Source organism: Salvelinus namaycush, chromosome 37, assembly GCF_016432855.1.
Source record: "Salvelinus namaycush isolate Seneca chromosome 37, SaNama_1.0, whole genome shotgun sequence".
In the NCBI taxonomy this organism is placed as follows: domain Eukaryota; kingdom Metazoa; phylum Chordata; class Actinopteri; order Salmoniformes; family Salmonidae; genus Salvelinus; species Salvelinus namaycush.
Window position 1 is genome coordinate 25,123,656 of NC_052343.1, and position 70,498 is coordinate 25,194,153.

The following is a 70,498-nucleotide window of genomic DNA, read 5'->3' on the forward strand; positions in this document are numbered from 1 at the left end:
ATGTGATGTTGTACCCCCTAGCCCAATTGTCCATTGTATATTATTCATATATACTTGTGTTCCCCATGTACTTTCTGTATTGATTTGTTGTTACGAAAAAAAGAAAAGAGACAAAAAAGATAACGATGCGGTATGGATGATGTGACGCAATCGTGGGGCCTCTGGAGGCACGCAGAGGCCAAATTGAGCTCTTTACCGCATCGTGGTACGACTCTCAAATGATGTAATAATATGGAGGGCTCGGTATAGCTCCGCATTGACATGATTGGTTGACGGTAGGTGAGGGCGGGAGGTCCTGTATAAACACAAACTCACTTCCTTGCCAACACCTCTGCGAGGCATGAATGCCCTAATTTATACAGAGGCCATATCACAGTAAATGTTGCACGGCCAACTCAAACAGCAGATTTACCATGCAGCGCCTTTAAGGCTAAGCAGTGAATGAATGCATCTCAGGAAAAACTACAAGTCCCATTCTGCAACCTGGTTGGTGTATGACGCCATGATCTCTGCAGCTCGTTTGTGTTGGCTTTTTGCGAAACGAGAAACGACGCGGAGATGTCTGGGCTAAAGAAACCAACATAGGTAACGTTATAGATTTACACGTAGTGGTTTGATCATATAGGCAGTCATACGGTGATACAAAGGCCGCTTGTGTGTAGTGCTGAGCGTTGCAAATGTTTTAAATCCACGCAATATAGGCCATTTGTATGCCTTTCATCAATGCCGTTTCTGAGCTGTCCAGTAGCCTAGCAGCAAGACATCCGAACAATTAAAGATGATGGATGGACACCAGTTAGTGAGCAAAAACGTTCCTCATCATTATTTGGCTTGTTTAGTCGGCCCGTCATTTGCGCAGCAGTAAAGTACCCTGGTTGTAGGCTTGTTGGTGTTGGTTTTCCGTTCTAGCGCAATGTAAAATACCATCCTTGTAGCCTATTACCCACCCCTCTTTGAGAGCATCTTTGTCATACAAATATAGTGTCTTCATTTGCCTGCCAGCTGTCGATAAAGGCAGCAGCATGTAATGATTCCCATGGAATCAGACCCAATAGGCTTAGCTTGGGGTGGCTCTTTAAGGGCGTATACTCTCTTAGAATAAAGAGTCGGTTGCTTTACATGCACACAATGTTTTGGTGTCTTGTATTTTTTATTTCATAAAAAAATAAATATATAAATACATTTGAACGTCTCTTTTGGCCAGTGTTTTAGTGTGCAGTGTGTGCTTCACTGTTTTCCACACCATTGTGTTTTACCTTAATGCAGATTTACGTTGTGTGTGTGTGTGTTGTTGAACTTGTCAGTCTTCTGCAGGGAATTCGTTTTACAGACATGGTTGAACCTCCAGTCGTGGCAGGAACCAAGTCGGCCATGGAGCGCTTGACACAGCCAGTGGAGACAGTTGAACAAACAGTAGAAGTTGAGGAACAACCAATACTTACAGGTGAACAATACATGGAAACTGAGGAACAACCAATGGAGACAGGGTTACAACCAGTGGCAACTGAAGAACAACCAATGAGTGAACTGCTACCTGTCACAGAAGAGGCTTTGGAGTGTGTCTCAGACCCCACTGCTTCTACGGAGATAATTCTTGAACTATCCGCTGTTCCTCTAGAGTCTGCTGCTCCTGAAGAGTCGGAACTGGGCCAACCTGAGGGTGCACAGAAGGAGACCCATGTGAATGACGTGGCCGCTGGTGACAGAAAAAATATTCCCCCCAAGAAGAACAGAATGGAGCCACTCAAGATGGACATGTCTAGGCCACCAAAAATGGTGACGCCTCTCACATGTGAGTATTGAACTTCATCTCTGGTAGTCTGTCGTGATTGGTTACCATGTAATACATTTTTGTATTTATCTTTCAAGGCTTTAGTATTGCAGACATCTCATAATGTCCCCTGTAGTGTTTTTAGGCTATTTATTTGTAGTTATTTCATAAGCAGTTGTAAGCTATTACTACAGTTCATTCATTTTTTTTGCTCTTATAGTAACCTCTTTTGTGTGTTAATATAGATTTGAAGCTGGGATACAAGTGTTCTGTCCTCTAATCCCTTCTCCCTCCCCCAGCTTCCCAGATCTCTCTGCAGTGCCTGGAGTGTCACATCATCTTCAGCGACCACAAGAGCAAAGAGCGCCACCTCAAGCAGAGTCACCCGGCAGAGTACGAGCAATGCATGCTGGGGGATGCCCTATTTGCCTGCTACGTCTGTGACCGCCAATTCACTAACTCCAGTGACCTCATGCTTCATCAGCGTGCACACACGGAAAAGACGCCCTTCAAGTGCCCCATCTGTGGTGAGGCCTTCAGCCGTTCCTCTGAGCTCACCCTCCATAAGAAGCTTCACTTCGGCCTGTACGGATACACCTGCTCAGACTGTGGAAAACCCTGCAAGACACTCACCTTACTGAAGTATCACCGCCGCACGCACACAGGGGAGAGGCCCTATGCGTGTAAGGAGTGTGGCAAGAGGTTTAGCATGTCCAAGGCCCTCCAGAAACACGCACTAGCGCATTCGCCGGAAGGAATGAAAGGAGAAGTTGGAGGGATCACACCACCGACCAAGGCACAGCTAAAGAAGAATAGTGGTGAGTACTGAAAAACATGTTTATTGTCATGTTATACAACTACTGTGCTATACTGGGATGTGCAGTGAAATGCTAGTGATATACACTATACAGTGATAAAGCTAGTGATATACACTATACAGTGAAATGCTAGTGATATACACTATACAGTGATAAAGCTAGTGATATACACTATACAGTGATTAAGCTAGTGATATACACTATACAGTGATTAAGCTAGTGATTCTATGCAGAACCAAACCTTTTACACCAAGATGTAAACTTTCATCTTTATTCTTTGTATCTAGGCACTGCAGTGGTAAAATGTTCCTGCTCTGTGTGCAAGGCAACCTTCAAGACTGCCAAGACACGGCTGCATCACATGAAACACAAGCACAACCTGTGTGTTACAGCATCCAGCAGCAGCAGCACCACACTAGCTGGCCAACAGGTGAAGCCAGGTCAGCCTATCATAACCCAGGTTCCTATGGGCCAGCCAACCTTTCTCCACATGGAACCCCTTGGGCCCTTCCAGCAGGTGGACAACATAGACACTGAACAAATCCGGAAACTAATAGAGTCTTTGGGGAACGTGCGCAAAGTGAACCAGGTGGTGATACTGGGACAGGTGCCGCCACACGGTCAACCTTTGGAGCTACAGCGGCTACAGGGAAAGCGAGAGCATTTGCAATTCCGTTTTACTCAACCACAGTTTATAGAGCTGAAAAAGATTGGGGGTGGAGAGACTAAGTCAATGGGACTGGAACAGGCAAAGCCACAATGTGAATCGCTGGAACCAATTATTACATTGGAACCTGTAATATCAGATGGACAAATGGAGACCCCATTACTTTCACACACACAGGAAGTTACATACGCTGAGCATGCTGGATTAACACAAACACATGAAGGAGAGATGATTCCTCAGCAGTTACTTGGACAGACTGGTCAGACAGTTGAAGAAGAGAACACTATGATTCAGACTGTATCAGTGGAACAGTTGTTCTGTCACAGTGAAACAGTTGAGCTCGGGAAAACAACTGAACAAAGTCAAACGGTTGTGTTCGAAGTCACTCCTTCACTGATACCAACTCTGGAATTGGAACAGACTCAAACCGATCAACAAGGACTTATGTCTGCTTCCTCGCTACCAACATTTCTATTTGAACGAACTTCTGGACAGAATCAAAGGGTTCAGGAGGGAAATATCTCTGTCCCGTCGCTCATACCAACAGTTGAGTTAAAGCTGACGCCATTTAAAACTGATCAGCAGGAAGAACTCTCCACTTCCTCATTGGTACCAACAGTTAAGTTTGCACAAACTCCTCCTGGACAAACAACCCAGGTAGGAGAAACAGCCACACAGATGGAAACATTACAGTTGGATCAGATCTATTCCAGTATTGGACAGACACAACAGACAGGAATAGGACAGCGAAGATCAGTTGAGAAACCTCTTCTAGAAAACACAGAGAATGAGCAGCAGCACATTTTGGAAAAGCCTTATGAAGGAAAGAAACAGACGGCACAAGAGCAGTTGCAGACACTGATAGATAAGTCTGCTTCTAACGACGCACTAAACAGCAGAGAGATGCCTCGCACTCAGACGTCAGAAATATTCCCTCCGCCGCCAGAGACAAAGAAGGCGCCACAGAGTTCACAACTGCCTGTGCATTTGATGTCAGTACAAGAATTTGTAAAAGTGAGGAAGAGGAAGCAGCCGAAGAACTCTATAATGCAAGGAAATATGCAACCGCAGACGGTTGAGTTGAAAGGGGAGCCTGCCAAACGACCAAGAGCAACGAAAGCTCATCTTGTTGTGAAGTTTGGTCCTAAAGAGAAAGAAAAGCTTAAAAACCAGAAGAAGCTTCCACAACCATCTAAGCTGCTTCAGGATATGAACCAAATGTCTCTCACAACTCTACCTGAAAAGAAATTGTTCTTAAAGGTTGGTAAAGAAAAAAAGGTAAAGAAGAAAAACTATATTTCCAAGTCAAAAATCAAATCCCCAACTATATTGTGTGACCCACATGTGCAGCAAGTCTTGCAGGTAGACGAGCAGGTTCAGCAAGTGAAGCCGAGGAAGAAGAAAGTAAAAAAGCAAAACTATGTAATTAGTGAGACTTTTGAGCAGATTAGAGCTGAACCGATTAGCGAGCAAGAGGTGATCACTCCACCCAAGCCAAAAAAGAAAAAGCAGGAGAAGATACAGCAGGAGGACCAGTCTAAGAAAACAAAGGGGCAAAAGCTGTCAAAAACGGGGAGAAAGAAAAAGAAACCTAATGTGGAAACAAGCCCAATATCAGAAGATATGCCCGACCCTGAAATAAAGCAACAGTCCCTACTCCTACTGAAGGGTCACAAACAGCCCCAATTGAAAGTTTACAAATTAGATGCCTCAAAAGCCCCCCAAGGTCAAACAGATCTCCACCAAGACACCCATCCCATCCATAAGAAGAAAGGGCCAAAAAGCAAACAACTAAAAAAGCTAGCTGCTGGAGGGGGGAGAAAAGTAGGGAGACCCAAAAAGAACCACACAGCACTCTCTGTGTTGGCTCCTTTAAAGATTACGTCTCATTCTTCTGACACATCTCCGACCAAGCCAAAGACCAGCAGGAAACGTAAGGCCCAAAAAGTGGAGACAGAGGGGATCATCAGTGGCTCTCATTCCCGGCGAGCCCTTGAATGTAAGGACTGTGGAGAGAGATTCTCTGACGTCTCGTCCCTCCAGGAGCACAAGGCAGCCCTGCATGCAGTGGAGAGCCCTGGTCTCACCTACACTAACGGCAACATCTTTGAGGGCGTTTCTAGGTCAGATCTAGGCCAGCCTCCACTAAATGTGACTGAAGAGGTCATTGAAAATTCATTGCGTCAAAACACGTTTGGAATGCAGGTAGCATCTGACTGGGATATGGAGGTGGAGATGAGAGAGATAGGGTTGGGAGAAAGAGGGGAGCGAGTCTCTTTCCCAGCCCTAAACCCTTCCCCCTCTCTGCCTCTGGCTGCTGCACTTGTTGAAGGTGGACAGAAGGGAAGGGAGAAGAACATGGATTTAACTGCAGAGGGGATGGAATCATTTTCTCATATGGCCCCAAATTCAAATCAATCTTGCACCCCTCCACAAGTTCAATTCCCTTATGTGGCCAAATCTGACAAGGTCGAACCCCTTCTGTTCGAGAGTCTTTCGCCTCCTCACCTCACTCCCATAGCCCCCCTTCACAGTTGTCACCAAACGGAGGACACTAAGTCAGAGAGTCAGGGCAATATGAATGAAACTGCTGATGCTCTCATACCTACTGTTTCTGGATTTGAGCACCTAGGGCCTATTGAGGATGAAATTAAAAAGGAGTTACTACTTGAGGTGGATTTGGTCACTGTTGGGGATGGGGACCAAAATGAGGGGGAACACCAGAGCTCACCTCATGAAGACAGTTCACCAAATGAGGGATCCAGCCTTCATGAAAACAACCGCACTCATGCACTACCTGCAAAAGCTCCGATTGGAAATGTGAATAGAACTGTAACAACACAAAATGTACAGACCGAATCCTGCCCCTCTGACCCGCTGGAGATCAAGCAAGAAGAGGAGGAGATTATGGTGCAGAGAAGAGAAGTGGAAAAGAGGGGAGTGGGAAGAAAGAATTACACCAGAGGGAGGAGAAGAGGAGTTGGACGTGGGAGGAGGGGTTCAGCCACAAGGAAGGGTCTAGGAGGAGAGGGCATGAGAGAAATGGAACCAGAGAAAGAAATTGATGAATGTCAGGTAGTCTACCAGCTGTATTCACTCAATAATGATACTGAAATCAAGGATGAAGCAGATGTCACTACTCTCCATCCTGGTCAGTCATCTCCCATCAGTTTACAGACCGAGATCAGATCTATCTCTGAGCAAAACATGCTAACAGCTCCATGTCCATCTGGATCCTTCATCTCACCGCTTGAGGAGGACCCTGAGGACCAGGTAGTGTTTGAGCTAGAGTCAGTCACCACCAGTGTAGTGGAGGTGTTGAAGACCGAAGATGGGATGGTGATGAAGGGAGTAGCAGGGGACCAGGACGACAGAGACACTGGCCAATCCCCAGGCATCATACTGGAGAGGTTCCTCACCTCAAGGCAGAGAGAGGCAGCAGTGGGGGAGAATGGAGTGGTGCTCATGGCAGACTTGAGAGGTCAGGAGGTCAAGGTGGAGGAGAACAACTCTGATTTGGTTCCTGTGCCACACAACTCTCATGCCAGACACACAGTGGAGCAGAGGGGGGTCAGGATGTATCTGGTGAAGCAGGAAAACAACCTGGTTTTGAATGATCCCCAGGTTAGTCAAGGTCAATCCCAATTGAATGTAGAGCACAGCAGTACCAGGCAGTGCATATTCTACCCAGTGAAGGAGGAGAGGGAGCTTCTGGAGGAGCCATCTCAAAGTGAGCAGGGGGTACCAGCGCTGGTGGAGCCTGGAGAGGCCAGACTCAACCATCCAGTGGAGACTCTATCCACTACCAACCCTGCAGTAGAGGAGTATGAGGTGAACAGGAGAGCAGCAAAGTTTGGATCTGAGATTAATGAGTATGGAGAAGGTAATATCTCAACATGAGTCATGTGTTGTAGCAATGTATATTTTCATAAGCAATAGTGAAGATGGATGTATCTATCTAAGTGCTGTTTCTTTTTTCCAGGTGAGCTGGACTTTGAGCAGCAAGACACTGAGGAGCTTGTTGATTTCCTACTTCAGAATTCTGACGAAGTGGAGTCGGAGGTTGTTGAATGTTCTGACCCGCAGCCTGACCCTGAGGCTGTAGTTATGGCATGTTACCATGACAGCCAAAGCCATGCCTCGCTGCATTCAAATTATATACCATACAAGTAAGTATTGTAATTTGCCTTTTACTCATCATGAATACACTGTACAATTTAATTTTAATGTTTCTACTTTGTCATGTACTGTATGTATCCTTAAGGACATGTCATGTTGTCAGTTTTGATGTAAATTGTTGTCATCTCTCAGCTTGCCAACCACAGAAAGCCAGGCTCGTTCAGGATCTATCGGAGGGTCCCAGACAGGGACTGGCTACGGGAAACCAATTGATTACTTCTCCAAGTATTTTGGTTGGGACGCTTGGGCTGAGATTGCCGGGTGCACAAATAAAGTGTCCCATCTATCGAACCCAGTGACAGCAAAAGAGGTGGCCCAGTTTGTCGGAATCCACATTGCCATGGGAACATTGAAGGTATGTAAATGAAAGTATTGGCGTATAACCTGAATCTTATTCCTATGGCGTCTAGTTTTATTGCATCGTCATCCTTACTACATTGAATGGGACATGTAAAGAACAAAGTAGTTAGGCCTAGTGGGTCAAACTCATGCTAATCTCTGCACTTTTGAATGTCTACAGTCATTCTTATGCGCATACTTTCTAATGCTGCATAAACTAACATTGTCTTCAATATCGTTCTCCCTTTCTCCTCTCCTAGTTCCCCAGTCTCAAGCTGTACTGGCAGGACTTCACCAGGGTGCCTCTGGTTGCTGACACCATGTCTGCCTCCCGCTTTTCCCAACTCTCCTGCAAACTGCAACTGGCATCTCCAGTGCCAGCAGGGGATCCCATGGACACCCAGGAAGCTGGACACAGTGGTAATCCAGACAGGCCTAAGGAGGGAGACCCTACACGCAACCCACTCAGAGCTTTACACACCCCAGCTAACCCTACAGTTGGCACAACTAGAGGTGAACTGGATGGCAGCGGCCACACACTTACACGCGGCCACAGTCAAATACAAGCTCTTAGCTCCAAGTCTGTGTCTGCCGAATCCACAACCCAGACATCCACAGTCCCTCACAGCATTTGGCAGAGGTGTGGGGACATACCATCCAGCCAGGACTGTTTTAGTTTTAAAACTGACCCCCTTTGGAGGGTTAGACCGTTAATGGACCACGTTCGGGCCGGATACCTGATGCTGAGAAGAGAGGGTGACCATGGAGTCGATCAATACCCTCTCCCTTTGACGTGTAGAGCGGTCAACAACAAGCGGCCCTCCTTGCACAGCACTGTCTTAGTTAGATCTGACGGTCTGATCATAGATTTCAACCTTAGTCTGGATCTCTCCAACAAAGAGGCCACAGTTGAGAAAATGGTGCCCAGAGATGGGATGGTGTATCTCTGCAAGCAGGAGCTCTCTACCCCTGCCATGTTGGAGCACCTCCTTGGGTCTGGGGTGCACGGTGCGGGCAAGGTAGGAGGAGCCAAAGGACAGATGGGTGATGAGTTTGTTAGCTCTGACGGGCGGCTGATGCTACACAGGTACCATCTCGGCTTCATCCTCTCTACTGTAGGGAAGGCCCAGCAGAACATGGCATCTCTCATCGACAGCTTCGAGAAGGCCCAAAAGGCAGCCAGCCTCAATAGAGACTTACTGAATCTCTACCATTCCCCACTCTCAGCCTCAGCACCATCTAGCTGGCCACAGGCCGTTCTGTGGTACCTTACAGATCTGGCTCTGGTAAACTCATGGATGCAGTACAGGCAGGATCATGTTCCTCTGCCTGAGCCTCTGAACCTCATGGCATTCAGGCTAGAGGTCTCCAAGGCCTTGATCCTCTCCAGTGGCTCAGACACCCAGGATGCAGCCCCTCCGCACCCCCCTCCTCAGAAATTACACTCCCCGGGCACAGCCCCAGATCCTGGCCTGTTACAGGATAGTCCTCTCCCTGACGTGGCCACGCGGTACGATGGTTTGGGCCACTGGCCGGAGCAGCTTGGGGAGGGAGAAGGTGGCAGGTGCCGCTTCGGAGGCTGTGAGCGAATGTCTCGAGTACGATGCCTCAAGTGTTGCGTGTTTCTCTGCATCTCTCGTAATCACAACTGCTTCTTGAATTTCCACAGTCAAGGGAGTTTTTGAAGCTGATAAGATTTCTGTTTTTCTTTTTTAAGTGGTGCATGTTTTATTCAATGCTATGTTTAGCTTTTTTTAAATGTTTTTTTAAATTTTAGTTTAGAAGCTCTGATTTCATATTTCTCCCCCTACACCATAGTTCTTTGAGTACTTCTCTCTTTTCAGTGTCAGCTTCAGTCCTGTGCAGCAAATTAGGAACTTGGTCCCTTTTTAGCCTACTGTGTAAATGTAATATTGATGTATGCAATGGCTTTTGTTGTATGAATTTACCTACAAAAGAAAATGTGAATAGAGAATTAATGATAACCATAAAGTCAATGTATCTGAAACCAAGTGAAAATACATTTGAAGATGTTTTTTAAATTCTAATTTTAAAATAGTGCTGTTTTTTTTTTTTTAACCTTGTTTTATTGTTTACATGCCAATAAGCTTTTGCATGTGTTTTTGGCGTTCTTTGTAAATTGAATAATTGAGTTATTTAATACTGTTGGAGCAAATACATGTACGTTTTCTAACAGTTTGGGTTGTGAATTGTATTGGTCTGCCTGCTGTGAATTGTATTGGTCTGCCTGCTGCTACCTGCTAGTCTCAAAGTACATTATTCACCGGAGTTATTCATCTAGTCTTTAGCTACAAACAGCAAATTAATTCGATTTACCAAATCAACCGCACCAAAGCATAGACAAACACGTGTCTATGCATTTGCTCTGGTTTTTAGGTTAAAAGAGCAGAGACGCATTCAATATAGATTTTTTTTGTTGAAGACCCAAAATATTGCCCTTGTCACGTGACAAGGGTCAATTCAATTTCCACATTAACTTCACTGTACTGGAAGCGGTTTGAGGTAGGTGGCTAACGGCTTGTTCGCTTGTGTAAAATTCATGTTTAGCTGTAACGTTAGTTCGCTAATTAGCTAATATAGTTTAAGACTTATGCCTATATATTTACCATATCGTTATGGCGGGGCAGTTGGTTTCCGTGAACTAAACGTGGCCGTAATATGCTAAATTGTTATTTCTCCGTTTGAATTGTTAGCCTGCCAGCTAATGTAGCTAGCAGGTTATTTTATTCGAACTTGGTGGTGTTAGCTCAGCAAACCATTGAGGTAGAAGAGTAAGGTAAATACACCGCTGACTGTTGAACCGTCTAGCAAGAACCTAAAACGAACCCCTAACCAATTTTTTAAAATAAATTCTTAACGGAAATATCGGTTTGGGTATCAGGCGTGTCGGTGTAGCCTTTAGCTAACGTTTGTCTAACAGGAGTTTCGCCAAGTCAAATTTAGACAACTTAAGTTAACTTAGTATAAATGTAACATGTCTATCGTCATTGGCATACTGTATACATCTAGCCAAAATATAACAACCGTTGCTTCACTTCGTGAAAATTACAAGTTGTTTCTGGGGAATCTCGCAATCCTTCTAATGACTGACTTGCGGTAGCTAGCTACCGTTAGCTGATATGGGCATCATCACCGCTAGCTAACTTTAGGGCCTTGTTGGTTTGGGAGCATATTTCAGCTAACGTTAGCGCCTTTATTTGCTAGCTGTGCATGTTTTAACGTTATCTTATGTTTACGTTATTGCAAGCAAATTTTAAAGCTAACAAATTAATTCATTGCGGGCACTTAGCTAGCTGTAGTTCATTAACGTTAGCTAACAGCTGGCTATGTAGTTAACTAGTCAAAAACTTAGTTCGCAACTAACATCGAGTTAGCTAGCCAGCTAACGTTAGCTGGCCAGCCATAAAGTCAGTGAATCCTTTTACTTTTCAGTCCAAATAAAGGGGATTTAATTGAGATACGCCTGTGCACAAGACTTAGTTATTGAAAATGTATGTAAATGTCTGTCATAACTTGTGTTATCTTGCTTGCAATGTGAGGATAACTATTAGCTATATTAAAGCCCATTTGGCTACATTACATATTCATTTACATCACTGCTTGGCTAACTCTACCATCCTTATGTTTAAACTTTTCAGGACATCCAGTCTCCCACGATGGACTCAGATATACTGAATATAGAGGAAATAGTGATGGGGAAGGGGCCACCAGATCCCCCTGCAGAACTGACCACTGAGAAACCAGCAGAACACTACAAACCCATTGCCTCCTTCAAAGCACCACCTCCACCCACCATTCAACCATGTGAGTTGGGTGGGGCAGTTTATTTTTATTTAATTTTTATTGCAGAATAGTCAGTATACTTACAAAAAGTATGCAAACAGACAATGATAACATATGTTATGGGGTACAAGAAATTACAGATTATACAAAGACCTTAAAACATGCACACATTGGGTGTCAGTTACTCTACTGTTTGAAGTTTTTGTAATGACTCACAGATAGGGCTGTTACGGTGACCGTATTACCGGCTGTCACGCGTCATGACTGCAGTCAAATTCCATGTGACCGTTTAGTCACGGTAATTAGGCTTCTCCAAGCTCTGATGGTCATTAGTAGCCAACCAAACCTGCTAACTGCATGGTACTCAGCACTCTATTGTCCCTCTTATCACTCTGACATCCATGCAAATGTTATTGAAAATCTAATCAAACTCTTCATGAGAGCTCATGTTGCTTTACATTTCTATAGGCTATGCAATTCTGTGAAAAAACAGAGTCATGGTCTCTTAAAAAGAGGATCCCATCAGCTTTCTATATGCTAGGCCTACTATATTTATTTCTCAACTTTTCTAATATTTAGCACATTCCTTTGCAACAGGAATATGGCCTGCCTGGCAGGCATGAAAATGAACCACGGGAAAAGCATCCTCTGTTTGCTACTTAAGTGCCTAGATGACATGTATCTCTCTCTCTCTTCTCACAGACCAGCATGAGAACCTGCAGTGTTTCCAGTGCTTCATCACCTTCTGTAACTCCAAAGCCAAGGAGAGGCACATGAAGAAGAGCCATCGTGAGGAGTACAAGCAGCAGCTCCAGCAGGTATGCTACTACACAACCTGCCTAACAATCAAAACACTTTCTAGAAGGTATTACCTACGGAAGCCCTGTTTTACCTTAAACAAATACTTATTTCCAGACTAGACCCTTGGGAATTTGCCCCCCCCCCCCCCCACCCATTTAGCAAACGCGTTCATAAATTGTCTGTATTTTCTTCCCAGGGAGATACTCTGTTCACCTGCTATGTGTGTGACCGTACCTTTCCGTCCTCGGAGGAGCTGACCCAGCACCAGGGCTCACACAACAAGGAGGACAAGCCCTTCAAGTGTCCCCACTGCCAGGAGAGCTTCCGCACCTTCTCTGAGGTGAGTGCAGAACAGTGACACAGGTTCTGAACCAATATATGTTTAGTGTAACACTGCTTGAATAGCTTGAAATGAACTAGCAAAGTGTCAGACTTAAGGTCTCGTCATAATAAATAAACAAAGGTGTTTTATTGTCAGATACACCGGATAGGTGCAGTGAAATGTGTTATTTTACAGGGTCAGCCATAGTACGGAGCCCCTGGAGAAAATAAGGGTTAAGTGCCTTGCTCAAGGACATATTGACAGTTTTCACCTTGTCTGCTTGGGTATTTGATTCGGCAACCTTTTACTTACTGGCCCAACACTCTAACCGCTAGGCTACCTGCCACCCAGGCTACATTGTAGCTTGCCCAGGGCAATATTGTTTTTTCAAGCAAGCAGATTATAGATTTAAATTGTTCAAATGGACAAGTAAAAAAATCGCTGTCAAACAGTTAGAGTACTCTGATCAGACTTGGATAAAAGTGTCCTCCGGGTGTGATGTGGTGGTCACTGTCCTCCCAATCTATGCAGAGTGAATCGGAGTATAATTATTGTAGTCCTGTGTTGACGGATATGAGGGGTCTTTCAATCATGCAGTTGCGAGATGCGTTTTTTAGCTCAAAGTGCACATTTGTTGATTGTTAGAGTTATTTGCCCAGTTATAGCTAAATTTTGGTCAACAATGAAAATCCTGGAAAAGTCATGGTGCGTACATCGCCTGTGTGTGTGTCAGTGGGCTGTTACCGTAGAGAGAGACATTTGCGCAGCAGGTAAAATAGTGACATACAACAGACTAACTAATTGCCAATTCAAAACATTGTGTAGTTTGGCTGGTTCTCACTAGCTAAGTATTTAGCTATTAGCATGTATTAATGTTTGATGTCCTAAAATAACTTTTCACTGCCATTCTTGTATAACTGCAAATGGCCAACAGTTCAGTTGATACGGGTGTGCAGTGGATGAAACCAATGCTGCCTACTCCGGTTGTAATACTGTCTCTCGAGCTCAAAATTGGAATGGATTCTCCTTTATTCAATACTGGCCATGAAATACTGACAGTGTAAAAAAATATATATATGTTTTTAGAATAGCCTAATTGACGAGTAACTCCTATGCTGTCAACATCTCCCCAGAACACTGAATATTTTAACCTTAAATAGTTAAACATCTTATTTAGCTACTTCTCCCACCTCTCCCGTGATGTGATCCCTGGTACATTGAGTGAGGGAATTATTTTATGAAGATAACAAAAAGTATTTGGTTGTAATTGTAATGTTGCAGGGTGGCCAACTATCCTCCTGGAGAGCTACCTGATAGTGCAGGCTTTTGCTCCAGCCCTGTTCGAAGACACCACATTGTAAAACATCAGCTGCTCAACAGGACCTTGACTGGTGTGTTTGACCAGGGTTGGATCAAAAGCCTGCACACCCAGTAGCTCTCCAGATGGAGGGTTGGCGGACCATATTTTATACAGTAGCCTTTTATATCAGTGCAGTATTTTACTTTGTGGGGGTTATGTGCCTTGCTCAAGGCCACTAGGAGAAGATGTAGTACATGGGATCAGAGACCAGCAGCCTTCTATTGTCAATACCAGTGATGATAATACATTTTATTTTGTGAAGTGGTTCCTTGCAACACAGTTTTCAGTCACCTTTTTGGCCCATGGTGTTAATGTCAATCACTGGACTCTTCCCTCAGCCGTGACTCACGTGTCTGTTCACTCTGCCCCCCTCAGCTGACGACCCACAGGAGACAGGTCTGTCCAGAGAGGCAATTTGTGTGTAAGGACTGCAGTGAGACCTTCCGCAGCCCTGCCTTCCTTCGTACCCACCGCCTGGCCCAGCACCCCCGTCCAGAGGCAGAGGTGGAAGAGCCAGATGACCCTACCAAGACCCACCGCTGTGGGAAGTGCAACCGGGGCTTCGAGACAGAGTCTGAGCTAATAATGCACCAGGAGAACCACGCCGGTGACCAGCACTGCAACGGCAGCGCCTCACCCGCCAAGAAGCGCGGACGGCCCTTTAAAACAGAGGACTCAACGGTCGGAGGGAAGAAGAGAAAGAAGAAGGAAGAGGGCACAGAGGAGGCGGAGACTGGAAACAATGCAGAGGAGGCTGCAGCAGCTCTGGCTGAGACCAAGGGGAAAGCAGCAGGAGGCGGTGGCAGGCGGGGTCGTCCTAAAGCAGCAGTAGGCGAGGAGGCCAGAGAAGACGACAGTGAAGCCCCAGCAGAGGAGAAGAAACCCAAAGCGGCTCCCGCTCCGCCCAAGCAGCACCCCTGCCCTGAGTGTGAGCTCACGTTCCCTGCCCTGGCCCAGCTCCGCACCCACAAGAAGGAAAAGCACATCCCACGTAAGGCCCACCCCTGCGGGGAGTGTGAGGAGAGCTTTGCCCGTCCCGAGCAGCTAGAAGCCCACAAGAACCGGGCACACATCAAGGGGCGTTATGCCTGCCCTACCTGTGGCAAGAGCTTTGGCCGAGAGAGCAACCTGAAGGGCCACCAGCAGAGCAGCCACCCAGAGGAGGAGGAGAAGCAAGAGGCAGCTGGCCGCAGCAAGAGATAATTCAGAATGGGGAAGGGGGGATTTTCTGTAAAGTGATTGGGGAGGGGGGGACGAAGAATCGGGGATTTTAAAAAAAAAATTGAATTTGGTCAAAGGTTTTTGTTGGTTTGAGGTTGGGTGTGAAATTTTGATCCTAAGTTTGAAGTGTTTTTAGAATGTGAGGAATTTCCTGCAGGATTTTTAACAGGTGAGCTAAGGCGTCCCACTGATTGTTCAGCGTTTGTCATTTTTGGATTGTGTTAGGATGGTCAAGGCACATATCACACTTGGAGTGACTGACTTACTAATCAAAAGATGTAAGCTGTTGTTAAATCCATCTGTTATACACCTGTGTCTTATCTGGACTAAACAACAATAATTAGTTTTGGGCATCATGTTTGTTCCCTTTGAATAATATCTTTAAATGATTATCATGATAATGGAGTTACTGTTTTTACATTATTTTTTAGAGTAAAATGCTTTTCATGCTGTCTGACTAATGGCGCTTTTCTTGTTTTATGATTTTTATATTGCTAAGTATGTGTTCTGTAGTAGCAGATGAAATGCAGCTACCGTGCATTTTATAAAACCTGTTGGGGATATTTACTTTTTGAAAGAGCTTCTTGTGATAAGTGAACATGGATTGGAATGTTTGGGAGTTACATAATGTCTCTTAGAAATTGCATCTATTTATATACGGTTTCTGGTGCATTGTAATGCCAAACTGTTTCTATTATGATTAACTTCTTAATTATACTGCTATTAAATGCGCAGGGTATAAAAAAATATCAATGTATTTATCCTCTTAAGTTAGTTTGGTTTAGGCCCAATGGTTCTTTGGTGTCATGCATGGATTTTAACATGCCATCCTAAACCATGGTTGTAATGAAGACATAGTCAGACTCAAATTAAGATAATCCAGCCACCAGCTACACCTTGTCACCTGTATTTTTGATTTGTTATACTTAATTTAAATGTCATAGATATTCTAATGAACTTTCCATAAATGATTTGCTTAAAGTTTGGCATGATGACGAAATGACCAGAGGCCTGAATGGACGTGTTTTTGTTTTCATTGTTCTCCCCATGTAACATGCCTGGACACTGCCAATATGTAATAAAGGTGCCCCGAGGGCTGCTACAGAATGATACATTTGTCTGTTTGCCTTTCAATGTGTCCTTCCTTGCCCCGAATTTTTATTAATTGTGCCTTGTGATGTCACCTGCTATTGCCCAGCAGCTGTAACTACAGACAGATTATCAATTAAATTCAGAATTAAAACATTCTGAAAGGTAGTAAGTAGGCCCCCAAAAAATCACTGACCATAGGTAAACCAATGGGAGGCCAATCTTTCTGTGGACAATCCCAAAGGTAATCCCTCACCTAGCGCAGGTAATTGAATAAATGGACAGGCTATTTGTAGAGTATGATAGATAAATGAAATATAGGGTTTCAGCCATTGCCCAAGGAGTCATTAGGACTACAACAGATACCCTGTACCGATAGCAAGATGAACATAATTTAGTTTATTTTACCCTCTGCTGTTTAAAAGAAGTTTTGCGTTTTTAAAATAAAATGACTTCCCTTTGAGTTTTGGCCTATGCTTTTTTTGTATTAAAACAAATCTAAGCTTAAAGTATCTTGTGAGCTTGCTGATTTGTAAAACAGTTTCCTACACACATAGTTACTGTCTTTATTATATTGGAACCACTGCTTATTATATAGCTATTAAAAATGTAAACTTATAATTTACTGAACTTTCTTATCTAGTTGCTCTCACTTGATTAATTTGGTCCCCCGTTTCATGCGCTCTCAATCACCCAGCATCAATACCATATTCGACCTGAGGGTGGATACATTTAGAGATCCCGCCAAAAAACAGAGACCTGGGTTTGATCTTACAGGTATTTTGCATCTTTATTGCACAGCTCTCTGTCTTCCTTTTATGCCAGGGACTTGCACATAATTTTATGAATGCCCACTATGAGCCTTATGCACTGTGGATTTTGAGGCAATTTTTCCATAATTTGATTTTGCTGATTTGATGTCCTTGTCATATACACTGCTCAAAAAAATAAAGGGAACACTTAAACAACACAATGTAACTCCAAGTCAATCACACTTCTGTGAAATCAAACTGTCCACTTAGGAAGCAACACTGATTAACAATAAATTTCACATGCTGTTGTGCAAATGGAATAGACAACAGGTGGAAATTAGAGGCAATTAGCAAGACACGCCCAATAAAGGAGTGGTTCTGCAGGTGGTGACCACAGACCACTTCTCAGTTCCTATGCTTCCTGGCTGATGTTTTGGTCACGTTTGAATGCTGGCGGTGCTTTCACTCTAGTGGTAGCATGAGACGGAGTCTACAACCCACACAAGTGGCTCAGGTAGTGCAGCTCATCCAGGATGGCACATCAATGCGAGCTGTGGCAAGAAGGTTTGCTGTGTCTGTCAGCGTAGTGTCCAGAGCATGGAGGCGCTACCAGGAGACAGGCCAGTACATCAGGAGACGTGGAGGAGGCCGTAGGAGGGCAACAACCCAGCAACAGGACCGCTACCTCCGCCTTTGTGCAAGGAGGAGCAGGAGGAGCACTGCCAGAGCCCTGCAAAATGACCTCCAGCAGGCCACAAATGTGCATGTGTCTGCTCAAACGGTCAGAAACAGACTCCATGAGGGTGGTATGAGGGCCCGACGTCCACAGGTGGGGGTTGTGCTTACAGCCCAACACCGTGCAGGACGTTTGGCATTTGCCAGAGAACACCAAGATTGGCAAATTCGCCACTGGCGCCCTGTGCTCTTCACAGATGAAAGCAGGTTCACACTGAGCACGTGACAGACGTGACAGAGTCTGGAGACGCCCTGGAGAACGTTTTGCTGCTTGCAACATCCTCCAGCATGACCGGTTTGGCGGTGGGTCAGTCATGGTGTGGGGTGGCATTTCTTTGGGGGGCCGCACAGCCCTCCATGTGCTCGCCAGAGGTAGCCTGACTGCCATTAGGTACCGAGATGAGATCCTCAGACCCCTTGTGAGACCATATGCTGGTGCGGTTGGCCCTGGGTTCCTCCTAATGCAAGACAATGCTAGACCTCATGTGGCTGGAGTGTGTCAGCAGTTCCTGCAAGAGGAAGGTATTGATGCTATGGACTGGCCCGCCCGTTCCCCAGACCTGAATCCAATTGAGCACATCTGGGACATCATGTCTCGCTCCATCCACCAACGCCACGTTGCACCACAGACTGTCCAGGAGTTGGCGGATGCTTTAGTCCAGGTCTGGGAGGAGATCCCTCAGGAGACCATCCGCCACCTCATCAGGAGTATGCCCAGGCGTTGTAGGGAGGTCATACAGGCACGTGGAGGCCACACACACTACTGAGCCTCATTTTGACTTGTTTTAAGGACATTACATCAAAGTTGGATCAGCCTGTAGTGTGGTTTTCCACTTTAATTTTGAGTGTGACTCCAAATCCAGACCTCCATGGGTAATACATTTGATTTCCATTGATCATTTTTGTGTGATTTTGTTGTCAGCACATTCAACTATGTAAAGAAAAAAGTATTTAATAAGAATATTTCATTCAGATCTAGGATGTGTTATTTTAGTGTTCCCTTTATTTTTTTGAGCAGTGTATATACAGTTGGGCAAAAAAGTTTTTAGTCAGCCACCAATTGTGCAAGTTCTCCCACTTAAAAAGATGAGAGAGGCCTGTAATTTTCATAATAGGTACACTTCAACTATGACAGACAAAATGAGGAAAAAAAATCCAGAAAATCACATTGTAGGATTTATAATGAATTTATTTGCAAATTATGGTGGAAAATAAGTATTTGGTCAATAACAAAAGTTTATCTCAATACTTTGTTATATACCCTTTGTTGGCAATGACAGAGGTCAAACGTTTTCTGTAAGTCTTCACAAGGTTTTCACACACTGTTGCTGGTATTTTGGCCCATTCCCCATGCAGATCTCCTCTAGAGCAGTGATGTTTTGGGGCTGTTGCTGGGCAACACGGACTTTCAACTCCCTCCAAAGATTTTCTATGGGGTTGAGATCTGGAGACTGGCTAGGCCACTCCAGGACCTTGAAATGCTTCTTACGAAGCCACTCCTTCGTTGCCCGGGCGGTGTGTTTGGTATCATTGTCATGCTGAAAGACCCAGCCACGTTTCATCTTCAATGCCCTTGCTGATGGAAGGAGGTTTTCACTCAAAATCTCACGATACATGGCCCCATTCATTCTTTCCTTTACACGGATCAGTCGTCCTGGTCCCTTTGCAGAAAAACAGCCTCAAAGCATGATGTTTCCACCCCCATGCTTCACAGTAGGTATGGTGTTCTTTGGATGCAACTCAGCATTCTTTGTCCTCCAAACACGACGAGTTGAGTTTTTACCAAAAAGTTCTATTTTGGTTTCATCTGACCATATGACATTCTCCCAATCTTCTTCTGGATCATCCAAATGCTCTCTAGCAAACTTCAGACGGGCCTGGACATGTACTGGCTTAAGCAGGGGGACACGTCTGGCACTGCAGGATTTGAGTCCCTGGCGGCGTAGTGTGTTACTGATGGTAGGCTTTGTTACTTTGGTCCCAGCTCTCTGCAGGTCATTCACTAGGTCCCCCCCGTGTGGTTCTGGGATTTTTGCTCACTGTTCTTGTGATCATTTTGACCCCACGGGGTGAGATCTTGCGTGGAGCCCCAGATCGAGGGAGATTATCAGTGGTCTTGTATGTCTTCCATTTCCTAATAATTGCTCCCACAGTTGATTTCTTCAAACCAAGCTGCTTACCTATTGCAGATTCAGTCTTCCCAGCCTGGTGCAGGTCTACAATTTTGTTTCTGGTGTCCTTTGACAGCTCTTTGGTCTTGGCCATAGTGGAGTTTGGAGTGTGACTGTTTGAGGTTGTGGACAGGTGTCTTTTATACTGATAACAAGTTCAAACAGGTGCCATTAATACAGGTAACGAGTAGAGGACAGAGGAGCCTCTTAAAGAAGAAATCTTGCTTGTTTGTAGGTGACCAAATACTTATTTTCCACCATAATTTGCAAATAAATTCATTAAAAATACTACAATGTGATTTTCTGGAATTTTCTTTCTCATTTTGTCTGTCATAGTTGAAGTGTACCTATGATGAAAATTACAGGCCTCTCTCATCTTTTTAAGTGGGAGAACTTGCACAATTGGTGGCTGACTAAATACCTTTTTGCCCCACTGTATATTTTGTTCTACCTACCTGGAAATCCCACTGCTCCACAATCCTCTGCATCTCCTGAGGGGCCATTAGACCTGAGTCCAAAGAAGATCTACTGCCATAACTGTGGCTGGAGAGATTCCCTTAGAAATTCGTCCTTCTCTGCACAGTTCCCTGGGATCCTGTTCTGAACCTCTCCCTTGACATGGAACCAAACCTGAGCCAGACAACTGCTGAGCCCACCTGGGATATTCCACCTCAGCTCCCCTCTCCTGATGCCATAGAACTGGGCTACTCCTCGTTCTCCTTTCCACCATCCCTGGAGGCAAGCCAGACTGTCTTCCAGACCCGTGAGCCTGATCTGGTCCCCGGGTCCCTTGCTGTGCCGATTCTGCCAAGAAACTTTTGCACTGCCTATTCTTCTGCACCATCATGTCAAGGAAAGGCACCGTCATCCATGCAACGTGTTGCCACATATTCAAGAAAGGCACGCTCCTCATCAGACACCAGGTCAACATGCACATCTTAGCTCTGCCTTGCCATCCTTGACCTGCCCTCTCGAAATGTGGCCCAGGCCGGACTAAAGGCGTTGCTCACATGCTGCTGAAACCCTACACCCGCCCCAAAACTACTCAGGCCTGCTCTCGAGAGTTCTGGTCACCTGGCGTGCTCCACAAACACAAGTGCAACCCTCGGCTGGTCCAGTGTACCAACTGTGGGGGCTATTTCGGCAGCCATCATTTGTTCCGCAAGCACAAAAGCTAGAACCTCTGCAGCAATGACTGGAGGGCCATAGGGAAGGCAATGGCTCAGGCAGCATATGCAGCAGCTCAGGCAGCACACAGAGCAAACTCTGCAAACCCACAGAGGGAGAGTTCAGGTGCCACCTTCCAGATCTTGGAGATAAACGTCACCACTCCTCATCATCACAGTTACTCTTCATTACACTCCAGCAATGAGGAGGAGGAGCTGCAGAGTATTGATCGTTCAGGCACAAAATCCCCTTCCGCATAGTCTTGTCAGGATTGCATAGTCATGTCATAATCTTTACTTTTTTATTGCAGCATTTTGTTCAGAAAACAGGAGGCACATACTTATTTTAAAAGATGTTGAGAATATATGAAATCATAGACACAAATAATACAAAAATATGTTCTGCCATTAAATGTCCCCCCTGTAGTTGTATGCACTTTCACACTCAGTGCAAAGTTCCATTCACAGGTCAGGCAGGTAACCTAGTGGTTAAGAGTGTTGTCCAGTAACTGAAAAGTCGCTGGTTCGAATCCTGAGCCCACTAGGTAAAAAATCTGACAATGTGCCCTTGAGCAAGGCACCTTTAACCCTAATTTCTCCTGTAAATCACTCTTGATAAGAGCGTCTGCTTAATGAGTCACATATAATTTGTTGTTGTAATACCCCTCCACGACAGTAGGTGTCATTAAGTGTGTAAAGGGCTGGATGTTTTTGTCCCATTGTTGTTGTAGAAGACGGAAGCAGATCGGTCGCGGTTTGTAAGTGATTCAATTACAGCAAATTGTGTGTTACAAAATAAATTAAACATATGTTTTAACCCATATTTAGGCGAGATAGTAACCTTGTGCAACAAGCGTTATACAGTGTCACAGATCAGTCACATAAGATAGTTTCTGGATACTTTTCGGACAGTGAAGAGCGCATGCCTCCATGGCCACAAGGTGTTTCTGTCCAGGTGGAGCTTCTGAAAATTAGCCATCTTCACTGTTGCAATCAGAACTGAGGTGAGCTGCGGAAGTCCTTATGTCGTCATAATTTACCTGCTTATTCTGTCAGTAGTTGTAGTAGGTAGGTAGTTTTTATTGACGTGGGGCATTTTGCTCTTATGATTTTAATTAGATTGGCTAAATAACTAGCTACTGTTAGCTAGCTACAATTCAAAGTTAACATGGTGAATGTTGCCGTCACAGTCAGTACATTCATGTATTCTGCCTGCTCACTGCACTTGCTTAAAAATGGCTAGTTACGTTTTCTATATTTCAGAATCCGTGTCAAACATAATACGTTGTCTTAGCTGTTTTCTGCCAACATTAGCATAAAAGCATTCAACATTTTTGTTTTCTAATGGCACTTACTTTTAGTGACATTGGAATTGTATTATGGTCTGGTCTTACTGTACATAATTCTGATGGTGTTTGTCCTGATCCTGAAATGGTGGCATTAGAGAATTACATCAATATATTGTGTTTATAAGATTGTGTTTGTCTCACAGGCAGCATGTCAGACTTCACCATCGATATCCAGCTGACAGAACTAGGGTTCCCTGACATCTTGCAGCCCAGAGAAATGACCTGTGTGAAGGAGACACCATCGCCTTCGGCCTCTAACAATATCTCCCCTGGATCCCTGGCCAACCTCCAAATCCCCAGTTCCTCGCCGCCTCCTCCTGCTGCACTCACCCCCACAGCTGTGGACCCAGGACTGGTCGGTGTAGATCAGCTGGTTTCTGTAGCCTCACAGACTGCTTCTACAGTTCAGCAGGTTGCCTCACAGACTGGCCCTCACATTACAGTAACCCCAAGTCCCTCTGGGCCCCCTGAGACACTGACAATACTCTGCCCACCCCCTCCTTCTACACACAAACCGGTGGTAGTGGCACACACTTCACGGCCTGTTAGTCCCATATTGCTACCCAAGAGTTTAGTAAGTGGTCAAAGCAATAGCCTTCACCAAAACCCCAAAATAACTAAAACTGTCTTGATATCTGTGTCTCGTGTTGGAGCTGGTACTGTGTTGACTACTGTACCAGCTCCTTCCACTCCCCCTGTTGAACATTTAAGAACCATTAAGAATGATTCCAAGCTGCTGGCAGACCAGACTGCAATGTTTCAGACCACTCCAAAACCTGTAAACACAGGGAAGCCAGGAAGGGCTGTCGCTGAGGAAGAAGAACCAGGAGAAATTATTGGAGAGGGAATAGGAGGGAAAGGTGTTTTCGATGATGGGAAAGTGCAAGGACTGAAAGAAGCAGAAGTTGCAAAGAGTTTAGAGGAGGATTCTGAGGAAACAGATGACAGTGAGGTTTCTGAGAATGAGGATGACGATGAAGAGGAGGAGGAGGAGGAGGAGGAACTGGACCCAGGTAGGCTTCAGCTCAAAGACTAAAACATCAACCATCATTTTTTTCCCTAATTAAAAGTGCTCTAAATTTCTGTAAAATATGTTTTCTCTTATGTCAAACTACCAGGAAGTCTGAAAAGACAGACTGAGTGGGCGGGGAGCTAGTAGGCTGAGTGGGTGAGGAGCTCAGCTTGAGTGAAGTTTTTTTTAAACACTGATGTCAAGCAACATGGTTGCAGTGAGATTATCTCAAGCAAATTTGCTGATGCACAAAGCAACTCAAACAACATTGAAATTTGCATGCAACATTCAATCCTGTCATACATCACATAATGTTTTCACAAAAAAATGTATCCAACTGTTTGGTTATTGTAACAGCATCAATATAGAAAAAATGTTGGCTGTATAATTTAACTAGCTAGCCCAAATATAATTGTCAGCACTGTTTATTAAGTGAGCTAGCTAGTTTATCTTGGACAATTTCAGTTTCAATTTCAGTTCACTTTCCAAGGGGAGGTCTGGGTACTTTTCATTACATATATAGTACTTTCAGAAAGTATTCAGACCCCTTGACTTTTTCCACATTTTGTTGTGTTACAAAGTGGGATTAAAATGGATTTCATTGTAATTTTTTTGTCAACAATCTACACAAAACATGTTTGATGGAAAATAAAACACTATCTTGATTAGATATGTATTCAACCCCCTGAGTCAATACATGTTAGTCACCTTTGGCAGGGATTAAAGAGCTTTGTCTCTAAGAGCTTTGCACACCTGGATTGTACAATATTTGCCCATTTATTCTTCAAAAAAATATTCTGTGTCAAATTGGTTGTTGATCATTGCTAGACAGGCATTTTCAAGTCTTGCCGTTGATTTTCAAGACGGTTTTAAGTCAAAAATGTAACTAGGCCACCCAAGAACATTCAGTATTGTTTTGGTAAGCAACTCGTGTATATTTGGCCTTGTGTTTTAGGTAATTGTCCTGCTGGAGGATGAATTTGTCTCCCAGTGCCTGTTGGAAAGCAAACTGAACCAAGTATTCCTCTAGGATTTTGCCTGTGCCTAGCTCTATTCCGTTTCTTTGTATTTAAAAAAAACAAAAAAAAACACTCACAGTCCTTGCTGATGACAAGCAAACCCATAACATGATGCAGCCACCACCATGCTTGAAAATGTGAAGGGTGGTGCTCAGTGATGTGTTGTGTTGGATTTTCCCCAAACATAACACTTTGTATTGAGAACTGTGTTGTGGATCAGAGTGGCGGATGTGTTGTTACCTACCCTTATCACCTGGGGGCGGCCTGTCAGGAAGTCCAGGATCCAGTTGCGGAGGGAGGTGTTTAGTCCCAGGGTCCTTAGCTTATTGATGAGCTTTGAGGGCACTATGGTGTTGAACGCTGAGCTGTAGTCAATGAATAGCATTCCCACAAAGGTGTTCCTCTTGTCCAGGTGGGAAAGGGCAGTGTGGGGTGCAATAGAGATTGCATCATCTGTGGATCTGTTGGGACGATATGCAAATTGGAGTAGGTCTAGGGTTTCTGGGATAGTGGTGTTGATGTGAGCCATGACCAGCCTTTCAAAGCACTTCATGGCTACAGATGTGAGTGCTACGGGTCGGTAGTCATTTAGGCAGGTTACCTTAGTGTTCTTGGGCACAGGCACTATGGTGTCTGCTTAAAACATGTTGGTATTACAGACTCGGAGAGGTTGAAAATGTCAGTGAAGACACTTGCCAGTTGGTCAGCGCATGCGCGCAGTACATGTCCTGGAAATCTGTCTGGCCCTGCGGCCTTGTGAATGTTGACCAGTTTTAAGGTCTTACTCACATCGGCTGCGGAGAGCGTGATCACACAGTCTTCCGGAACAGCTGGTGCTCTCATGCATGTTTCAGTGTTATTTGCCTCGAAGCGAGCATAGAAGTAGTTTAGCTCGTCTAGTAGGCTCGTGTCACTGGGCAGCTCTCGGCTGTGCTTCCCTTTTGTAGTCTGTAATGTTTTGCAAGCCCTGGCACATCCGATGAGCGTCAGAGCCGGTGTAGTACGATTCGATCTTAGTCCTGTATTGATGCTTTGCCTGTTTGATGGTTCGTCGGAGGGTATAGCGGGATTTCTTATAAGCTCCCGGGTTCCGGGTTAGAGTCCCGCTCCTTGAAAGCCGCAGCTCTAGCCTTTAGCTCATTGCGGATGTTGCCTGTAATCCATTACTTTATGTTAGTATTGTGGAGTACTACAACGTTGTTGATACGTCCTCAGTTTTCTCCTATTACAGCCTGTTTTAAAATCACCATTGGCCTCATGGTGAAATCCCTGAGCGGTTTCCTTCCTCTCCGATGACTGAGTTAGTAAGGGCGCCTTTATCTTTGTAGTTACTGGGTGTATTGATACACCATCCAAAATGTAATTATTAACTGCAACATGCTCAAGCTATCATCACGAGTCACAGATCCCTGGGAAGTTCGTTTTTTTAATCTACTGATGCGTATCATTGTTAAACATACCTGGTCTTTGTGGTTGAATCTGTGCTTGAAATTCACAACTCGACTGAAGGGCCTTACAGATAGTTGTATGTGGGGTACAGAGATGGGGCAATCTTTTAAAAATCATGTTAAACACTATTATTGCACACAGTGAGTCCATGCAACTTATTCTGTTAAGCACATTTTTACTCCTGAACTTGCCATAACAAAAGGGTTGAAACCTGAAATGTCTTGAGTCAATCAGTATTTCATTTTCTATTAACTTGTAAAGATTTATAAAAACATAATTCCACTTTGACATTATGGGGTACCGTGTGTAGATCAGTGACACAAAATCAACATTTAATACATTTTTAATTCAGGCTGTAACGTAACAAAATGTGGAAAAAGTTGAGGGGTGTGAATACTCTTTGAAGGCACTGTATACAATGCATTCCTAAAACTCAATTGAGCTCAGGTGCATCCTGTTTCCATTGAAAATCCTTGAGCTGTTTCTACAACATGATTGGAGTCGACCTGTGGTAAATTTAAATTAATTGGACATGATTTGGAAAGGCACACACCTGTCTATATAAGGTCCCACAGTTGACAGTGCATGTCAGCACAAAAACCAAGCCATGAGGTCAAAGGAATTGTCCATAGAGCTCCGAGACAGGATTGTGTAGAGGCACAGATCTGGGGAAGGGTACCAAAAAAATTCTGCAGCATTGAAGGTCCCCAAGAACACAGTGGCCTCCATCATTCCTAAATGGAACAGAAGTTTGGAACCACCAAGACTCTTCCTAGAGCTGGCCGCCCGGGCCGAACTGAGCAATCGTGGGAGAAGGGCCTCTGTGACCAAGAACCCGATGGTCACTCTGACAGAGCTCCAGAGTTCCTCTGTGGAGATGGGAGAACCTTCCAGAAGGACAAACATCTCTGCAGGCCTCCACCAATCAGGTCTTTATGGTAGAGTGGCCAGACGGAAGCAACTCCTCAGTAGAAGGTACTCCTGCTTGTAGATTGCCAAAAGCCGCCTAAAGACTCTCAGACCATGAGAAACATGGTTCTCTGGTCTGATGAAACCAAAATTGAATGCCAAGCGTCACGTTTGGAGAAAACCCTACGGTGAAGCATAGTGAAAACCTGCTCCAGCATCTCCGACTGGGGCGAATGTTCACCTTCCAACAGGACAGCGACCCTAAGCACACAGTCAAGACAACGCAGGAGTGGTTGCGGGACAAGTCTCTGAATATCCTTGAGTGCCCCAGCCAGAGCCCGGAATTGAACACAATCAAACATCTCTGGAGAGACCTGAAAATAGCTGTGCAGCATCGCTCCCCATCCAACCTGACAGCTTGAGGATCTGCAGAGAAGAATGGGAGAAACTCCCGAAATATGTGTGCCAGGCTTGTAGCGTCATATTAGCGTCATACCCAAGAAGACTCGATGCTGTAATCACTGCTAAAGGTGCTTCAACAAAGTACTAAGTAAAGAGTCTGAAAAATGTGTTTTTTATTTTTTATAAATTAGCGAAAATGTCTAAACCTGTTTTTGTCTGTCATTATGGGGTATTGTGTGTAGATTGATGAGGGGGGGAAAACAATTCAATCAATTTTAGAATATAGCTGTGACGTAACAAAATGTGAAAAGTCAAATGGTCTGTAGATATATATATATATATATATATATATATATACACACACACACTTTATACTACCGTTAAAAAGTTTGGGGTCACTTAGACATTTCCTTGTTTTTGAAAGAAAAGCAAAAAAAAATGTGTTCATTAAAATAACTTCAAATTGATCAGAAATACAGTGTAGACATTGTTAATTTTGTAAATGACTATTGTAGCTGGAAACGGTTGATTAAAAAAAAAAAAAAAAATGGAATATCTACATATCAGCAACCATCACTCCTGTGTTCCAATAGCACGTTGTGTTAGCTCAACTGGCAGCTTCATTAAATAGTACCTGCAAAACACCAGTCTCAATGTCAACAGTGTAGAGGTGACTCTGGGATGCTGGCCTTCTAGGCAGAGTTGCAAAGAAAAAGCCATATCTGACTGGCCAATAAAATAAAAGATAGGCAAAGGAACACAGACACTGTAGAAGGCCAGCATCCCAGAGTCGCCTCTTCACTGTTGACATTGAGACTGGGGTTTTGCGGGTACTATTTAATGAAGCTGCCAGTTGAGGACTTGTGAGGCGTCTCAAACTAGACACTCTAATGTACTTGTCCTCTTGCTCAGTTGTGCACCGGGGCCTCCCACTCCTCTTTCTATTTCGGTTAGAGCCAGTTTGCGCTGTTCTATGAAGGGAGAAGTAGTTGTACGAGATCTTCAGTTTCTTGACATTTTCTCGCATGGAATAGCCTTAATTTCTCATACTAAGAATAGACTGACGAGTTTCAGAAGAAAGTCATTGTTTCTGGCCATTTTGAGTCTGTAACCGAACCCACAAATGCTGATGCTCCAGATACTCAACTAGTATAAAGAAGGCCAGTTGTATTGCTTCTTTAATCAGCACAACAGTTTTCAGCTGTGCTAACATAATTGCACAAGGGTTTTCTAATGATCAATTATCCTTTTTAAAATGATAAACTTTGATTAGCTAACACAACGGGCCATTGGTTGCCGAATATGGGCCTCTGTACGCCTATGTAGATATTGCATTAAAAATCAGCCGTTTCCAACTACAATAGTCATTTACAACATTAACAATGTCTACACTGTATTTCGGATCAATTTGATGTTATTTTAATGGACAAAAATGTGCTTCTCTTTCAAAAACAAGGACATTTCTAAGTGACCCCAAACTTTTGAACGGTAGTGTCTATGTATATATGTATGTGTGTGTGTTAATATACAGTTGAAGTCGGAAGTTTACATACACCTTAGCCAAATACATTTCAACTCAGTTTTTCACAATTCCTGACATTTAATCTTAGTAACAATTTCCTGTCTTAGGTCAGTTAGGATCACCACTTTATTTTAAGAATGTGAAATGTCAGAATAATAGTAGAGAGAATTATTTATTTCTGCTTTTATTTATTTCATCACATTCCCAGTGGGTCAGAAGTTTACATCACTCAATTAGTATTTGGCAGCATTGCCTTTAAATTGTTTAACTTGGGTCAAACGTTTCGGGTAGCCTTCCACAAGCTTCCCACAATAAATTGGGTGAATTTGACTTTGTTGTCCTTAAGCCATTTTTCCACAACTTTGGAAGTATGCTTGGGGTCAATGTCCATTTGGAAGACCCATTTGCGACCAAGCTTTAACTTCCTGACTGACGTCTTGAGATGTTACTAAAATATATCCACATAATTTCCCTCCCTCATGATGCCATCTATTTTGTGAAGTGCACCAGTCCCTCCTGCAGCAAAGCACCCCCACAACATGATGCTGCCACCCCCGTGCTTCACGATTGGGATGGTGTTCTTCGGCTTGCATGCCTCCCCCTTTTTCCTCCAAACATAACCATGGCCATTATGGCCAAACAGTTCTATTTTTCTTTCATCAGTCCAGAGGACATTTCTTCAAAAAGTACGTAGTACCGTAGTCTGGCTTTTTTATGGCGGTTTTGGAGCAGTGGCTTCTTCCTTGCTGAGTGGCCTTTCAGGTTATGTCGATATAGGATTCTTTTGCGTTTGGATATAGATACTTTTGTACCTGTTTCCTCCAGCATCTTCACAAGGTCCTTTTCTGTTGTTCTGGGATTGATTTGCACTTTTCGCACCAAAGTACGTTCATCTCTAGGAGACAGAACGTGTCTCTTTCCTGAGCGGTATGATGGTTGCGTGGTCCCATGGTGTTTATACTTGAGTACTATAGTTTGTACAGATGAACGTGGTAACTTCAGGCGCTTGGAAATTGTACAAAAGGATCAACCAGACTTTTTTTTCTGAGGTCTTGGGTGATTTCTTTAGATTTTCCCATGATGTCAAGCAAAGAGGCACTGAGTTTGAAGGTAGGCCTTGAAATACTTCTACAGGTACACCTCCAATTGATCAGCAAAGCACCAGCACACCTATTCCTCCATGCTTCACGGTTGGAACCACACATGTGGAGATCATCAGTTCACCTACTCTGCGTCTGACAAAGACACGGCGGTTGGAAACAAAAATCTCAAATTTGGACTCTTCAGACCAAAGGACAGATTTCCACCGGTCTAATGTCCATTGCTCGTGTTTCTTGGCCCAAGCAATTATTATTGGTGTTCTTTAGTAGTGGTTTCTTTGCAGCAATTTGACCATGAAGGCCTGATTCACGCAGTCTCCTCTGAACAGTTAATGTAGAGATGTGCCTGTTACTTGAACTCTGTGAAGCATTTATTTGGGCTGCAATATCTGAGGCTGGTAACTCTGGCTTCAACACCATACAACACTCCTTCCGTGGCCTCCAACTGCTCTTAAATGCTAGTAAAACGAAATGCATGCTCTTCAGCCGATCGCTACCTGCCCGCCCGACTAGCTTCACTACTCTGGACGGTTCTGACTTAGAATATGTGGACAACTATAAATACCTAGGTGTCTGGTTAGACTGTAAACTCTCCTTCCAGACTCATATTAAGCATCTCCAATCCAAAATTAAATCTAGAATCGGCTTCCTATTTCGCACAAAGCCTCCTTCACTCATGCTGCCAAACATACCCTCGTTAAACTGACTATCCTACCTATCCTTTACTTCGGCAATGTAATTTACAAAATAGCCTCCAACACTCTACTCAGCAAATTGAATGCAGTCTATCACAGTGCCATCCATTTTGTCACCAAAGCCCCATATACTACCCACCACTGCGACCTGTATGCTCTCTATAAGTCCTTGCTAGTTAAAGCTCTGCCTTCTCAGCTCACTGGTCACCATAGCAACACCCACCCGTAGCATGTGCTCCAGCAGGTATATTTCACTGGTCATCCCCAAAGCCAACACCTCCTTTGACCGCTTTTCCTTCCAGTTCTCTGCTGCCAATGACTGATACGAACTGCAAAAATCACTGAAGTTGGAGACTTATATCTCCCTCACTAACTTTAAGCGTCCGCTGTCAGAGCAGCTTACCGATCGCTGCAGCTGTACACAGCCCATCTGTAAATAGCCCATCCAACCAACTACCTACCTCATCCCCATATTTGTTTATGTTTTTCTGCTATGTTGAGCACCAGTATTTCTACCTGCACATCCTCATCTGCACATATATCACTCCAGTGTAAATTGCTAAATTGTAATTACTTCGCCACTATTGGCCTATTTATTGCCTTACCTCCTTACTTCATATGCACACACTGTATACAGATTTTTCTATTGTGTTATTGACTGTACGATTGTTTATTCCATGTGTAACTCTGTTGTTTTTGTCGCACTGCTTTGCTTTATCTTGGCCAGGTCACAGTTGTAAATGAGAACTTGTTCTCAACTGGCCTACCTGGTTAAATAAAGGTGAAATAAAATAAATAAATAAAATGAACTTATCCTCTGCAGCAGAGGTAACTCTGGTTCTTCCTTTCCTGTGGCGGTCCTCATGAGAGCCAGTTTCATCGCTAATAGCTTACTGAGCAAGACTTCAGACCAAACTTTTTCCAATACCTTGTTTGCGTACCCATTTCCCCCTTTATTTATTGGTAGATATGTTTAACTTTCTTTCCTACCAACCCTACCGGCTACTGATGTCATTCTTCTGTGAGCTGCTCCATGCGACAACCAGTTGAGAGCTGCTCGCTCTTGCTGCCTGTAGATGATATTCCGCTGAAACTAGGCTGTGAGTGGCGTGTATGTGGATATATTTAACATGCTTTGCGATTGTGTAGGCTACTTTGCATGATTTCTTTATTGTACTGCATAATTGTTAAGTCGTACACCTCCACTACACTACTTTGATACGTATCAGTGGGGATTATGCATGATGACTCCTTGCTGTCCCCAGTCCACCTGGCCGTGCTGCTGCTCCAGTTTCAACTGTTCTGCCTGCGGCTATGGAACCCTGACCTGTTCACCGGACGTGCTACCTGTCTCAGACCTGCTGTTTTCAACTCTCTAGAAACAGCAGGAGCGGTAGAGATATTCTTAATGATCGGCTATGAAAAGCCAACTGATATTTACTCCTGAGGTGCTGACTTGCTGCCCCCTCGACAACTACTGTGATTATTATTATTTGACCATGCTGGTCATTTATGAATATTTGAACATCTTGGCCATGTTCTGTTATAATCTCCACCCGGCACAGCCAGAAGAGGACTGGCCACCCCTCATAGCCTGGTTCCTCTCTAGGTTTCTTCCTAGGTTTTGGCCTTTCTAGGGAGTTTTTCCTAGCCATCGTGCTTCTACACCTGCATTGCTTGCTGTTTGGGGTTTTAGGCTGGGTTTCTGTATAGCACTTTGAGATATCAGCTGATGTAAGAAGGGCTATATAAATACATTTGATTTTAATTTGATTTGATTAAGAAGTGAGTGTAGGCAATGCCCACTGAAAGAAAAGTGGGTATAGGGTTTATACCTGCGTACAGCCTCCACTACACTACTGGCCCTTTTGTGTTTTACAAAAAGTCAAGGAAATTTTGACATAGTTCTGACAAATAATTTTCAACGCAAGTAAAGGATAGTAATGTTACGAGTAAAGTAGGAAGTCCAGGTTTCAATAGGCGACGAGATATTGTTTCAAGAAAAAAGTGAATGTGTATATATTTGGCCTGGCGAAGCAGTTTTATACACTGACTGAATGGAAGCTGATAATTATGCGTTTTTTTTTTTCCTCCACTGGTCTCACTGGCCAATTGAGACATGGATTTTGTGTGTGTGCCATTCAGAGGTTGAATGGGCGAGACAAAAGATTGAAGTGCCTTTACAACGGGATATAGTAGTAGGTGCCAGGCGCACCGGTTTGTGTCAAGAACTGCAGCGCTGCTGAGTTTGTCGCGCTCAACAGTATCCCCTGTGTATCAAGAATGGTCCACCACCCAAAGGACATCCAGCCACCTTGACACAACTGTGGTAAGCATTGGAGTCAACATGGGCCAGCATCCCTATGGAACCGTTTCGACATCTTGTAGAGTCCATGCCCTGACGAGTGGAGGCTGTTCTGAGGGCAAAAGGGATGCAACTCAATATATTAGGAAGGTGTTCTTAATGTTTTGTACACTCTGTATATTGACTACCAGGCAATGTTCATATATCATGACTGTCAGTCGGAGGTGGGACAAAGTCATTATTATTCGGGTTGAAAGTCTCACGGTCCGATTCTCAAGTTGAGTCCGAAGTAGAACGGGTTGGGTCAGGGTCAAGTCCAAGTCGTGCATTTTAAGAGCTAGTCGAGTCGCACATCAAGTAAAAACAAACAAACATCTGTACATGTAATGACTTGTTCAACTACAAGTCTTTGTCTATTTATTGAGGCTACCAGACAACCCTTTACTTAATTATTTTGTCTCTAACATATTTTGATTATGTAATTATTAATTTTAACAACAAATTCCAAATACAAGTAAATTATTAATTTCAAGCAATTTTGACATACCAAGAGACCAGTAGGCCTATGTTAGTTGCTTGAAGCCCCATTGCTGGTGAGCTTGCAAAGTAAACAGTTAATATTCTTGATCACCAAACATTTTTGGAGCTGCATGTTTGCTCTGCATCGATCCTATAGCTAGCTGTACAGCATGTGACTCCAGTCCACACCTCTGCATCCGATCCTATAGCTAGCTGTACAGCATGTGACTCCAGTCCACACCTCTGCATCCGATCCTATAGCTAGCTGTACAGCATGTGACTCCAGTCCACACCTCTGCATCCGATCCTATAGCTAGCTGTACAGCATGTGACTCCAGTCCACACCTCTGCATCCGATCCTATAGCTAGCTGTACAGCATGTGACTCCAGTCCACACCTCTGCATCCGATCCTATAGCTAGCTGTACAGCATGTGACTCCAGTCCACACCTCTGCATCCGATCCTATAGCTAGCTGTACAGCATGTGACTCCAGTCCACACCTCTGCATCCGATCCTATAGCTAGCTGTACAGCATGTGACTCCAGTCCACACCTCTGCATCCGATCCTATATCTAGCTGTACAGCATGTGACTCCAGTCCACACCTCTGCATCCGATCCTATAGCTAGCTGTACAGCATGTGACTCCAGTCCACACCTCTGCATCCGATCCTATAGCTAGCTGTACAGCATGTGACTCCAGTCCACACCTCTGCATCCGATCCTATAGCTAGCTGTACAGCATGTGACTCCAGTCCACACCTCTGCATCCGATCCTATAGCTAGCTGTACAGCATGTGACTCCAGTCCACACCTCTGCATCCGATCCTATATCTAGCTGTACAGCATGTGACTCCAGTCCACACCTCTGCATCCGATCCTATAGCTAGCTGTACAGCATGTGACTCCAGTCCACACCTCTGCATCCGATCCTATATCTAGCTGTACAGCATGTGACTCCAGTCCACACCTCTGCATCCGATCCTATAGCTAGCTGTACAGCATGTGACTCCAGTCCACACCTCTGCATCCGATCCTATAGCTAGCTGTACAGCATGTGACTCCAGTCCACACCTCTGCATCCGATCCTATATCTAGCTGTACAGCATGTGACTCCAGTCCACACCTCTGCATCCGATCCTATAGCTAGCTGTACAGCATGTGACTCCAGTCCACACCTCTGCATCCGATCCTATATCTAGCTGTACAGCATGTGACTCCAGTCCACACCTCTGCATCCGATCCTATAGCTAGCTGTACAGCATGTGACTCCAGTCCACACCTCTGCATCCGATCCTATATCTAGCTGTACAGCATGTGACTCCAGTCCACACCTCTGCATCCGATCCTATAGCTAGCTGTACAGCATGTGACTCCAGTCCACACCTCTGCATCCGATCCTATAGCTAGCTGTACAGCATGTGACTCCAGTCCACACCTCTGCATCCAATCCTATATCTAGCTGTACAGCATGTGACTCCAGTCCACACCTCTGCATCCGATCCTATAGCTAGCTGTACAGCATGTGACTCCAGTCCACACCTCTGCATCCGATCCTATAGCTAGCTGTACAGCATGTGACTCCAGTCCACACCTCTGCATCCGATCCTATAGCTAGCTGTACAGCATGTGACTCCAGTCCACACCTCTGCATCCGATCCTATAGCTAGCTGTACAGCATGTGACTCCAGTCCACACCTCTGCATCCGATCCTATAGCTAGCTGTACAGCATGTGACTCCAGTCCACACCTCTGCATCCGATCCTATATCTAGCTGTACAGCATGTGACTCCAGTCCACACCTCTGCTATCAATGTCAAGAAGCTTGTATTAATCTTCCATTTGGCATGTCTCTTGATGTAATGACATGACAACTGCGTCTGAGTTCTTGGCAACCCTTCCCCTGATTTTGTTTCATGCTGGCTGAAGACCTAGCTAGCCAGCTACTAGCTAACACAAGACACAGATGAAAGCAGAAACGTCCAAGTATCTTTGCCTTAGATGAATAGGGGAAACCTCTAATTATACTGTATTTGCTGACACAGTGCAGTCAAATTTTGGCACCAGTAGACTAGCTACCTAGTTATGTAAACCACGCCCCTCTGCGGACACCCTTCTGCAATTGTTGGTTACAAGGCGGTACTTATTTAAACGAGGTAAGAGAATATGACCGTACCATTGGTGTATTCAAGATTTCAAATATTCCCGCCTCTTGGATCCTGGTGTTTGACATTGGGGAGGGGACCAGTAACTTTATGATCAAACTTTATCAATGTAGAAGCAACAGTCATTTTTTTAATACTTTAGGTATCCTACTTTGATCTGGTTTCATCCAAATATCATACATTCCCTGAAAAACGTTTTGACTGCTGTACCTTTAACACCCTTCTCCCTCTGCCTTTCAGAAGCAGAGCCTGGAGGTTCAGGCGAACACCGCTGTAGCGTCTGTGACCTCGTCCTTTCCTCCAGCTTCCAGCTCCAGGAGCACATGAACCTGCACACAGGGGCACGCCCCTACTGCTGTGCCGAGTGTGGCAAGCGCTTCTGTCAGCTGGCCAATTACCGCTCCCACCTGCGGACGCACGCCCAGCCCCAGACCTCAGTCCCACCCGTACAGCTCCGCTGCCGTGTTTGCCTGAAGGGCTTCGATTCTGAGCAGGGTTTGAAGGACCACCTAGCCAAGTCCCACTTTGAGAAGGAGTTCTATGAGTGTGACGCATGCAAGCGCATCTTCACCTGCCTGACCAAGTGTGAGGAGCACCTGGAGGAGCACAAGCGCGAGCTGGCGGACCACGTGTGTCTGCAGTGCTGCCGCCGCTTCCGCCTGCGCCGCTCTCTCCGCCGCCACAAGGAGCGGGGCTGTGTCCGCAGCTATCGCTGCACCGACTGCCCCATGAACTTCAGCCGCAAGAATGCCCTCCTCAAGCACAGCTTCTCCCACCTGGGCCTGCTGCCTTACACCTGCATCCAGTGCCGCGCACATTTCCGCCTGGCCAGGCTCTATCGTAAGCACGAGTGTGAGCCGGAGCGACTCCACTGCGTGGCATGCCTGGGCGTCTTCCAGAGCCACAACGACTTCCAGAGGCACAAGAGGGAGACGGGCTGCTGGGGCCAGCAGGGGACCAAGGGGGATGAGATCCGCTGTATGGAGTGTGGCCAGGCCTTCTCCACGGCTGACGAGCTGAAGAATCACGCCGGGGCCCACCAGAGGGTGATGACCTGCTCCGAGTGCGGCAAGGGCTTCCGCTCGGCCTTGATGCTGATGTCACACATGGGGGGCCACGCAGGGTCGAGGCCCTGTCTGTGTAAGAACTGTGGCCTGGGCTTCCCTCACCAGCAGGGTTACGAGAGCCACCTCAAGGACTGTGGACGCAAACCCCCTCCTGTGGTGAGTATGGGTTACCCCCCTAAGGACTGTTGATATATATTGATATATGTTTGTCACTGTATATGGCTCTTTGGAAGAAAAGTATTTTTGATTTTGATTTTGATTTAAGTTGGATTGGATAGAGAAGGGTACAAGTAGCTCTCTGTTCACTGTTGTAACTCTCTCTTTGTGCAGATGGCTCCAAAGAAACCACGGAAGGACGCCCCTGCTGCTCCTTCCAAACCGCTAGCCCAGCTCGCTCCAAGTTATCTCCCTGTCTCTGCTCCTGTGAAGAAACCAGAGAGACAAGCGTCAGCACCACTTCATACTCTGGTGAGAATGCCAGGCTCTGCCCCTGCCAGAGTCACTATGGGAGTCCCTGCTTCTACCCCAGTGAGAATGCCAGGCTCTGCCCCTGCCAGAGTCACTATGGGAGTCCCTGCTTCTACCCCAGTGAGAATGCCAGGCTCTGCCCCTGCCAGAGTCACTATGGGAGTCCCTGCTTCTACCCCAGTGAGAATGCCAGGCTCTGCCCCTGCCAGAGTCACTATGGGAGTCCCTGCTTCTACCCCAGTGAGAATGCCAGGCTCTGCCCCTGCCGGAGTCACAATGGGAATCCCTAACACCACTGCTGTCCGTGTGGTGAGCCCTGACCAACCCACCAAGGGGCTGTGGAAGCTCAGCCTGGACAAACAGCCTCCTCCTGGGGTGTCCTTGGTCATGTTTGTCCCTGCCAACACCCCTCTGGCCTCTGGCCTCTCTGGCCCATCCTCCACCCCCCAGCTCCCAGCCCTCTCAGGCACACAGCCCCAGTGGAAGGTATTCAACCCAGCACCAAATCCAGGAGCCCCTCCTCCGGTGCTGTGCCAGTCCAGGTTCACCTCTGAGCCAGGCCTGAGCCTGCGCTACTCCTCTGATGCCCCGCTGGATCTGGCCTTAAAGACCGCTGACTACGAACAGGAGCCTGCTAATATACTACCTCTTGATCTGTCTAACAAGTCTACTTGCTCCACTCCTCCTGCTAACCTTGTAGTCAAGACTGAACCGAGAGACCCTGGGTTTGCAGAGGAGACTGAGGAAGAAGTATTCACAAGTTTAACAGGTGATAAAAAGGGGATAGTCTTTCAGAGTAAGAGGGAGCCAGGGGAGGATTCTAAAATGGAGGCTATGGCTCAGAATGGGGGAAATGGAGAAGGGAGTGGAGATGAAGACAGGCAAAATGACAGCAGAGATGATGGAACAGCTCAGTCTCAAATGAAGAAGGCAGCAAAGCCGGGAGTCCCGTCAACACTGCAGCTCCTGACCGTCAAACAGACAGAACCTTTGAAGAACACTGCCAAAATGGATCTAGTGAATCAGCTGAAAATCGAGTCAGTCAGCTCTTTGCACTCCAAAATGCTTCGGGGCTTAGTCCATATAAAGCAGGAACCACTGTCTCTAGAGGCCGACAGTGGAACACAGAGCTCAGACTTCTGTTGGTCCAGCCCGCTGATAGCATTGAAGAGGAAGATGGAGCCAGACGTGGGGCTAGACTTGAGATGGGATGGGGGCACCCCAGGCTGTGTGCTCGACTTGAGGTTGAATGGAGGGAACCCAGCCAATCGTGATGCAGTGGAGAAAGCAGAGGAGAGGAACATGGAAGGAGACCGTGTAGAGGAGGAGCTTGAGGGTGGCGAGAAGGATGGAGCAACAGAGGAGAGGAAAGCGGATAAGGATGGATCGGAGGAGAGGAAAGAGCAGAAGGATGGATCGGAGCAGAAGGATGGATCGGAGCAGAGGAAAGTGGATAAGGATGGATCGAAGGAGAAGGATGGAATGGAGGAGAGGAAAGGGGAGGAGGATGGAACGGAGGAGACTGACGCCCCTGTTGATGAACCCACAGCCCATAACCCAGAGATACAGTTCCCCTCCTCTCGAATCCCCTCTCCTCCCTCCTCACCACCATGTAAAAGACGAAGGTCACTAAGGACAAGGGAAAAGCCTAGAGCCCTACGTGACTGTTTATTATAAGGGCAGTACTTTAGACAGAGTGAAAAAGGGGATTGCTGACAACAATGTTAATTAGGCTGCCTTTTAATGGCCCGAGAAACAGAGGAAAACATAATCAAGCCTACTGTAAAACAATTCATACTAGGCTTGTTATTAAAGCATAATAGCAACACATTTTGTGGATTAGTTGTGATTTTTATAAACCATGCCTCTACATTAATTTGCCCTCTGGATTTGGTTGCTTTCCTGTATTCCATTAATTTTTTGTTAGCTATTGAAGACTTACTATGTCTATGTTTAATGTACCTGCTAGTGCTTAGTGAGCTAGCTAACAATCCTTGTTGTTAGCTGCTTACTGTGTGGCAAGAGATTGAGATTAGGGTAAATAGTGGCTATTGTTTTCGATGTTACAGTAGTTGCGTATGTTGGCAATAGGATCATGCACTTCTTCCAGTGTTACGCACACCTTTCCAAACACTCCATATCTATTTGACTATACCAACATAACTTATTTGTTTTTTTTGTTATAGGTTGTCTAGTTAGTCTTCACTTGAATGTCATTGTAATTTGTGTAGTTTCTATTCTATATAAGCTGCCGTATGGGACTTCAGTCGCCAAGGTTTCTTATTCAGGTACTGATGGGGAGTGTTTGGGAGCCAGGATTTAATGTACTGTCAACTTTCTGAGAAATGTTTCTCAACAGCTCGATTTTTGTTTGATTTGAGTTCCATAATGGGTATAATATGCAAGAAAATGTATGTGCTGTCCAATTATAATGTTAAATTGACATGTATATCTTTTTCTATCACGTTGAATGTCTTACCCCAACTTCAACTGAATGGTTACAGTGTTTTGTAGAGTTTAAAACATTCTGTTCTGAAATTGGGATCTTAAAGGATACAAATAAAGATCAACGTATCGGAATGGTATGGAGGGGTTTTCTGGGAAAGCCTTCTTTCATTGACCTATACAGAACACTCTTACTTGAGTCCTGGAGAGGAAACAGGAAGACACTATGGTAAGTGTTTGTTTATCTAATTTTAAACACACTGATATAAATCTTAGTATAACAGAATCTAACATTTAACCAAAGTGTTGTAATCCATAATTGCAGTGTTGCATTTTGAAATGTTAATAAATTGTGCACAGGTAGGTCTGTAATTATATAGGTCTACATCCTCGAGACAGTTGGATAGTGCAAATGCGCACAGCAAAGAGCTCGGTTGAAGAAAAGACTACAAATATTGTCACATGGTAAGAAGGCCCGGAAATAATTTATCTGTGAAATCCGGCGAAGATGATAACAGTAAATGTGGCTGACGTAAGAACACAACAGTTTGCAACAGATATCACCTTCATTCTCGATCGGGGAAACGGTTCGGTTAAGTACCGCAAATTTATTTCTCTTGCTACGAGCAATGTAGGCTGATGAAACGGAACAGACGGCAAAAACTTCGTATAACTAACTACACATTATTCTACATGGACAAAGACAAGTTAGCTGTGAGCGTAAGTACTGTATATAGGCCTGTCAATAAAATGCATATTTTGAAGTGAGAATATTATTGTGTAGCCTATTTGTAAAAATATATATAATACAGTTTAAATATTTGTTAAACTGATGTTAAAAATATTGCTAATCTATATGTAAGTCACAAATAAAATATTATGTTGTAGTATAAGCAATCACATTGCTATTTACAATTGACACCTATCCTCCCTCTTCATTTTCCCCCACCCAGCATGACCCATGCTCCTGGTTTGAGATGCACCAGTTCATTGGAGACCTGATGGTCTCTGGGGGGGCTCTGGGGCTAAAAGACGCCCCACCAGCAGCCCCAGGCTCAGCCCAGCCCAGACAGATCCCGGCAGAGAGCATTAGAGAGGCCAGAGACGGAGACGTCAGTGGACAAGGTGAGTGGAGAACATTGTGGAGTAATAAGAAAGGACAGGGAATACTAAGGAAACAGATTTAGTTTTCGTAGGTAATGGCTTGTCTGGCTTTATAATAAATGTATTTTCTTGCTTTTGTCTTTTCCCCGACTTGTACACAGCTCAGCACCATACCTGCACTTGCCCTGGCTGCCCCTACTCTTCCTCCTCTTCCTCCTTCCAGACCATAAAGCCCAGCAGCACCTACAGCCCAGAGCTCAGTCAGCCCCAGAGTCAGGCCAAGGAGACCAGCACCCAGAGCCCCAGCCCAGCCCCTACCACTCCCACTAACCAGGGTACTTCTTCACCAAGCCCCCTGCCTCAAATCCCCACCTTCCCTTGTTTCTGCTGCCGGCGGGGCTTCCAGACCTGCACCCAGCTACTGCACCACCATCAGGGGGCAGCAGACTTTCCCTTCTCCCAGACACACACCCACTACCACCACCACTGCCCCCTTACCACCTGCCTGCCCCACCACCACTCCCACCCTGGCCTGGCCCCTGGCACCTTCCCCTGCCTGTCCTGCCAGCATTCCTTCCCCTCCTGCTCCCAGCTCTTCCGCGACCAGCAGGGCAACACACCCCCCCAGAACCATGTTGGAGGGGTGACCATAGTGTCCCCCACCCTACACCCATGCATGCACTGTACAGCCTCCTTCCCCCGACCCTCTCAGCTGCTACAGCACCAGCGCACCCAGCACGCTCACAAGGCCGGCGGCTTCCTGTGCACCGAGTGCGGGCGCGCCTTCAACTCCCACTCCAACCTCCGCATCCACCTCAACGTACACACCGGCGCCCGGCCCTACTCATGCCCTGACTGCGGCAAGAGCTTCAGCCAGTCGGGAGCGTTAAAGATCCACCGGCGCATTCACACTGGGGAGAGACCCTATGCCTGCACCTACTGTGGGAGGGGCTTCCCCCACCTGGCCGGGGTCCGGGCCCACCAAAGGACCCACACAGGTGAGAAGCCCTACCGCTGCACCCAGTGTGAGAAGTGCTTCACCCAGTCGGGGGCACTGAAGATCCACACAAGGATCCACACCGGGGAACGGCCGTTTGTGTGCAGCCTCTGTGGGAAGGGCTTCTCCAACCGCTCCGGCATCCGCTTCCACCAGCGCACTGTCCATGGGATGGTGTCGGATATGGGAGGGGGTGGAGGAGCCGGTGGGTCCCATAGGGGGAGACAGAGTCTAGACAGCTCAGCTGCTGTGGAACGCCCCAGTGCCAATCCAAACAGGTTACGCAACAACCCCCATACTGACGTGAGCTCCAGCATTACTCCTGCCCCGACCAAAATCCTTTCCCCTGGGTCTCTCCGTGCTCCTCCAGGGTCAGGTCTGACTGTAACCTCAGACAAAGAGCTCCAGTTCCAGTCTAGCAGTGTGAAGATCCCCTCCAGGAGAGCAGAACCGGGCAGTAGCAGGGAAGGGAGGGCTCAGCTGTACACCTGTGAGGACTGTGGGCTGCTTTTTGGGGACGCTCCCTCCAGAAACCGACACCAAACTGTGGTGCACTACTCTACAGAAGGGGTAGAGGAGGAGGGCCTGGGGGACACTGGGGGGGAGGGGTGAGAGAGAGAGGGGGAAGAGGGAGAGATGGTAGATGGAAGCTTGATGCAGTACATCGTTGGATCAAAGGCTAAGGGAGAGGTGGGGAAAAATGGAGAGGTGAGAAGAGGCAGAAAGCTTGAGACTCATCGAGGGAAAAAAAGATCAAGCTAATTCCACAGTGAAAAATAAACTGTCTCTATCAATGGGATATATTACTTATTTGAGATTGAATTTCCACTTTAAAAGATGCACTAATTTTCACATTTTGGGAGTCCAATTTTCTGTTTGTCAAAAAGCCAAGTACCATGATTAGGCTACTAAAGATGATTATTTGAGAGCTTTTGATTATTTTTGTATTTATTTTACTGGTTTGGCAAAATCCACAGATAACGTCATCCAAATGTATGACACTGTAAGACATTGTCCCATAGGGCGGTGCACAATTGGCCCAGTGTCGTCCGGGTTAGGGGAGGGTTTGGTCGGGGTAGGCCGTCATTGTAAATAAGAATTTGTTCTTAACTGACTTGCCTAGTTAAATAAAAAGTAAGTGAAGAGGTGAAGATATGTTGTATTTAGCATCATTATGTAATTTATATTTTGTAATAATAGAATCTGATATTGTAGGCCCGTATAAACTTGTGTATATCAGTTTATCTATTTAGCTCATTGTGCCTTTGATCTCAGATTAGATCATTCATGTACATAAAAAATACATATATTTGCATAAACCACACTGTACTAAGCTTCATGACCACTGATATGTTAAAGTGGTTTAGTGATTTTATTGAGGATCAATATCTTCACTGTTGGAAGATATTTCTTATACAAAGTATATTTTTTTAATCAGGATCATTTCTCAGAGACACATGGTTTGTTGACCTGTTTTCTATTGCTTCAGATCTCCACCTAGTGGTCATTTAGAAGCATAGCAGCAGAAACACAGGCTCTGAAACTAGTCTGTCTAGGCTACAGGTGTCAAACTCATTCCACGGAGGTCCGAGTGTCTGCGGGTTTTAGCTGCTCCCTTGTCCTTGATTTATGAATTAAGGTCACTAATTAGTAAGGAACTCCCCTCACATGGTTATCTCAGGCTTAAATGAAAGGAAAAACCAAAAACCTGTAGACACTAGGCCCTCCATGGAATGAGTTTGACACCCCTTCTCTAGATCAGTGGTTCCCAATCAGTGGTACTAGGACCCCTGGGGCTACTTGGCCTATCCACAGGGGGTACTTGAGAAGACTCATGAGACCATAGGCCTACTGGTAAAATGCACATGAGGGGGGTACTTCAGCAGTGGAGGCTGCTGAGGGGAGGACGGCTCATAATAATGGCCGGAATGGAGTAAATGGAATGGAATCAAACGCATGAAAACCATTTGTTTGATGTATTTGATACCATTCCACCGATTCCGCTCCAGCCATTATCATGAGCGTATCCTCCCAAATGAAGGTACCACCAACCTCCTGTGCTTCAGGGGTAGTCTGGGCAGAGCACAATTCAGTTGGTGGTCCAGTTACTGAAAAGGGTTGGGTACCACTGATCTACACATCTGTGTTTCCTCCCACCATTTTCAAATGCTACTGTTGCCTAGGGTCTTTCGTTTCAGACACTGAAACTATTGAAACTTCTGTTTGGCCAACTTCCCTTCTTTGGTATTCTGTAGCCTCTAGGGCAGTTCAAAAGGCTGATTGAGGACCTTTTTACTGGAGATTGTGTTGGTTTTCTATTTTCTATGATTGTGTATTGATGTGAATATTTGTGTATATTGATGTATATAGTGTGTATGTATACCGGGCTCATCTGTAAAAGAGACCATGGTGTTAGCATGACTCCCTGTCAAAATACATTTTATATATCCATCTGTTTTTCCACATAGACCAGTTTTCAGTAAATGATTGCCTCAGTCATTCAGGGTTTTTCAACAACAACATCTATTGGGCCTTATGTAATGATCATTTCACTCCAGCCTCTTTGACCCAATATGTGCTTCTGAGTGTCTCAGATGTTTACTAACTGGTATAAACTGATACTAAAACCACGGTCAGCTGGGATTCCCAACAACAGGCAAGGCTTGTATAAGGTCTCCCAGATAATAGTATCAGACATATAGCATGACAAGCCACTAGTGATGACACTACAGAAATGGAAGAATTGGTTTACCAGAAACAGAAAAAAGGACATGCATATGAGACATTGTAGTTTGACTAATCAAAATGTGTCCATGAAAAGGCTATGTTTCAAGTGTGTTAACTCTACCTCGAAACTCTACATCAGCATTTCGCAGTACCTATTGGAAATAGATTATTTTGTTCTCGGTTTTGCAAGTGTTTATTTGGTCGCGCTGAAACGATCTCAAGTGCTGCGTAAAATCAGGCGACGCAGAACAGTCCACATGGGTAAAAAACGGCATCCCCATGCTTAAAGAGCGTCCTTCCACTTGTCATAGATAATTAAGTGTACACGGAACCATTTTCGGGCTCACCAGAAGTAGGGACAGGTTTGGTTAAGGACAGATAATTGACTTCTAGATGGCGAAAGCTCCTGTGTGTGGCAAAAGCTCTCGTGTGTGACAAAAGCCACGAATGACACGATCAGTGCTATCCGGGATCTTTGGGACATCCCTACCCCATTAAAGTAGAATTTTAAAATGTTAGGTAAGTGCTATGGTTGTGGTTGTGGGTAGGGACTTTCCAATGATCTCGTATAGCACTGACCTGCGTGAAACTGTACATCAACATCCTGAGCGCACGGAGACAAGTGACGCAGTAACGAGTGATTGGTAATTGGAGCGTATACTCCCATTGTTATCAATATACACACGTCTTGTTTTTACTTAATATATACGACAGTGGAGAACAGTTATTTAAAACCAAACAGAAATAAACACTTTAATAAAAACATTCGGCACGTGGAAAGAAAGAGGTGTATGTGTGTGTGTGTATATATAATAATATGTTTGTAAAGCTTGTTTCCAAACTTTGAAAGAAAGACAACATTGGAAGCCACGCCTCCCCCAGTATCAATAAGTACAGTGCCAGACGTTCCTTTCGACAGTCAGGCGGATTTGCAGTATTTAGATACAGACACTGAAGCAGAGTGGGAATACTCATCCATACCCAGAATTCAATAACAAACATGAGAGGTTTTATACTCTTTGCGATTTTAGTAATTGCACATGCTCACAGCAGTATTGGTAAATATAATTTTATTTACTTTAACTGAGTGAATTTCATTTTATTCTACTCTCTCTTTACACTTACATGTTATGTAGTCTTATTTGTTTTGATTCAACTGCAAACGTGAACTCTTCAGCATTGTTCTTCAAATTAGTTTTCTTGACAACAGTGGTGTAAAGTACTTAAGTAGTACTTTAAACTATTTTTACTTAAGTCGTTTTTGGAGTATCTCTACTTTACTTCACTATTTATATTTCGGACAACTTTTACTCCATTACATTCCTAAGTAAATTGATGTACTTTTTACTCCTTACATTTTCCCTGACACCCAAAAGTACTATAAATGTTGAATGCTTAACAGGACAGAAACGGTCCAATTCACGCACTTATCAAGAGAAAGTCCCTGTCATCCCTCTGCCTCAGCTCTGGCGGACTCACTAAACACAAACGCATCTTTTATAAATGATGTTGGAGTGTTTTACTTTGACTTTTGATACTGAAGTAGATTTGAGCAATTCCATTTACTTTTGATACTGAAGTAGATTTAAAACCAAATACTTTTAGACTTTTATTCAAGTAGTATTTTACTGGGTGACTTTCACTTTCACTTGAGTCATTTTTTATGAAGGTATTGTAACGACCCTGGTTTTATAAGCGCGGAAATCGACTCTGCCGCTCGAGCATGCTTTTGCGGCACAGTCGATAGCGCGCCGGACCTCGGGCTAGGAGGTCGAGGGTTCGAGACTGCTATTTCATTACATTGGTGTCAGAAGTGGGATCGGACCTCGCATCCACGACAGTGCATGTGCTTGGCCGGTGAGCGCGTTCCTGTAAGACGTAAAGTCGCAAGCTAGCGCGAGGACGCGCTCTTTGAAAGGAGGGAGTAGTGTAACGACCCTGGGTTTATAAGCGCGGAAATCGACTCTGCGGCTTGAGCATGCTTTTGCGGCACAGTCGATAGCGCGCCGGACCTCGGGCTAGGAGGTCGAGGGTTTGAGACTTGCTCCCTGCTGTTTCATTACAGTATCTTTACTTTGACGCAAGTATGACAATTGGGTACTTTTTCCACCACTGCTTGACAAGATATTGTAGGACAGCTGTGTTGGCATCACATAAGGGCTTATACTCACATGGTTGGTATATTATGGGAAAGAGATTATTTTGTTCTCGGTTTTGCAAGTGTTTATTTGGTCGCGCTGAAACGATCTCAAGTGCTGCGTAAAATCAGGCGACGCAGATGTATGTGTATATATTTTTATATCGTCTCTGTTTGTGCCTGTGTCATCGATTCCATTTTTAATTGAGAGCGGAACTACCCTGAAAAGCCAATTATCTGAATACGAAATTGAAAGTGACAAATCAAATTAATCTCCGCGCCTCTATCCATCTCCAAGGGATTTGATTTACCTTGGAGACTCAACGCTTGTGGAGAAAAGCAATTTAAGTCATTGTTTAGTTTTTTTGTCACTATCGAAAACATGTTTCCAATTGCTTTTCTTCAACATTAACCATGGTGTGGATCGATAATGCCACAGTCATCCCCGTGAAATTGTGAACTTTCAACGTGTTGTTCAGCTCCTATGACAAGTAATGCAAGTGCGTGGTTGGTCTGTGTTTTTGCACTAAAACGCTTTGTCCAGCAGGGGACCTCCTACCAACCTTTTATTACCAGCATCTCCTAGTCAAGTAGACAAACCTGTTGTTCATATGACTGTATTTGGCTAAATGCCAGTCCGGTCTGAGTCAGACAAAGAGAAGGAAAAGGAAGAGCTTGTATAAAAATAAAACAATGTATTTGTCACTCAAACAGTAAGCTGCTGCAACAGCCCAGTCTAATGCCCTATATGTGGCCCGATTTGTTAGGCGCACCAGCCCATCCACTGAAGTGTATCAAAATACTTATCAAACAAAAACCCCACTGGAATGACTATAGCAATAGGTGGGCTAAACAATAATCTTGTCTACTACCAGCCATGGGACGAGATTAACTAAACAATAAACTAGCATTGACAACTAAAGTGTATGACGATGGTGTTGATTTGGTCCTTGTTGTCTTCTTCTGTGCTGTCTAGCGGCCCTGGTCATAAAGGGACCAGACAAGCCTGTTCTGGAGAACGATGAAGTCACCCTGGAATGTCTGCTTTCTGACTCGGAGCTCAACACCAGCCAAGTCCACTTTGAGAAGTTTTCCAAGGTCAGGACACAGGCTACTTCTACCTCTGACTTTACTTATAATTGCGTTATATGATTGCCAATTCTGTTGCTGAACTATGTGAAGTAAAGCGTGTTGAGGTGCTACACTTATCGAAACATGACTTGAACTCGACTTCAGTTAGTGCAGAATGTTTAATTATGTCAACAGGGCTCAGCTTTATCATTTTGTTGTATATAAAATGACCAATGTGTGCAGACCAAGAAGGTAATCATTCTCTCTACTACTACTACTCATATCACTGAGCCAGTCCTGCATATGACTGCTGTTTGCAGATTAGGTAAATCTCTGTTTCTCTCTCACTGTTCCTCTCGCTCCTACTCTCCATCAGTACATGAATAAGTGGTATCGGCTGGAGGAGGAGCCCATGTACCGCCGATGTTTCACCGGTGTTATCTTGAGGCGTCAGGCGAGCCAATTGCTTCTGTCCATCCGCAGCATCCACAGCTACTTCCACCAGGGACTCTACCGCTGTGTCGCAGACAACGCCACGGCACCCGACAACTCCTCCCAGCCCCTGGCTATCACCGTCGAATGTGAGTATGGGGTGGGCAATATAGTCACATGCATGTCTGTAACAGCTGTTTTTAAAAATAATGTTTTAAAATGGCAAATAAGTCAGCACCGCAGGAAAGACCAAACCTCCTGGAGAGCTGCTGGGTATGCAGGCTTTTAGTACAACCCTGCTTTAATACACCTGATTTGTATCAGCTGCTCCCCAGAACCTTGATTAGCTGAATCTGGAGGGTAAGTGTAGTGCTGGAACAAACCCCTGCACACCCAGTAGTAGCTCTCCAGGAGGAGCGCCTGCTGTCCACTCCACCGTACAGTATATCCATTCTCCTCATTGTTTTCAAAAACAATGTTCCAGAAAGGAAAATTCACAGGGGATAGATAGAAATACAAAGCAACCAGAAGAAGAGATGTATTGTACAAGGCACATGAAAGGGTGGTCATAGCGTGAGGCCTATTTTCCCTCCCGCTACAGGGGCGATCAAATTGTCCGTCATGTCTTTTGATAGGCTTCTTTGCCTGTGGAGCAATCGATAATGGGGAATTATTTGTGTGGACAGAAGGAGAGAGCCCAAGGCACATGGAGATGGTTCCGTTGACGTAGAGAGGGAGAAAATGAACCGTCACACTCCACAGTGCACCATTGTGAGGACTTAGGAAGATGAAGGCAATTACCATTATCTGATTGTTCCCTCCTCATGGGTAATTTGTAGAGGATTTGAGGCACGATACTGCAGTATACTCAGGGATATGGCTCTGTTGACTCATGTTTATGCATGCTTGTACACCGTGCACAGCTGCACACACGCACTCAAACCTCTTAAAACCATCATGCATGCATTCTTCTTGATTTCTGCCTGAACCTGCTGTGTTTCTGATCCCCTGTTCAGACATGCGTGAGCTGTCTGTGTACGATGTGTCCACCTCCAGCCGGAAGTTCATCAAGGAAAACCTGCTTGTGACACTAGGCGACGACGTGGAGGTGGAGTGCTCCACCACAGCCTCTGAGGCACCACAATACTTCTGGCAGAAATATGTGAGTTTGGGTCTGTCAGGATCTGGCCTTCTATCGCTCGATCTCTCACTCTCTGTCCCGCTCCTCTTTCTCTCTCAGCACCATAAGAGGTGCTCAGTATTCATTGTTATTCCCTGGTTTGGGCCCTCCTCTTTCTGGAGAGCAGCTTGCCCACTTACAGAGGATTAATAGTTTAATGAGGTCTAGACAACAAGTGGCAACCTGAAAGCCAATCTGTTGATAGAATCCTAATGATTTTTCAATGTTCAGTTAATCATTGTTGAATTATTCAACTTGCTGTTACCAAAGCCACAAACCAAATGCCCAGGGGAATTAAGACCTCTCAATGCTAAATGTCAAACTCCGAATGGCCACGCAGACAACAATAAGACCTTGGTGAATTGATTTGCTGCTCCCTAGTGGTAAAATAAGGTATCACTACTTCAGCACATTGTGGTCCACTATTTCAGACCTGATACAATTTCACGCCTTTAATATCAAGTTAGTCCTCACTTTAATACATTTTTCTGAATTTGAATGTCTTTAGAAAGAATACCCCTCCACCCTCCAATATCCATCACTGTGAATATCCTCCATCTACCTTTTGAACCAGTCTGTCCACACATTCATAACTATTTGCATAACTGTTTATACATTTGGATTTGGGGTAGAAAATATTCAAGGATGGGGATGGGAGGAATTATAGGGGCAGAGAAACAAACAGTATGGGCCATTTGATGGGCAGCTGCTGACTGACTGCACAGTCCCGGTCTCCAGTAATGTCCATAGGAGGCAGGCAAGAGACTGGATGCGTCTGAGCCAGTGGATTTGCATACAGAATGCTGTTTTGGCCAAACCTGGCCTTTCCTTGAAATCCTCTTAATTCAGCCCCTCATTCAAATTGAAATGGACTTTCTTGGCAGGAAAATGTGAGATCCCAGGAGCCAAATCATTTGCAAGGTGTAATGTATTTTTTTTGTTTGTTTCTATTCTGTTTCTCCTATTATTCCTCCCCTACTGTGTCTAACTCTCCCTCTTAATAATAGCGCAGCAGCTAGTTCTGTGTCCACAGTGCCTCCCGTTTTCTCATTATGTGTTGTGTTAACAGTGTTGCTGTGCTATTCTTTGCTGATTGCCTCATCTAGGTCAGTGAATGGGGTTTATGTGGAATTTATTCAATTTGTTCAGGTAAATACACCTTGTCTGGGAGTTTATTGCTTCTCTCACAGGAACACGCATACTGTAACTCCACTGAAAAACGTTTTCTTGACTTGTTCGCTCGCTTTCTCCTCCATTCGCACCCCCCTCTCTCTCTCCTCTCTCTCATCCACCATCCTTCCCTCTATCAGGGAGAGGACTGGATCGTGCCCTCCTCCAAGCTGAGGCTGAAGAAGGTGAGGATGGAGGATGGTGGAGACTACACCTGCATGGCTGAGCACCCCACCCTGTCCAGCCTGAAGAAGAGCAGCACCATCTCCATCACTGTGCTGCCAGGTAGGTAGGGGTCAGGGGTTAGGAAGGGGGGGACTACGGGGGTCAGGGGTTATGAAGAGGGACATTATGTGTAGGGGTTAGAATGCAGGAAGGAGAAGAGGGAGGGCGAGAAGTACAGATGTTAGGGCCAAGGCACATATGGGGAGGAGGAGCTCCCATGAAGGCGAGGGTCTTACGGCTATGTGATGGAGGAGAGGAACTGGCCACTGCAGAGGACGTGTCTTAGGACACTAAATATGTCACTGAAGAAGAGGACTCATTACGTTACAGCTAATCCAATTTTTCATCAGCGACCTGTGAGATGATTACGCTGCATTAACGGTCACAGGTTTTTCCACACGATCATATCGCCAATATAGAGTCAATTATAATCCTTGCGATTACAATCGTTTCAATTATCTAGCCTCCAAGTCAGTTACGCCAATCAAACTGGATGCATGTCAATTATAACAGTAAAGACACTGCTTCAGTATGAAGTGGAAGTGAATAATCGAAGTGAACAATCGAAGTGAACAATTAATTGCCCTTCATTTTACACTATTTTTAATCAATCAAATGTATTTAATACAGCCCTTTTTACATCAGCAGTTGTCACAGTGCTTTACAGATGCCCAGCCTAAAACCCCAGAGAGCAAGCTATGCAGATGAAGCAGCACAGAGGCTAGGAAAAACTCCCTAAAAAGCAGGAACCTAGGAAGAAACCTAGAGAGGAATCAGGCTCTTCTGGCTGTACCAGGTGGAGATGCATGTGGCCATTAAGGCCAGATCGTTTTTCAAGACATTCGAACGTTCATAGATGACCAGCAGGGTCAGATTATAACCATCTTTTCCAGAAGAGTTGGATACACTACAACATGGACAGTATGGAGCTAGGCTAACAAAATAAACTGTCTGTGAATCATCCGGTATTAAAGCCTGTAGTGTGTCTGACTCTCCGGTCTGCAGCCACCAACGGCCGTCTCAACCAAGCCTGGTACGACTCCACCAACCTGGTGTTGATGACCTCCGTGGCGGGGGCAGTTCTCCTGGTGCTCATCCTGTCTATCACCGTCTTCCTGGTCCGCAGGGCCAAGCAGGCCAAGAGCACCAAGGGACCCATGTGAGTGCTGAGCTCTGTGGCACAGTGCCCTTCTCACCTCTCTCTCTCTCTCCCTCCCTGTGTGTGTGTGTGTGTGTGGTGCCCCCTCCTTTCTCTTATCTTCTTCCCCTCCCCTCTTCCATTTATCCCAGGTTATAGCCAGGCCAATATATTATATCTATTGCCTTATATTTCACTCTGACTCTTACGATAGTACCAAGGCTAAGGTGGATTTACTGTGTGTGTCAGTGTTCTTGTAGACCGCTGCGTCCCAGTGGCGGTGACCAGCTCGACCCAGTCGCTGACTTCCTCCCTGATCTCTTCCCTGCCCACATGAAAAAATACTACAGCTTAATATAAAATACTACAGTACTTACTGTTGAATTCTGTGGTATACTGTAGAAAACTATACTACACACTGTAGTATCCCTCGATCATGTGTAGTACTCACTATAGAATGTTGTAGAATACTACAGTAATGTCTGCAAAACACTACACTTTTTAAACTAAGGTAAATACTACAGTATTTAATTTTCATATACCCTGCCCATTCCCCTATCCCAATTTGTGCCACCTATAAGTAAGACATCTACATGCCAAGTATAGACCATATATTGTGTTCCATACAGGTCAGAGAAAAGAGCTGACGTTCAGACCCCAGTCCTACCTACTTACAGGTTAGAGAAAAGAGCTGACGTTCAGACCCCAGTCCTACCTACTTACAGGTTAGAGAAAAGAGCTGACGTTCAGACCCCAGTCCTACCTACTTACAGGTTAGAGAAAAGAGCTGACGTTCAGACCCCAGTCCTACCTACTTACAGGTTAGAGAAAAGAGCTGACGTTCAGACCCCAGTCCTACCTACTTACAGGTTAGAGAAAAGAGCTGACGTTCAGACCCCAGTCCTACCTACTTACAGGTTAGAGAAAAGAGCTGATGTTCAGACCCCAGTCCTACCTACTTACAGGTTAGAGAAAAGAGCTGACGTTCAGACCCCAGTCCTACCTACATACAGGTTAGAGAAAAGAGCTGATGTTCAGACCCCAGTCCTACCTACTTACAGGTTAGAGAAAAGAGCTGACGTTCAGACCCCAGTCCTACCTACTTACAGGTTAGAGAAAAGAGCTGACGTTCAGACCCCAGTCCTACCTACTTACAGGTTAGAGAAAAGAGCTGACGTTCAGACCCCAGTCCTACCTACTTACAGGTCAGAGAAAAGAGCTGACGTTCAGACCCCAGTCCTACCTACTTACAGGTCAGAGAAAAGAGCTGACGTTCAGACCCCAGTCCTACCTACTTACAGGTCAGAGAAAAGAGCTGACGTTCAGACCCCAGTCCTACCTACTTACAGGTCAGAGAAAAGAGCTGACGTTCAGACCCCAGTCCTACTTACTTACAGGTTAGAGAAAAGAGCTGACGTTCAGACCCCAGTCCTACCTACTTACAGGTTAGAGAAAAAAGCTGACGTTCAGACCCCAGTCCTACCTACTTACAGGTCAGAGAAAAGAGCTGACGTTCAGACCCCAGTCCTACCTACTTACAGGTTAGAGAAAAGAGCTGACGTTCAGACCCCAGTCCTACCTACTTACAGGATAGAGAAAAGAGCTGACGTTCAGACCCCAGTCCTACCTACTTACAGGTTAGAGAAAAGAGCTGACGTTCAGACCCCAGTCCTACCTACTTACAGGTTAGAGAAAAGAGCTGACGTTCAGATCCCAGTCCTACCTACTTACAGGTTAGAGAAAAGAGCTGACGTTCAGATCCCAGTCCTACCTACTTACAGGTTAGAGAAAAGAGCTGACGTTCAGACCCCAGTCCTACCTACTTACAGGTTAGAGAAAAGAGCTGACGTTCAGACCCCAGTCCTACCTACTTACAGGTCAGAGAAAAGAGCTGACGTTCAGACCCCAGTCCTACCTACTTACAGGTTAGAGAAAAGAGCTGACGTTCAGACCCCAGTCCTACCTACTTACAGGTTAGAGAAAAGAGCTGACGTTCAGACCCCAGTCCTACCTACTTACAGGTTAGAGAAAAGAGCTGACGTTCAGACCCCAGTCCTACCTACTTACAGGTTAGAGAAAAGAGCTGACGTTAAGACCCCAGTCCTACCTACTTACAGGTTAGAGAAAAGAGCTGACGTTCAGACCCCAGTCCTACCTACTTACAGGTTAGAGAAAAGAGCTGACGTTCAGACCCCAGTCCTACCTACTTACAGGTTAGAGAAAAGAGCTGACGTTCAGACCCCAGTCCTACCTACATACAGGTTAGAGAAAAGAGCTGATGTTCAGACCCCAGTCCTACCTACTTACAGGTTAGAGAAAAGAGCTGACGTTCAGACCCCAGTCCTACCTACTTACAGGTTAGAGAAAAGAGCTGACGTTCAGACCCCAGTCCTACCTACTTACAGGTTAGAGAAAAGAGCTGACGTTCAGACCCCAGTCCTACCTACTTACAGGTCAGAGAAAAGAGCTGACGTTCAGACCCCAGTCCTACCTACTTACAGGTCAGAGAAAAGAGCTGACGTTCAGACCCCAGTCCTACCTACTTACAGGTCAGAGAAAAGAGCTGACGTTCAGACCCCAGTCCTACCTACTTACAGGTCAGAGAAAAGAGCTGACGTTCAGACCCCAGTCCTACCTACTTACAGGTTAGAGAAAAGAGCTGACGTTCAGACCCCAGTCCTACCTACTTACAGGTTAGAGAAAAGAGCTGACGTTCAGACCCCAGTCCTACCTACTTACAGGTCAGAGAAAAGAGCTGACGTTCAGACCCCAGTCCCACGTACTTACAGGTTAGAGAAAGGAGCTGACGTTCAGACCCCAGTCCCACCTACTTACAGGTTAGAGAAAAGAGCTGACGTTCAGACCCCAGTCCTACCTACTTACAGGTCAGAGAAAAGAGCTGACGTTCAGACCCCAGTCCTACCTACTTACAGGTCAGAGAAAAGAGCTGACGTTCAGACCCCAGTCCTACCTACTTACAGGTTAGAGAAAAGAGCTGACGTTCAGACCCCAGTCCTACCTACTTACAGGTCAGGGAAAAGAGCTGACGTTCAGACCCCAGTCCTACCTACTTACAGGTTAGAGAAAAGAGCTGACGTTCAGACCCCAGTCCTACCTACTTACAGGTTAGAGAAAAGAGCTGACGTTCAGACCCCAGTCCTACCTACTTACAGGTTAGAGAAAAGAGCTGACGTTCAGACCCCAGTCCTACCTACTTACAGGTTATGGAAAATCTGCTCTTAGAATTTCTCTAGTAGGTTTCTTCTAAGAGAAAGCCTTCACTTCTATGTCAAAGATAATAAAACAAACAGTATAGTGAACACTACAGTAACGTCTGCAAAAACACAACAGTAATGTTTACAAAAACACTACATTATACTACAGTCCACAAAAAGACTACATTAATTACTGTAGTATATACTACATGTTTTCTTTTACTACTGTATTTATACTGTAAATAGAGTTGACTGTATATACTACACTAAGTACTACAGTATTCACTGTAGTGTTTTGCAGACTGTAGTCCGCAAATCACTACAATGCATACTATAGTATTTTTTTCATGTGGGTGTGTTTTCACCAGACTCTTGCAAAACATGTAAAGGATACTGTGGTCATATAGTATGTACTGTTAAAATCATAATAAATACACAGTAATCAGACACATTGTGACCCACAACTTATGTTGGTCAACCTCATATCAGGGTGATTACAACATGAGTACAGTACATGCTTTCTGTAATAGGTATTCTGTCTTATATAATATATGAAAGCTATTGAGGTTAGGTTGCTCTTTACATCTCTGTGTTTGACCTACAGTATATTCTGTAGATCACTGGTTGGCAGTCTATTTGTTCTCTTTTAAATGTATTTCTCTCCTCTGTGGTTCTCTGGGCAGTCCATTTACAAATAATGGTGCAACTCTCTATCTTTCTCTCCTAATTCAAAGGGGTTGGGTTAAATGCAGAAGACACATTTCAGTTGAAGGCATTCAACTGACTAGGTAGTCCCCTTTCCTCTGGGGTTCTCTGGGCAGTCCATTTACAAATAATGGTGCAACTCACTCTTTCTCTCCTCCCCCTCTCTCTACCTCCAGTGATGACCACTCTCAGAAGAAGCCCATCTACACAGCCAGTGTGGAGTCTCTGGCCTCTACCAGTGGAGACAAACAACCACTGGTGTGACCGCGCCAAGAGATGGAGAGGAGAAGTAGGGGAACAAATGGAGAAAGATGGTGAAAGGGAGTGAGGAATAGGAAGGAGGGAAGATGTCAAGGTGGGAGGAGAGGTGCCTGGGTTATGGATGCAGAGTAAAATCGAAGCTATTATCAAAGGCTGGCTGCGTGTAAGAGGACGGAGACAAATTATTGTTTTACTGGGGTGGTTTGCTTCCAGCGGGGTTGGCTGAAGTGTTCTTGAACAAAAGGTGTGCAATTTTCTCTTTATTGATCTCGCAACCTGCAAAATTGACATTCACTTTCTTATCTGAGGCAAGGCGAGGGGGAGGAGTCTTATATACTGTGTGAACCCTGAGCAGCTGCAGACAGGTTTCAGGAGGTTACCTTGAGTTAAACTGCTCACCACCACCACTTTTGCAGCCTTGGGCTCACAAAAAGGAATGCCTCTTACGTTGCAAGTATAATGTGACTGCTGTATCACAAATGTGCCTTTTCCCCTCAATGCTTTTACGTGGTGTAGAATATTGGTGTGGATTATTTTTCAAGGAAATGTATAACCTTATGTAGCATACTAGTGGTGACGCACTTCAAAGTATACAGACAAGATGTACACTTGTAGATTATTTTCTATCTCTATATTCCAATGACAACTGAAGCACTTTCAAACATTACCCTCAGAGCTATCTATTTGCTGTATTTCCTGTACTTTTAATAGTCATGATATATAAAGTTGATTTGAGAAATTCTAATAGTAATTCCCCAGTGTCTTTTATCATTGATTTAAATGTAGGACATATCGAGAGGGGGAGGAGTACTGACAATGCTGTGAAAGCTGGATGCTGGTACAAGCTTGGACACATACAGTAAATCCAATGGCCTCTTGACCTCCTATCCTCTCTATAACCTCAGTTCCCTCCACTTCCTATCCATTCTGCAAGGCCTTCCTCTACAGCTAACCTTTACTGCACCTCACTCACACCATCTAACCATGGAGAGAGAGCCTGCATATGATATGCCCAGTCAATAACAGAAGACAGACAGACAACCTTGAGGCATCTACCCATTGTTTTAAGTGAGGCTATGTATGTGGTTACACATCGTTCATTCCCCACTGCATCCTACAGCACCATTAATAATTCTCCCTCTCCCAGCCAGGCTACAACTTCATTCTTTCATTTTCTCCTCTGTTGCCTTGTAACCTTAACATATTTGCATCACTGCTTATCACTATAACGGGTCTTATAACTATTTATTTAATTAAGCCTGGACTGTCTGTTGATGTTTTATTATGTGTGTGTGGTTGAAGGTAGGCTGCCGTTAATAACGGGAAGGAGATGCTGTGGTTTAACAATGACACTCCATTAAAGGGTACCGTCCACGTGCTACAGAGTACAGCCAGGATAATGTTATTAAACTGATTATTCAAGTCTTCACTGCAGCTCCTTCTCCAGCCACCGTCTGGCTTTTTACAGGCTATTTGTGTGTCCTAGCTGTAAAGGCTGAGGTCAAAACGGTGTAGCCAAAAGTCCATAAAACAGTCATGCTTCATCAAAATACCATTTGGAAATTTGAAGTGCTCTTCATTTGAAATGCCAGCGAACAGCGTTTTATTTTGGCCTTTGAGGCATTTATGGGTAAAAATCATACGCCTTCATGGATGTTGCTGGTTCAACAGGATGGCCCAAGGACTACTAGACTACAGTGAGGTCAGTCGCATGAGGGCTTTCTGCCTCCATGGTTGTTTTTGGATAGCTCTGGCCCCTAGGCACTGACCTAGAATCAGCTTGCCCTTCTAATGTCACCAGGTAAAGTTGAGGGCTGCCCTTGGACACTGGCATAGAGTCTGGCTTCTGACCTCATGTCAGTAGCTAAAGGTCGTAGGATTGGAGTAGGCTTACAAAAAGATGACCAGCTACACTTTTACCTCACATATCATATAGGAATAATTGTTAGGAATCGTTGTTATTACCTTACACCAAGTATTTATCATTGTTGATTCTGTTTCCTAAGAATATCCATGCACAATATAGTGATAAGTATACCCATAACCACACATTGGTTATTACATTAGCCTATAGTTGGGTGACTAGCTGATGCTACTAGACCTGCAGTCAAGGATAAACCCTGCTGTGAACTGGAGTGCAACATGTTTCAGCAAGACGGACAGCAGCAATATACCGGTCTATGGAAGCCTGTCTCAGTGGACATCTCCATTGGAATGAGAATGACTAGAGCATGTATAGTTCTCTTGAATAATATAGCAACTAGGGCCCGCTCAAAGACATTGTTTAGAACACGTGGTCTCTATTCTGTTAAATTGCATGTATGTAGGAATGTATGGGTTGAAATGAAAGTTAGGTTTTTGCTGGAGGCAGGTAATTCCCCCATCATTACTCTCCAACAATGCCCAATCTGGTGCGGGGGAGCCGTCGCTGACTCCCGCCAACAAGGGAACAAACACTCCGAGAGAAAGTGACAGGGGAAAATGAAACGCGACGCGAAATGCGGGGGGCGGATATTATCCTAGCCAAAACAACATGATGAAAGCGAACATATCTCGGCGTGGGACAAGTAGAAATCAAAAGACAGAAGGAACGGAAGTGTGGTTGAGCGGGAGAAGTACAGATGGGTAAATCAGTAGCCTACAATCATGTCAGGCTACCCATGACTACGGGGCAGAATAATTTATACAGATGGGCCTATTATGGAGACTGAGACAGGCCACTTTTTATGTAACAATTTTAGAGGAACATTCAGGCTTAGGGCTACAGCATTTCCATCGAGCAATTTTCAAAGCTGAAAATGAGAATGTGCCCTGCTTCAAAAAATGAGAATGTGCCCTGCTTCAAATACATTATAATTTTCAGGCTGAATTAATTAATTAACAAATACATGTTAATTACAGGCTCATGTTCCGAGCTGATCTGACATGCTATGCACTTTACCCATCCAAAGGTGTCGCCAAACACTTACTTTGAAACATTTTCATTCACGTATAATAAAATATTCACTGAGGTATATTCAAAAGAAAATACAATTTTCATAATAGGCCCGTTTGGTGCCACGCTCTGACTGGAAAACTCAATTTGGGGTGCAGTGCAACCACAGCACGACGGTAAACTGAGTCTCCGGTGCTTCTTATTCAGTCGTTAGCCCCCCCCAAGCTCTGTCTAGAACAAGGATTTGAAACCGCTGGAGAGTTTTGTTGGTTTCATTCCATTAGCGCTATTCCAAGCGGTAATTTGCTCAAATATACCTGTTATTTAGGCTAGTGCTCTCATCTACACTACACTGATGATTTCACTTTACATTTAGAACACAAACAAACACAAGTTTTTTGTTTACTCCTAGGCTACTCCAATATCAAACTAGGTCTAATAAATTCCTTTGATCGACAATAAGGTCTATAGCCTCCATGTATATGGCCAGGATAGCACATAATTTTAATCTTCAGCCTGGTATGTTTTGAATGTTACAATAACATACTGTGTATATATATATATATTTGTAAATGCATCTCATTGAATACCAAACAGTCTTATAATTATAAATGTTGGCTTAACTATGCATGTTTTGTAAATACCTTTTATTTGGTAGGCTATTAATGTTTGTTATCAATCGGGTTTATAGTTGCCTGCCTGCCTGCCTGCCTGCCTGCCTGCCTGCCTGCCTGCCTGCCTGCCTGCCTGATTGATTGATTGATTGATTGATAGTTTGTAGTATGTTTCCTCCCTCTCTCCCCTTGTTTTCTGAACCCACCCTCATCTTGATATACAATCCTCCACCTGCTCCTTGCTTCTTATTGGTCAGAGAACAGTTCCGAGTTCCGCCCTCTCTGCCTGCTTTAAAAATATATTTACATCTTTAAGTAACCAAGAAAAACTGTCCGAACCACGGTCGTTTAGTAACGTCAACGAGAGAAAAAAGTGGGCGTATGTGTCTAGTTGTAAGCACTTTTTTTTTGTATGTTAAAAGACCCCCGCGAATGTTGTTAAACAGAACCAGACACACTCCAGGCTTTATTCGCGGGTGAACCTGCGGGTTCACGTCACTTTGATTTCTCCAAGGAAGAGGAATATCAAAAAGAGATCAGCGGGACTATCAAAGATGGCATTTACGGCCGTTTGGAACTACTCCGTTCCCTTGTCTGTCATCACTTTGCTATCTCTTGTGGGGACAGGTAAGAACATTTTCTATTTGGGAATGATATAAAGAATGGTCTATCTGCTCGTAAAGAAAGACATCATACTTTCTGTAGGGACTTGCCCTGATTTTTTGTTGACTATTCAAGTTGAAAGGAGTGCGTGACAACCTAAACGCTAAATATGCACCGCAGGCTTTTTCGCCCTGTAAATGGGATATTTTGTCAGTGGATAGGACTTGCGCGCTGCCTGCCTGGGACAGTGGTGATTGTGTATGTGTGATTACGCGCCTCCTGCGGTCTTCTGTGAAGCTTTCTAAGCCCGATGTGGTCTGTATCTCATTGAACACACATCGTTGATGTTTAACCTACATATCGATATATTGATGCTACATGGTAGCATGGTTTATTTTCTGTGTTTGAACGGGTAGTATTATATGCAAACATGCGTTGTTACGACCCCATATTGAAAACAAAAAGTAAAAATCTATTGCCACCATCGTACCTTTTGGCCAGTGTTCAGATCTTATATGATATTGAATTGTACATTGCATCGCCATCATACTCCATAACCTATACGTCTTCCACTTCATAATTTGTATCGACAGAACATAGTTGGGAAACATAACGGGGTGTATAGCTAGATATACGACTGTGCACGTCATGCGCATAGCCTATGTAACCGCACAGTGTGAATATCGATTCAGCCACATGCCTGCCTCATAACAAATACCGCAGCAGAGCAGAGAAGCCGACTACTACCACACATTCTCTGTCCAGTCAGTCACTGCTGACAGCGTCCTCGGCAGAGTCATTTTGCTTGCCTGGGTTCTAGGGACAGACAGTCGCAGTGTGCTAGCCCAGTATCCCTAGCCTCATATGTTCGTCTGATAGATTACTACACATTTTCTGACATTCTCCACATTATGTGTTCTGGAAGCTTTGAGTTCTCAACACCTTATCAGCTGGTCTGATATCTATAAATGTTGTATTACAGAATGATCGTTAAAGCCAGCCAGGCACGCTTAGGCAGTGCTGGAGGCTACTATTGTCCTCTCTCCCTTGTATGTCTGTGTGCCTAGGGATAGTCCCAACCTGTTCCCTTCTGTTCCCATAGGGACAGCCTATTTCATGCTCACCATCCCATGAGAAGTGCATGTGCTGCACATTGGGAATGTGGATTAATATGACATCTCCAAGACAACTTACTCTTTTACTGCATGGCTTTGGTTTCGCCATCTGTTTGTATCCGAGAGGAATTGCTTTAGCTCAGCTTGCGTCAATGTTTATTAGAATGAGTTACAATTCTCATGATTCTAACACAGGAATTAGAAGTGGGTTGTGTGGATAGTCTTGTTTTATAGGTTCCCATATGGTAACCATTAGCTATTACTAAGTTATATTACTGTAGTGTAGGCAGATGTCTTTATATTCAGTAATATTGATTATGCTTCTAGCAAGGCAGTAAATGGGTTAAGATCTTGCTTCCATACTGTAGTGTATTGTCACAGAGCGGTGCTGTGCCTGCCGATGATGTCTACTGTTGGAGAAACATTAGTCTTTCCTCCATACCCCTATGTGTGTATTCCACAGCTGCTGCTCTGTAGCCAAGAGAGGGAGAGAGAGAGAATTATGTTATATGCATGAGTGTGTTATTGTGTGTGCATGTATCCTTTACTGGAGTAAGAGAGAAAGGTGTGTGTTTGTGCTGCTTACAGTGCAGGGTTTTGCCAGAGCTGCAGGCTGCCTTGGCTGGGGCCTGGTTGGTGATCACTGTCATTAATCAAGCTAGTGACAGGGCTGGGGGGTGGGGAGTCAGCCGAGGGGAGTAAGGAATCATGACATGTAACGTGGTCGAGTTTATGGGGAGCTGGAATGGGGTAGGGAGATGGAGGAGAGCGATAGAAAGAGGGGGTTGGGGGAAAGGAGGAGAGGCAGAGCTGCAGTGAGGAGATGGAGCTGGAGAGATGGCTGGTTTTCAACACCCCTTCATCATGCAAATCAGGATGGAAATCAGGAAAACTAATTTAGAGGGGAGAGAGAGGGGAGAGAGAGGGGAGAGAGAGAGGGGAGAGAGAGAGGGGAGAGAGAGAGGGGAGAGAGAGGGAGGGAGAGAGAGGGGGAGAGAGAGAGGAGAGAGGGGAGAGAGAGAGGAGAGAGAGAGGGGAGAGAGAGAGAGGGAGAGAGAGAGAGAGAGAGAGAGAGGGAGGGAGAGAGAGAGAGAGAGAGAGGGAGAGAGAGAGAGAGAGAGAGAGAGAGAGAGAGAGAGAGAGAGAGAGAGAGAGAGAGAGAGAGAGAGAGAGAGAGAGAGAGAGAGAGAGAGAGAGAGAGAGAGAGAGAGAGAGAGAGAGAGAGAGAGAGAGAGAGAGAGAGAGAGAGAGAGAGAGAGAGAGAGATTTAAATAATCTTTATTGGGTCTGGAAACCCACCACACAATAAATACTCATACAAAACCACAGTTACACATCAATTAAAAACACAACTCCAACTCCTCCTCCACAGTAACTAAACACAACAGCCTCTGAATACCCCATATACTCAAAAACAGATCAATATTGTTGACAAGTTTATAATAGGCAAACTCAACCCTTATTCTCGCTGCCACCATTCCCTCCAGCATTCCCACCACATCCACAGACCCTTGTCCCCGAATACTGTTCTTTCGGGTCTTCCATATCGCTAATTTTGCTGCCCCTAACACAAAATTAAGCAATACAACGACACCTTTTTGACTGAACCTGTACTTTGGCCCAAATATATACAGTTGGGAAGAGAAAACCACTCCCAACGTTGAGAACCAGTCAGTAATCAGGTCAATCATCCCGACCAACCTGGGACACAGTAAAAACAGGTGTGCCAGAGTTTCAGACTCTGCACAGAATGGACACCCCTCCCCAACAGTAGGGTCCAGGTGTACCAGATGCATGTTGGTGGCTATAGCTCCATGTATTATCCTCCATTGGAGGTCAGCTGTCCTCTTATCAATCGGCAGTTTGTATAAGGATCGCCAACAGCCTTTTGGGGAAGCACCTGGACCAAGCACACCCGCCCACCTCGTCGATTTTACCCCTTCCAGGGAAGAGGCATGGGACACCTTTACACATATTCTGTACATGGCCTTCTTTCCCACCTCCTTGAACTCCCCCAGCTCCGGGGTATCGAAGGAAAGCAGCATCCCCACATCCTCCTCAAATGCCCCCACCGCAGCACTAACAATCAGTGCAGGGAACATATAATCCAGACCCTCCTTCCACCGATCAGAATTGGAAATTTCAGTCACATACTGACGATGAAGAACTGGCAAGGAGTCACAGACCTCAGCGACGACCTTCCTCAGTAGGCGAGATGATCGGATCCCCGCTCTTTCTCCCAGCTCCTCCAACGATCTGCTGCTGCTCTGCATCAGATGACCCAGCTTGGTGCACCCCACACCTAACAGGCATGAACGCAGGCTGGCTGAACCCAGAGCACTGGACTGGATGGCAGTGTTATAAAAAAGAGGCTCTTCAAAAATCCACATCCCTGGTAGCGTGCCGGCCTTACGGGACTTGTCAAGAACCCTCCAAGCCTGCATAACAGACTCATAAAATGGAGTCAGGCCATTCAACTCACCCCCCTCCAGCTTTAAGAGGAAAAGGTGCTTGTCTAAGCCCAAACAGCCCGCTCTCCTCATCAATGCGTAGGCTGTGTCGACCCAGCTAGAACCGTCACTGTATAACAGTCTCTGGGCTGCTTGAAGCCGGAAAGCCATGATCCTAGAGGAAATGTCCACCAGGCCTTGTCCCCCCTCGTGCAGTGGCAGGTACAGGGCTGCAGCTTTGATCCAGTGTTGTCCAGACCAGAAGAAATTGACAAGGGTCCTCTGAAGCTCTTGTATCAGACCCTTAGGTGGCTGCAAAATCATTAGTCTGTGCCACAGGGTAGAGGCAGCAAGATTATTAATTACCAGTACCCTTCCCCTATAAGACAACTGGGGTAGCACCCATTTCCATCTTGACAGTCTGGCACACACTTTCTCCACTACACCCTCCCAGTTCTTTTTCTGAAAGACATCAGAGCCTAGAAAAACACCCAATGTCTTCATTCCATCTCTGCCCCACTGAAGCCCCCCTGGTAACCGTGGAGCGGACCCTATCTGAAGCTGACCTGCCCACAGCGCTTCACTCTTTCCCCAATTGACTCTCGCTGAGGAGGCACCCTCATACACCATTAAAGCGTCTGAGAGAACCTTAACATCCTCAGCCCCTGTAATAAAAACTGTCACATCATCTGCATACGCAGACAGTGCTATCGTGGGTCCCTTCATTACACCTGGCACAGAGAAACCAGTAAGCTTCGCTCTTAAAAAACAAAGCATTGGTTCAATTGCCAGACTATATAACTGCCCTGAAATTGGGCATCCCTGCCTGATGCCCCTTTGGACAGGGATGGGGCAACTCAAACCACCCCCCACCTTCACCAAAAACATCCCCAAACCCAAAGGCTTTCATCGTTTTAAACAAATACTGGTGGTCCACTCGGTCAAAAGCCTTCTCCTGATCCAAAGAAAGTAAACCCACATTTACATCAGACAGTTTACAAATGTCTAAAACATCTCTTATCAGAGACAAGTTGTCAACAATTGAGCGATCAGGTACACAGTAGGACTGGTCCTTGTGGACCAACAATCCCAGATACTCTTTCAACCTGTTTGAGAGACATTTAGAAACTATTTTGTATTCTGCACACAGCAAAGCAACAGGTCTCCAATTTTTTATGAGAGCCAAATCCCCCTTTTTTGGCAACAGTGAAAGAACAGCACGTTGACAGGATACAGGAAGAGAACCCTCATGAAAAGATTCACACACCACTTTATAAAAATCCTCCCCAATAGACCCCCAAAAATGCTTATAGAACTCAGATGGTAAACCATCAATGCCAGGAGCTCGGCCTGTTGAGAGCTGCATAACTGCTGTGGACAGCTCTTGCAGTGTAATGTCAGAGTCCAATGCGACTCTCTGTTCAGTTCCCAATTGAGGAAGACCGTGTAACAACTGGTCAGTACACATAGAGTCACAATCCTCCGCCTTATACAGGGCAGAGTAGAAATCCACGGCATGTTGACGCATTTCACTGTCATCCGTGGTCACCTTCCCATCAGGGAGACGAAGGCAGACCATCTGTTTACGTTGTAATTTCAACTGTCCAAGGTTAAAGAAAAAAGCACTAGGAGCATCCATGTCCTTGAGGGAAGCGAAACGAGACCTAATCAAGGCACCTTTCACTCTTTCATGCAGAAACGACCTCAGTTCATGTCTCTTGTCCTGTAAGTTCATGACTAGTCCAGGGTCATTCTGAGTGAGCAGCTTCAATTCAATTGATTTGATGTCCTGTTCAAGGGCCTTGATAGTCTCTTTAACTTCAATTTGAGACAAAGCAGTATACTGTTGACAAAATACTCGTATTTGGGCCTTCCCAACATCCCACCATTGTCTCAAGGACTCAAAATTCCCTTTTGTAACCCTCCATTTTTCCCAAAACAACAAAAACCTTTCACAAAACTTGACATCATGTAACAATTTAACATTAAAATACCAGTAAGGTGATGACCTTCGTGGACAGGACAAGTGAATATCAGCAGTAATAATATGATGATCAGAGAAACCCACAGGAGTAATGGCACACCTTCCAACCCTACTACAGTATTGATCAGATACGTACAACCTATCTAACCTTGCTGCACTGACACGACCTTCATTCACTTTCAACCATGTGTACTGCCTAACTTTTGCATTCCTTACTCTCCACACATCAGAAAGCTCTAACTCAGTTAATAGGCCAGACAGGAAAGTGGCTGACCGCAGGTGAGGTTCTTCAGCGTTGCGATCAACAGTAAAATCCACAGTACAGTTCCAGTCCCCCCCTAAAACCATACACCCCTCTTGGTCACACTGTCTTAAGGTTTCTTTTATTTTATCAAACACAACAAGACGCTCGGTACCCTCATTAGGAGCATAAACATTCAAAAAAACAAACAAAAACCCCATAACATCCACCTTGACCAATAAAACCCGACCCTTGACAATCTCTGTTGTAGATACCACAGTCACCCCTAAGCCTGAGGAAAACAAGATGGCCACCCCAGCACTGAAATTAGTACCATGACTGAGTATATGCTGCCCCTCCCACCACATTCCCCAGTCAACCTCATTATCCTCATCACTATGTGTCTCCTGTAGGAAAACTACATTAAGCCTTTTCTGTTTTATTTCTTCTAATACCCAAGCCCTCTTATTTCTGTCCCTTCCCCCATTAATATTGAGAGAGCCTACCCTTAGTACCTCCATGTAGAAAAGAGAAAGGAAAAGCAGAAGATACCACAGAGAAACCAAAGAGAAAAAAGACACCCTATGAAGCATGATCATCATCATTATTTACTCTTTTTCTTATTAAACTGACCACGTTTCCCACCACCTTTTGCTGCTGTAACAGCAGTAACAAATTTCCTCAAGCGAAACCGCTTCTTCTCACTCAACTCGTCCAACCCCACCGTCTTCTGTAACATCACAGCTGACCTCACAAACTTATCAACATCAAAATATTCTGCCAATTTGACAGATTTCCCAAAGGTCTGATCCAGAAAACCATTTACCTCCTCTAGATCATAAATTGAGTCCTCACCAGCTGCTGTCATATCAGAAGAGATATCCATATCCTTCTCCTGATCCTCCTCAGCTGAGGCCACAGACCACTGACTCCCTTCTACCACATCCCTTTCAACACTCCCCACTTGCACCTCATCACTCGTACCAGGCATCTCCTCCACTACCTGGGAGACTAGCCCCACCTGAACCCCATTACCCGTGGTGGGTATCTCCTCCACTACCTGAGAGCCTAGCTCCACATGAACCCCCTCCTGTACTCCATTACTCGTACCAGGCATCTCCTCCACTACCTGGGAGATTAACTCCATTTGAACCCCCTCCTGTACTCCATTACTCGTAGTGGGCGTCTCCTCCACTACCTGGGAGATTAACTCCATATGAACCCCCTCCTGTGCCCCAGTACTCGTACTGGGCACCTCCTCAACAGTCTGAGGAACTGGCTCTTCAGATCCATCCTTGCCTTCTACAACAATATTTTTCTGCTGCATAATATTTCCCTCTAATACAAGTTGCAAACTCGTGGCCTCAACACGGATAACTTGTTCCTCGGCAACAGGTGCTTGTGGCTGCTCAACCACTATCAGCCCACCTCTCCCTACATCAGTGGGCCCAGGCGTTATGATGACCACCTGCGCCCCTCCCTCTGCCTTCTCCCTTTTCGGGCAAGCATGTCGCTTATGGCCAACATCCCCACACTCAAAACACCGTTGACTACCCGTACTAGCATAAGCCATATATAGTCTATTGTCATACTTGACTTTAAACGATATCTCTAAAGTCTGCTCCGGTGAGTCCAAAAACATAAACACCTGTCGCCGAAACGACATAACCTGTTTCAACGCCGGGTGTTTGCAACCCAACGGAACAACCTTAATTGAGCTTGCAAACTTCCCAAAGCGCAATAACTCGCGCTCCAATAGCTCATTTGGAATAAACGGTGGTACATTTGAAATAGTTACCCTTGTTGACGGAGAAAAAAGCGGCGTAAGTTGAATAAACATTCCTTTAAAAAGTACGCCCTGCTCAACCATACGATCAACAAGGCGCTCTTCTTTAAGAAATACCACCACCGCTTTGTTCATCCGTGACGCATAAGCAATATTCTCATAGCCTACCTTCTCTCCTACGGCGACCAGAAAATCCTCCACCGTGACAGTAGCTTCAGTAACACACCTAAAGCCGTGCCGAAGTGACAGGGACGGCATTCCAATTCGGGAAGCCATCCCCGCCAAAATCAAGGTAATTTCGATACGAAAAAACCTAAATACTTAATTCTACCACACAAAAAAAAATATATATAATAATCTTAATCATGCACAGAAGAAACCAAAGAATGCCACCAAGAAAGAGAAAACCGAAAGAAAGTTCTGAAAATCTAACTCCACACAACACACGCACTCCCTCGATCATACACTTCCCAGCATGCACCAAACACTCCCAGCATGCAGAGAGAGAGAGAGAGAGAGAGACTCTGACTGACTGCCTGCCTGCCTGCCTGCCTGCCTGCCTGCCTGCCTGCCTGCCTGCCTGCCTGCCTGCCTGCCTGCCTGCCTGCCTGCCTGCCTGCCTGCCTGCCTTCCTTCCTTCCTTCCTTCCTTCACAGCGCGTTTCTGCTGGACAAGCCTGAGGGACACACACGCACACTGAGAGCTCTGTATCGGGGATCTGGTGTGTGTGGGTGATCCACTACAGCTGCAGGCCAAACTGCCAGAGCAAATCAAATGAAATTGTATTTGTCACATGTGCGGAATACAACAGGCATAGACCTTACAGTGAAATGCTTACTTACAAGCCCTTAACCAACAATGCAGTTTTAAGAATAATACCTACAAAAATAAGAAATAAAAGTAACAAATAATTAAGGAGCAGCAGTAAAATAACAATAGCTTGGCTATATACAGGGGGTACCGGTACAGAGCCAATGTGCGGGGGCTCTGGTTATACAGTTGAAGTCGGAAGTTCACATACACCTTATCCAAATACATTTCAACTCAGTTTTTCACAATTCCTGACATTTAATCCCGGTAAATATTTCCTGTTTTAGGTCAGTTAGCATTACCACTTTATTTTAAGAATGTGAAATGTCAGAATAATAGTAGAGAAAATGATTTATTTCAGCTTTTATTTCTTTCATCACATTCCCAGTGGGTCAGAAGTTTACATACACTCAATTAGCATTTGGTAGCATTGCCTTTAAAATGTTTAACTTGGGTCAAACGTTTCGGGTAGCCTTCCACAAGCTTCCCACAATACGTTGGGAGAATTTTGGCCCATTCCTCCTGACAGAGCTGGTGTAACTGAGTCAGGTTTGTAGGCCTCCTTGCTCGCACACGCTTTTTCAGTTCTGCCCACAAATTTTCTTTAGGATTGAGGTCAGGGCTTTGTGATGGCCACTCCAATACCTTGACTTTGTTGTCCTTGAGCCATTTTGCCACAACTTTGGAAGTATGCTTGAGGTCATTGTCCATTTGGAAGACCCATTTGCGACCAAGCATCAACTTCCTGACTGATGTCTTGAGATGTTGCTTCAGTATATCCCACATAATTTTCCATCCTTATGATGCCATCTATTTTGTGAAGTACACCGGTCCCTTCTGCAGCAAAGCACCCCCACAACATGATGCTGCCACCCCCGTGCTTCACGGTTGGGATGGTGTTCTTCGGCTTGCAAGCCTCCCACTTTTTCCTCCAAACATAACCATGGTCATTATGGCCAAACAGTTCTATTTTTGTTTCCTCAGACCAGAGGACATTTCTCCAAAAAGTACAATCTTTGTCCCCATGTGCAGTTGCAAACCGTAGTCTGGCTTTTTTATGGCAGTTTTGGAGCAGTGGCTTCTTCCTTGCTGAGTGGCCTTTCAGGTTATGTCGATATAGGACTCGTTTTACTGTGGATATAGATACTTTTGTACCCGTTTCCTCCAGCATCTTCACAAGGTCCTTTGCTGTTGTTCTGAGATTGATTTTCACTTTTCGCACCAAAGTATGTTCATCTCTAGGAGACAGAACGCTTCTCCTTCCTGAGCGGTATGACGGCTGATGTGGTCCCGTGGTGTTTATACTTGCGTACTATTGTTTGTACAGATGAATGTGGTACCTTCAGGCGTTTGGAAATTGCTCCCAAGGATGAACCAGACTTGTGGAGGTCTACTTTTTTTTATGAGGTCTTGGCTGATTTCTTTAGATTTTCCCATGATGTCAAGCAAAGAGGCACTGAGTTTGAAGGTAGGCCTTGAAATACATCCACAGGTACACCTCCAATTTACTCAAATGATGTCAATTAGCCTATCGGAAGCTTCTAAAGCCATGACATAATTTTCTGGAATTTTCCAAGCTGTTTAAAGGCACAGTCAACTTAGTGTATGTAAACTTCTGACCCACTGGAGTTGTGATACAGTGAATTATAAGTGAAATAATCTGTCTGTTAACAATTGTTGGAAAAATGACTTGTGTCATGCACAAAGTAGATGTCCTTACCGACTTGCCAAAACTATAGTTTGTTAACAAGAAATTTGTGGAGTGGTTGAAAAACGAGTTTTAATGACTCCAACCTAAGTGTATGTAAACTTCCGACTTCAACTGTACATGCAGGTAGAGTTATTCAAGTGACTTATGCATAGATAATAACAGAGAGTGGCAGCAGCGTAAAAGAGGGGGGCAATGCAAATAGTCCAGGTAGCCATTTGATTTGATGTTCAGTAGTCTTATGGCTTGGGGGTAGAAGCTGTTAAGAAG

At 45.0% G+C, this 70,498-nt stretch overlaps 5 protein-coding genes across 6 annotated transcripts; all 5 read left to right on the forward strand.

The window, feature by feature from the left end:
* The first annotated feature begins 1,332 nt into the window (after positions 1-1,332).
* On the forward strand, positions 1,333-9,962 carry LOC120030925. The gene is made up of 7 exons (XM_038976430.1): positions 1,333-1,444; positions 1,619-1,792; positions 2,071-2,589; positions 2,877-7,139; positions 7,239-7,425; positions 7,568-7,790; positions 8,035-9,962. The coding sequence occupies exons 1-7, from the start codon at positions 1,333-1,335 to the stop codon at positions 9,457-9,459; spliced, it is 6,903 nt and encodes a 2,300-aa protein (XP_038832358.1). The 3' UTR covers positions 9,460-9,962.
* Positions 9,963-10,260: 298 nt separating this feature from the next.
* On the forward strand, positions 10,261-16,394 carry LOC120031205 (zinc finger protein 574-like). 2 transcript variants are annotated; one of them, XM_038976846.1, is made up of 5 exons: positions 10,261-10,297; positions 11,434-11,599; positions 12,281-12,396; positions 12,576-12,719; positions 14,437-16,394. In XM_038976846.1, the coding sequence occupies exons 2-5, from the start codon at positions 11,452-11,454 to the stop codon at positions 15,262-15,264; spliced, it is 1,236 nt and encodes a 411-aa protein (XP_038832774.1). In that variant the 5' UTR covers positions 10,261-10,297; positions 11,434-11,451; the 3' UTR covers positions 15,265-16,394. The 2 variants fall into 2 exon arrangements, with proteins under 2 accessions (XP_038832774.1, XP_038832773.1); XM_038976845.1 differs by lacking the exon at positions 10,261-10,297 and adding an exon at positions 10,314-10,571.
* Positions 16,395-21,946: 5,552 nt separating this feature from the next.
* On the forward strand, positions 21,947-39,758 carry wu:fe05a04. Its single transcript, XM_038977086.1, has 4 exons — positions 21,947-22,199; positions 22,688-23,557; positions 35,881-36,863; positions 37,038-39,758. The coding sequence occupies exons 2-4, from the start codon at positions 22,693-22,695 to the stop codon at positions 38,850-38,852; spliced, it is 3,663 nt and encodes a 1,220-aa protein (XP_038833014.1). The 5' UTR covers positions 21,947-22,199; positions 22,688-22,692; the 3' UTR covers positions 38,853-39,758.
* A 369-nt stretch (positions 39,759-40,127) lies between these two features.
* LOC120030926 (zinc finger protein 835-like) lies at positions 40,128-42,333 on the forward strand. Its single transcript, XM_038976431.1, has 3 exons — positions 40,128-40,340; positions 40,574-40,745; positions 40,886-42,333. Exons 1-3 carry the CDS (start codon positions 40,260-40,262, stop codon positions 42,331-42,333), a joined length of 1,701 nt encoding a protein of 566 aa, XP_038832359.1. The 5' UTR covers positions 40,128-40,259.
* A 3,025-nt stretch (positions 42,334-45,358) lies between these two features.
* On the forward strand, positions 45,359-56,727 carry LOC120031317 (carcinoembryonic antigen-related cell adhesion molecule 18-like). The gene is made up of 7 exons (XM_038977024.1): positions 45,359-45,506; positions 47,562-47,683; positions 48,033-48,237; positions 49,105-49,250; positions 50,579-50,723; positions 51,669-51,822; positions 55,898-56,727. The coding sequence occupies exons 1-7, from the start codon at positions 45,449-45,451 to the stop codon at positions 55,983-55,985; spliced, it is 918 nt and encodes a 305-aa protein (XP_038832952.1). The 5' UTR covers positions 45,359-45,448; the 3' UTR covers positions 55,986-56,727.
* The last annotated feature ends 13,771 nt before the right edge of the window (positions 56,728-70,498 follow it).

Excerpts from the sequence above, each read along its gene's own strand:
- LOC120031205 (XM_038976846.1), top strand. The coding sequence starts at position 11,452 with ATGGACTCAGATATACTGAATATAGAGGAAATAGTGATGGGGAAGGGG. Across the intron at positions 11,600-12,280 it reads TCCACCCACCATTCAACCAT|ACCAGCATGAGAACCTGCAG; the intron begins GTGAGTTGGGTG and ends CTCTTCTCACAG. Across the intron at positions 12,397-12,575 it reads ACAAGCAGCAGCTCCAGCAG|GGAGATACTCTGTTCACCTG; the intron begins GTATGCTACTAC and ends TTTTCTTCCCAG.
- LOC120030926 (XM_038976431.1), top strand. The coding sequence starts at position 40,260 with ATGAAACGGAACAGACGGCAAAAACTTCGTATAACTAACTACACATTA. Across the intron at positions 40,341-40,573 it reads AAGACAAGTTAGCTGTGAGC|CATGACCCATGCTCCTGGTT; the intron begins GTAAGTACTGTA and ends TCCCCCACCCAG. Across the intron at positions 40,746-40,885 it reads CGGAGACGTCAGTGGACAAG|CTCAGCACCATACCTGCACT; the intron begins GTGAGTGGAGAA and ends ACTTGTACACAG.
- wu:fe05a04 (XM_038977086.1), top strand. The coding sequence starts at position 22,693 with ATGTCAGACTTCACCATCGATATCCAGCTGACAGAACTAGGGTTCCCT. Across the intron at positions 23,558-35,880 it reads GGAGGAGGAACTGGACCCAG|AAGCAGAGCCTGGAGGTTCA; the intron begins GTAGGCTTCAGC and ends TCTGCCTTTCAG. Across the intron at positions 36,864-37,037 it reads GACGCAAACCCCCTCCTGTG|ATGGCTCCAAAGAAACCACG; the intron begins GTGAGTATGGGT and ends CTCTTTGTGCAG.
- LOC120031317 (XM_038977024.1), top strand. The coding sequence starts at position 45,449 with ATGAGAGGTTTTATACTCTTTGCGATTTTAGTAATTGCACATGCTCAC. Across the intron at positions 50,724-51,668 it reads CTCCATCACTGTGCTGCCAG|CCACCAACGGCCGTCTCAAC; the intron begins GTAGGTAGGGGT and ends TCCGGTCTGCAG. Across the intron at positions 51,823-55,897 it reads AAGAGCACCAAGGGACCCAT|TGATGACCACTCTCAGAAGA; the intron begins GTGAGTGCTGAG and ends CTCTACCTCCAG.
- LOC120030925 (XM_038976430.1), top strand. The coding sequence starts at position 1,333 with ATGGTTGAACCTCCAGTCGTGGCAGGAACCAAGTCGGCCATGGAGCGC. Across the intron at positions 1,445-1,618 it reads GGAACAACCAATACTTACAG|AGTCTGCTGCTCCTGAAGAG; the intron begins GTGAACAATACA and ends CTGTTCCTCTAG. Across the intron at positions 7,426-7,567 it reads TCAAATTATATACCATACAA|CTTGCCAACCACAGAAAGCC; the intron begins GTAAGTATTGTA and ends GTCATCTCTCAG.